At 43.8% G+C, this 72,089-nt stretch overlaps 1 protein-coding gene across 1 annotated transcript; it reads left to right on the forward strand.

Annotated features, from left to right (window-relative positions):
• Positions 1–3,539: 3,539 nt before the first annotated feature.
• On the forward strand, positions 3,540–32,806 carry LOC148031585 (Ribosomal L29 family protein). The gene is made up of 3 exons (XM_087685160.1): positions 3,540–3,693; positions 3,786–4,070; positions 32,382–32,806. The coding sequence occupies exons 1-3, from the start codon at positions 3,646–3,648 to the stop codon at positions 32,541–32,543; spliced, it is 495 nt and encodes a 164-aa protein (XP_087541286.1). The 5' UTR covers positions 3,540–3,645; the 3' UTR covers positions 32,544–32,806.
• The last annotated feature ends 39,283 nt before the right edge of the window (positions 32,807–72,089 follow it).

Genomic DNA, 72,089 nt, shown 5'->3' on the forward strand with positions numbered 1-72,089 from the left:
ACATCCAAATAAGTGGCTCTGTAAAGTACATGATAGTAGACAAAGTGCATAGCCGGGTAAGCATCAAGAGCAACTGCTCTCTGACCTGTATAGGCAAAAGCAACCCAACTAGCATAGAAGCTAGGCAACACAGAAGCAACCAAGCCATAATTGCTAAACCCAAGCACTATCAATAAGTCCACTGATCAAGGAGTAACCCGCAAAGAACCAAGCATCAATGAGCAATGAAATCTCAATAACCAATTGCCAAGACAATGGAGCAAGCACTGCTCAAAACATGTATCTACATCCAAGTAAATCCAAGATCCATAATTGGGGCATTAAGGGCCAAATAGCATCCAAGCTGCATAAGTGATAAGCCAACCAAATCCAAACTGCTCCATAAAAATCTCAAATGCAAGTCAATTCAAGCCCAAACGTCTGCCATACTGCAGTCGAACCCAAAAGCATCCACATCAGACATCAGTCCCATAATGGGTAGCAAGGGGCATAAACCTTGTCAAGTGAAATGCCAGCTATAAAGAAAATGATAGTGAACCAATAATTGAGCTCTACTCTTTGCTCAAGAAGCATTTGGGAGCATAAACATCAAAGTGGCATCATCTAAATACATCAGCATATCATCTCGAGTAGTCGGGAGTACCCGTAGACCATAGGCATAACCAAACTGGAGGTAAAATAACTTGTCAACCAAGGTAGTATAAATCCCAACCAACAACGAAGTGTCCGTATCCAAATCAAGGTTCAATAGCTCTCAAATAGCATATCTGAGCATAAACCATGATGACCAAGCATCAATACATCCAACAGGACACCCGAATGTCAACAAAGAGCATTATGCATAAGTTGTCCATGATAAAACCTTGTTGCCTAAACAATGTACAACATTAATTCCTTGCTCAAACTAAGTCCCAAAGAATCTCAAAACATTGGGCAAACATCCCCAAAGCATTTGAGCATCAAATACCAAGCCTCGGGAGCATCACATAAGCTAAGAGCATGATATTTTCTTGATGTAAATCAATTCAGATCTGTTACAAAAAATTATGTGATCAGAATTTGGCATATCTAACATCACCATTGTGTCTAGAGCGTGTCAAAATCCCAAGTTAGACTGTTACCTTGCCTAAATCGGGTTCCGGATGCTCGAGATATGAGAAAAAATGGGATTTTTAAGCGAGATTTTGAAACATTCGCAAAAAAATGTGAGCTGCTACTGTGGGGCTTGCTGGTTATGCTGAGGATAAGGGGGAAAATGGGCGCATACAAGGTGCCCAATGAAGCCAAGGAACACCTGCAAAGAGCCTATGAGGGCCGGAAAGAGGCGGAATATAAAATCTTACCTCGGGGGGAAGAAGCCATGGTTGGCATTGAAGCGCCAAGCTCTAGGTCTTCAATCCAAGCTGCTGGCCCAAGCTCCACGATCAAGCTCTGATCCAAAGCTCTGATACTAGTTGAAGGGGATGCAATGGTAGTGGAGAAGAAGAAGAGGAAGATGTGGGAGAGAAGAGCACACACAATGTAGGTGCTATCCAACTGAACTGATAGCCTTATTGCACGCACTATCATATTATATATGTATAAAGAATGGGCGGTCACAGTATACACGGGCATGCCCAAAGGCCTTTTACCCCAACATGGTGAACTCATCACCTTACCTTCTCCTCAATGTCGTGAAGTGAATGTTTAATGGTGGCTCCATGATTTGTGCGATTGTACTCAATTTGCATCCTCTACTACATAGCTCTCACTCTGATTCACAAGTACTTAATTCGTGAGAGAAAATGCAAAGAAGAAAGACCACCCAATCCCTTCTCTAATCTACCACCTCTCACACAAGAAGGGGGAAGACAAGAAGAGTGCGTGCAAGGGAGGAGCTTCACCTTTAAGTCCCTCTTTCTCACACTCACACTCTCACTCACTCTCAAGCTGGAACACAAGTAGATAGGATAGAAGCAAGAAGAAGAATCATGTTGTCAAGTCTACACACCGCAAGAATGAGCTTATACATTCACTTTTTGATTTTTATACATGTGATTTGGAGTTTGGGCTTTCACTTAAGTTGGGCGCTTGTTCTTGGTGCCTATATTTCCTATTTGGCTCTTGGATGATCTTTCCCAATTTATGCATACATACTAGATTACACTGAGCATCCATGAAGTGAATGAAAGCTAGTGCCCATGCCCAAACTGAGCTATAGGTCTTTCTATTGGTAGAAAATACTACAAGTTGTATGGGTACTACATCCAACTCTTAAAATAATATTACAACTAAATAAATAATTGTGGGCTTTGAAAGAAGTCATTATATGCCTTACGCCTTTCACTTGATTTGCACTTCTCTTTACTTTTCCTACCTTTGCGTATCTTAACCAATTTCCTTTGCTTTTCTATTGGCTTCCATCTTATGGTTAACACCCATGCCAAGCCAAGTGAAGATGCATTGAGATAACCAGTGCCAAATGTCAGGGAGCTGAGTTCGAGCTCCAGTGAAGGAGAGGATAGAGAAGGGGATTCAAGTGATGAAGAATCAAGAAATGATGAAAATAATGGGCCAAGTGCCAATGTTATGATGAGAAATGGTGTGAGTGACCTTATAGGGATCCACATGGCAAAGGCAAAGCAAATGTTGAAAGATGACAATGAGTCTGAGTTTAGTGTAGATGAAGATTCATATGATGAGTCAAATGACTTTAAGTGTCGAGCGAAGACGGAGCGGGCTCAACTCAAGAGTTTGATGTAAGTTGTGGAATGGGGTATACAATAGGGGGGTTAATAAGGGAACTAAGGCTAAGGAAGTCAATGGTGTTGTTGTTTGACAAAGGTGACCAAGGGTAAGGGAGCCAACCGTTTAGTTGAAGAAGTAAGTTATACATTACATGGTATAATTGTGTAAGTCTAGGCAAGAATTGTGGAGGTCTAGGCTCTTGCCCACTCGAACACTTGATTGGTCCTTTGCCTTGGTAGGGTCACTGAGGTGGAGGATCCTAGTGAGCTTTGCTATTCATTCTTCTTGCAAACTATCCTATTTGTGCATAGGAAAAATGTTATCATGGAAAGCTCTTGTCATTGTGGATGTTTGGGCCTATGTGTCTTATCTCAAGAAAAAGCAAGTAAGAGCCCCTTCCCACAAGGCTGTTTAGAGCACACACGATCCACTTACGAGCTACTAAAAATTGAATGAATCCTCCATTTGCAAGCTATTCTCAAGTGTTTGAAAACTTTTCTTTTGTAGCAAAAGTGACTAAAATTTGCCTATCATTTCCCGCATTACTTCCTATAGGTGGTCACAACCCATGACTTTCTCCATCAAGCTTACATAAACTCCATCTCTAACCTTTAACATCCAATAGCATTACTTGCATGAGAATGAAAGTGTTAAAACTATGATGTAGTTTGAGATGTGGTTTCAAACTTATTGCATGAAGCCCCTTCAAGGCCTCTATCACGCCCTCTTGAAAGGAGGAAATAGGGGACCCTCACAACTTACATGTTAAGGGTGGTTATTGAAGAGGAGGGGGTTCACATGCATAACATTATGCTGTGCTTAGGTAGCCTGCTTCAAAAACATTTTCAGTTGCAAGCCTTTCCAACTTGAAACTTATCCTCAAACAACTGGAAGCGAAGGAAGGGACGAGAGAGAGCCATGGCAACGGCAGCCTCATTCAGTCTCGTCTCTATCGGCAACGCACTGGTAAGAGCAGCAGGAAGCTTTCCTTCTTTCGATTGATCCATCTTCCACGGCATTCCAAACATGCCATTACAGTAGTTTCTATTTCTATCCAGCCAAGCTCCATTGGCGGCAGCAGCAGCAATTGGTCCTCTTTCAATGGAACTAGGGTTTCCTTTGCCTCTGCCACATCGGGCATGGGTGTGCGGTGCCGGCCTTCGTCGGCGAGGATTGTCATGATGGGAAAGCGAGAGATGGAGATGGAGGAGCTGAGGAAGCTGAGCGATGGGGAGTTGAGGGAGAATGTTGTTGAGCTCAAAGGAGAGCTCGTCGTCCTGCGCATGAAGAAGGTTGCCAGGCAAGATGTCAAGTCCAGCGAGTTCCAAAGAATGAGGAAACGGGTAACCTTCATCCTCCTTCTCCATTGATTTCCAAGTGTGATGGACATGTCCTCACCGAGCATACTCAACTCACAAGGGTACTTTCATAGGCACTAGTAAAGACAATTCCTCCCCGTTCCCTGTCCCCATCCCTTTTTACCATGCGACTATGGTTACTTTCGAAATGTCTAGGCATTGATATGATACCTGCATGAGCCAGCCATCATTGAGTCTGCTCCTTGCTACAGATTCTTGTTGTGCAATTGCAACCGTTCCATTTGTTGCTTCCCTTGCCTGCTTTGTTTTTTTCTCTGGACTCGTTCTAAGCAGAACGATAAGTGCAAACTACAGGGGCTTGAACGCAGCAATTTCAATCAATGTGTAACATTGGCACTATAAATGTTCAGACTATTTCTCTTCGAGGTGCTCTTTTTGCCATTTGTTTGTTTTATTGTTCGTGAAGTGTTTGCTTTTCTATTTTACCATCCTGTTGCCAATGTGCCTTTTGCTGTGGGGATTTTATCTGCAAATCAATTCTTGTGATTCAACTTTCATATAAGACCATAACTTCCCCATTGGTGTCACTTGTTCTCACTGGATTGTATGTTGATGTGATCTCATTCTCACCTCCAAACCTTTCACAGGTTGTTTTTATCATCCTCTATCTTAAGCCGTTCCATTCATTCAGTGTTCTTGGACAGGCAAGAAGTATTACATTGAAGTATCTGGCCTTGTGGGGATTGTGTCTGCAGATCATTTCACATGGTTCTAGCATGAGTTTTGGTTGTTCAAATGAGCAAACTTGCTCTGAAAAAATTGGGTTGATTATCTATTTCAGTATGTTAGTTCTTGTCTATTATATACTTACACGCTTACTACATGCAGTTCTTGTATCAAAAATAAGGAAAAGAATCTTCATTATGACAGATCAGTGTACGAAATTAATTGTTTAGGTTGATAAGATGGCAAAACAGAGGGATGTGCTCTTAGAAAGTAAAATAAAGAGGAAGTAAGCTATAGACAAGTCGTTGGGAAAGTAAAAATCAACCATTGAGGGAAGAAATCTACATGAGGAAAATAATTGAATATACGAGAGGCACATTAGGCTCTATTTTGGATCAGAGAATTGTTTGGGTCCCTCCTAAGTCTTGCAAAGGGGATTTCCATGTATGCCATTATCTCTGTGTTGAGCCACCAAAAATTGCCTTTACATTATCTTATCTTTTTGGCATTTTTTGGCCCATTAAAACAGCCCCAAAAAGTCATTAATGCCATTTTGTGCGACACTCTAGATAGTTTTACGACACATAAGATATCTTTTTGCCCCAAGTATTCTTATACAAGGGACTCCGGAGTCAGCGTGTACACCACTCTTCATCCTTTGCCCACAATTTGCATCGACTGCTGCTCTATCATTATTACCAACTATTTTCTTTCATTCTGCTGCTATTCAAAGGCATCTTTACCCTGATTCAGCTGCTACAACGTGGTTACCAGCATCCTCAGCACCCATTATCAGCAGGTGAGCTATCCAGTTGTTGATTCTACCCCTTCCACAACTAGGCGACTTGTTTTCTTGTTAGAAGTGGTCATATCATAGGCTCAAAGGCACCCACGGCCTAATGTATGGGCACTTCCTTTATTCTTTATTTGGTAATTGTCCAGCCTATTTTGTGGTAGGACAACTCCTTTATTTTTGTCTATAAAAGGAGGAAGTGTGGCCACAGTCCACATCCATCTCATTCAGGTACTTGGAAATTCTTGGTGTGGAGAGAGGGAGCTTGTGGAGTGTGTGAGTTGGCGCTCAACCATTGTACTCTTATCATAGTGGATTATTCCTGGTTACACTTGTGCATTGTCTCTTTCATTGATCTTGTGTCTTTCATTATTACGCTGCTTTTTTACTCTTCTAACATGGTGTTAGTCAAGCTTAGCGTTTCAAGTGGTTGTGACATTATTGATTGTAGATTTTGTGTAATGATTAGAATGTTAGTGAGTAGATAAGGCAAGTGGTCATAGCTTATAACCTGATTTACTGCAACTGGCTAAATAGGTCTTGGCCTAGGCTGCTTCTTTGGCATATCTCATAGTACTTTTCCTTTCCTCTTAGTGTCCGACAGACCTTCAGTTTTTGCTTAATCTTCTTATCCAGTTTACTCTCCTTTGCTTGTTTTTTAGTTTGGTCCTTTGTTTTCTTCTTTTTAGACTTGGATGGTCCTGATTTTTTCTTATTCTTCTTTTTAGACTTGGATGGTGGATGGTCATCATGTGAGCGATCAATCTAGTTTGGTTTTGACGGTGTTTTAAAAATATAGAAGTGAGTGTAGATAGGTAATTGAAGTAGCTCAATCATATTTTATTAGAAGATGTATGTTTAGGTTTGTGGAAGGCGATATGACATGGACGTATCATGCTTGGCTATCGTGGCAGCATTATGATGTGGCATGTACTTTTTGCTTTGCTGATTTTGCATTTTGACTGGGCCTACTATGATTGATGTGTGCAGGAGGTGTGGATTTGACTTGGAGACTGCATGTCAAAGTGTGCTAAACATCTATGGATTTGCATTGACTTGTTGGCCATCTATCAATACATAATGTGGCTTATTGACATCACTCTTGCTTGCTTGATCTCCAGCTTGTGTTTCACTTCTGCGTTCTCAACCAACTGTGGCTGATGTCATCTCGTGACCTACCCTTTCCTGCTAGAAGGTCGTCATGTGACATGCATACCTGATTTTGTTGACATTGCAGCCTGTTTGATCAGCTGCATGTTCTTGACATCAATTGTGTTGCTATTTAGCGATTCTGTTGCCCTTCTCATTGACTTGTGCTCACACACAACACTATTGACCCATGTGTGCTTTGTTGCCCTTCTCATTGACTTGCACTCACACACTATTGACCCATGTATCGTGCGTGGCTATGGTGGCAGTATTATGATGTGGCATGTACTTTGTGCTTTGCTGATTTTGCATTTTGACTGGGCCTACTATGATTGATGTGTGCAGGAGGCGTGGATTTGACATGGGGACTGCATGTCAAAGTGTGCCAAACATCTATGGAATTGCATTGACTTTTTGGCCATCTATCAATGATGTTTGTGTTGTTGATTGACCTACATAATGTGGCTTGTTGACATTGCTCTTACTTGCTTGACCTCCAGCTTGTGTTTCACTTCTGTGTTCTCAACCAAGTGCGGCTGATGTCATCTCGTGACCTACCCTTTCCTGCTAGAAGGTCGTTGTGTGACATGCATACCTGCTTTTGTTGTGATTGCAGCCTGTTTGATCAGCTGCATGTTCTTGACATTGATTGTGTTGCCATTTGGCGATTTTGTTGCCCTTCTCATTGACCTGCGCGCTCACACGACACAACACTATTGACCCATGTGTGCTTTGTTGACCTTCTCTATGTCTGGTTTATTGCCAAAGTTTGGCCGTTTCTATCCCTCTTATGGTCATCACCGTTGCAATCAGTTGTTGTGTCTGTTATTTGATGGCTTGCTGCCACGGGTGACATTGTTATTGACATATAGCCTTATTCACCATCTTGTTCCTGTCGCCCATAGTTCTGACCCTTGTGCTATGCAACAGTATATTCAGCATTGACTTGCTTGTTTTTCTCCTTGCACCTATGTTGAGATCAAAGTTGCTGGTTAGCGGGACTGCAACCTTTGCTTTTGCCTTTGTATTTCAATCATCTCTCCTGCGCACAACATTCTTGGAGTCCTAATGGTAGTTCCTATGTGGTTAACACATTTGAGTTTATTATGATTGCTCACATGTATTTGCTAATTATCGTGTTTGTCTTGCTTGGGTATGTGTGAGGAGTTGTTCTATGCTCAAGTTCTTTGTAGGCTATTCACACTCCTATTGCTACTCTCTCCTAAGCGAGGTAAATTGTGCAAGTATGTGCTCATAAGTGCTTTTTTAGAGAGCATGTTGGATTATTCTAGTCTTTGGAGAAGTCTCTACTTCCATCAGGATGTGGCTGCATGATGGTCATGCATATGAATGTGAAGAGATGAAATGGTATGGTGTAGTGTCATATTTGAAGAGAAAGAAGATAGAAACACATGTTGCTACTTTGTGTGGTGGATCTCATGGCCGTGCTTGGCGGAGCACGAGAACATGTACATGTCTATATCATCTTGGTTCACTTGAGGCCTACCAATGGCTCAAGTGGATTGTTCTTCTCTGCTCTAGTGATGCTGCATGCTTGCACATGCTCCTAGCTAGAAGGGGCAAGTGTGTAGGTGGAGAGGGAGCATGATGATGCTCTTTTCGTTATTGGTGGATTTGGTTTGTGTCATTGAGTTTACATCTTTTGGTGATCCAAACCTTGGATTGGTGTCTAGCGCCAAATTCATGCTAGGACGAGTAACATGATGTGTTCATATGGTTTCGCATGAGAGGATTCAAAGGGCATTCTAATGCTCTAGTGGAGGAATCTTGGTGTCATAGTGAGCTATCCATGGAGCTTGTGTGGCTACAGGTGCAAGTGGCTAGCTCAACTACTTTGCTTTGAGAGACGGCTTATGGTATTTGGACTTTTTCTTCGGGGTGCTTTCTAACCGAGGTGCATCTAGCAAAGTGCACGTTGTTGGAGTATCCATGGTGCTTCTTGGGTGCTTTGGTTCATTGCTTGTTCACCTGTGCTCTGAGAGAGAGTGTGAAACTGGTCTATGACTCATAAAGCGGTAGTTCCTTCAATTAACACCTAGTCTTTACACACACACACACACATAAGCAGAGACCGCACTTCCTCGCTCAACACCAGACTGGCCCGGAAGACTGGCGCCCCTCTCGGTATTTCTCTATCAATTAAAAGATGGAAATTTACAAAAATGATAATGTTCCAAAATACATAACCTGTGAACAGTTGGTTTTCATCTCTTCTGAGTAAATCCTAGCTGCATAAGAACAGTACAACATGTCCAGATCAACATCCCTTTTAGGAAAGCATTTTTTGTGACCAAAACTCAATGATTCCTGTGCAGAATTGCAGTCTACAGATCTTTGAATTCACTGTTCTTATTGTCCAGCATGTCCAGAATTCACTATTCTTACTGTCCCCGTTCTTACCGTCCAACATGTGCAGAATTTGCGGTGACTTTTATCATTGTGACCACATCAAAAAGTGTAATGTGGTCCAGTTACGGGCTCAGTTACGGTGACTTTTATTCCGTGAGCATTCTCACATGTGCATCTTCTGTCTTGGCCAGGCTCATTGTCCTGCACCATCTCCAGTGGTGGCTAAGCACACAGTCCTAAACCACTGGCATTCTATTCTTCAGTGCCCATTCAATATGGAATCGGTCCTAAGGCTCAGACAAACCATTAGTCCAATTTGTCCCAATGGCTGCCTCTTCTGGCCATGCGAAGATCCTGGCTTATTGCAAGAGAACTCTGGGGGTAAGAAACAATAGCAACAAAAGAAAAGAAAAATAAAATATTTATATAAGTAAATAAGAAAAGCAATTGTAAAAAGTATCACCACCTGGTAACAGGGTGTTAGAAGTGGTCATATCATAGGTTCACAGACACTCACAACCTAATTTACGGGCATTTTTAAAATTCTTTATTTGGTAATTGGCCAGCCTATTTTGTGGTAAGAAAACTTCTTTATCTTTGTCTATAAAAGGAGGGAGTGTGGCCACAGCCCATCATCCATCCCATTCAGGTACTTGTAGATTCTTGGTGTGGAGAGAGGGAGCTTGTGGAGTGTGAGTTGGCGCTCAACCATTGTACTCTTGTCATAGTGGATTCCTATTCCCGGTTACATCTTATGGCTTGTCTCTTTTATTGATTTTGCGTCTTTCATTATTCCGCTGCATGTTTTACTCTTCAAACATTTCCTTGCAGTCACGACCTGTTTCCAGCCAGGTGACTGGTTCTAGATCTGCTCTTTCACTCGTTCTCATTAGATGCTACCTATCACAACCTGTTTCCAGCCAGGTGACTGGTTCTAGATCTGCTCTTTCACTCGTTCTCATTAGATGCTACCTATCTACAGCTGGCAAGCCCTTCCAGCTTTGTGTTTTTTAATGAAGGACAGCTCCATTCATTTTCATCATTACACCTCAAGCTGATCTATACTTTGCATCCACAACAGTTTGTTGTTCAGATTAACAGCACTTTGCATCGGATTTTTTGCCACATTCTACTTGGCCTTCCGCTTCAGTGTTCATCACCCTTGGCTCCAGTTGGCTGCATCTTCATGAGATTTGGTGGTATTGCCACACTTAGAAACTGTTAGCAGTCATGTTTGTCATGCCTTGTCATCTCCTGCCTGTGAGCCTCAGTTTGAGTGAGACAAGGACTTTAGGAGCTCTAACTTGTCTATCACTTGTTTTGACGGAGGAGGTAGCTCATTCTAGAGCACTCGGTTTATTGCATTTTAGTGCATTTTCTCCTCTAGTTTAGATTTTATGTGCATTCCCTGGGGTAGTTTCTGTATTCTTCAGCCTGCCTCACTTGTTGGACATTGTCCACCCTTTCCGGGAAATTTTTGAGCATTCCTGGCATTTTTACCAGCATTAAATGCTGGTCGGACATATTTTTGGCCTCAAATTTTAGGTTGGCTAGTTTTTGGGTTTTTTGGCTATTTATAGCCATTTCCCACTTGGTAGTCAGTTGTATTATTATCTTTCCTTCTTCCTTGGCAGGTGCACACTCCGACTCTGTCATCTTCCTCTGTCTTCGGTGCTACTGTCATCATCAGCATGATTTGGTGCCCTCACTCTCGCTCTGGGCTGCGTGCAAGGAATCCACATCTTTGTATTCAGCTTTCATTTCAGTCAATGCAGTATTTCTTCCTTCATTTTCTGCTTCCTTTCTCTCTCTCTCTCTCTCTCTCTCTCTCTCTCTCTCTCTCTCTCTTTCTCTGTGTTCATGTTCCTTCTTCCCTTGTGCACTCTCACATGGTATCATTGCCTAGTTGAGAGCACGGAGGAGAGCTTCCATTGTTGAGGAAGACACCATCAAGTGCAGCCCTTCTTCCATCCTTTCCAGCCCCTGGCAGTGCTGTCTAGGCTGAAACACAGCCTTCCATACCTGCGTTTTGCTGTTTTGCAGCATCAGGAGGAGTAGGTGAGAGTTTTCTAGGTGTTTGCAGCCTGCAGTTGCATCAAACACAGCCCACAGGAGGTCGTCCATATCAGCAGAGGAGGAGGTGTCATCATCTGGAGGATAGGCGGAAGCTTCTCTCTCCAGGTGGCAGCATTTTCTCTCTCCTCTTGTAGGTGACATCTTCTGGGTCTTTTCTGACATAGGCGGCTCCATCTTGACTGTCTGTTGGTTGCAGATTGTTTGGTGATTGTAGATGTCTTATCACCAGTTTCTTGCTGACTTAGAGGATGAGGTCTCTATTCTTCTTCTGAGAGACGGAGAGACTTTCGTGGTAGTTCACGCGACGACCGGAGGCCACCTAGCCCATTTGTACAAGATCCCTCTATTTCCCGTTTTCTTCATGTTTCATAGAAGGCTAGTTTTGCTGGCCTTCATATGCCTTCCATGGCACCCTCTATACAAGTGCCCGTACTCCCTTCTTTGCCCAAAGAAGACCGGCTTGATGGTTCCAACTATTCGCTTTGTTCGTGTAAGGTGGAGTGTATTCTTGATACCTTCAATCTTTGGGAGTTTGTTATCCACCCTATTTCCCATGCAGTGGAGGATCCCACCGTTGGATAATCGATGGATTGTGCAGCCTTACGGGATCGGCTCAACTCGAGAGCTTGATCTTTCTGTGAGAGAGCGCTGCGGAAGAAGGAATACGAACACGGAGGGAGAGAGAGAGAGAAAGCAGAAAATAAGGAAGAGAAATTTGTATCGACTGAAATGAATGCTGAATACAAACGCGAAGGCGGAAGGAGATTGATCAGTCTCTGCACGTAGCCCACAACGTCAGTGAGGGCACTAGATTAGGCTGATGATGATGGCAGCACCACCACGGGGGAGGAGTGTCGGAATCTGCAAGAAGACAAGTGATCAAGTGGGGAGGGGGCTGCCTATAAATAGGCAAAAGAACAAACCCTCAAAATGCCCTAAAATGGGCGCCCCACATCAGTGACCAAAAAAGTGGCCGGGTAGCCAGTGGCTGCCCACAAAGAGGCCAAAAAGAAATGCACACAAAAAACAGCAACACATAAACTGACAGATCTCCTCTGTCTCCTGCCAGACTCTGATAGGAGCTCACAACCAAGAGTTGACAGACTGAGAATGAAATAGAGCAGGCTAACACCCCCTCTCAGATCCTGGGAGGGTCTGAAGACCTAACAACCGCATGTGATGAAGCAAAGAAGCCTGAGGCAAAGGCTTCGTTAAGAGATCGGCCGCATTGTCCGCCATGGGACAATAAGCCACCTCCAGCTCCGAATCCACGATCTGCTTGCGTACATAGTGGTAGTGAATCTCAATGTGCTTCGTGCGAGCATGAAACACCGGGTTCTTCGCTAGACAAGGGCACTTTGGTTGTCCAAGCGCAGTGCCGTAGGTCTTGTCTGGGAAAAGCCAATCTCTGCCATCAAGCGACGGAGCCAAATTGCCTCCATAGCAGTCGAACATAAGGCCCGATACTCAGTCTCTGTAGAAAAAAGTGCCACAGCAGGCTGTTTCTTGCTGCTTCAAGAGACAGCACCGGAGCCAAGGGTGAAAGCATAACTTGTAGTGGATCGTCTCGAACCCACATCACTTGCCCAATTAGAATCACTCCATCCATAAAGAGTAATCCCATCTCCATACATGATCCCGTAGGATCGAGTCCCCTGTAAATACCGAAGAACGCGCAAGGCTGCTCTCTAGTGATCCTGTTTAGGAGTCTTCATAAAAGAAGACAACAAAGCCACCACAAAAGAGATATCCGGCCGAGTGTGAATCCGTAAGGGGGACTCCATCTGCCAAAATCTTGGACTCAGGGTCCATGGGGCATGAAATAGGCCGACTCTCGGCCATACCAAACTCCGAAAGAAGCTCCGAGATGTACTTGTGTTGCGAGATAAAGATGCCCTGTGCCATCTGATAGATCTCCGGACCAAGAAATAAGTGAAGGATCCCTAGATCCGTCATGTCAAACTTCTGCCGTAGAATAGCTCGAGTATGCTTCACTTGCTGAGTGTCGCTCCCTGTAATAATAAGATCATCTACATACAAGATAAGAAAAACATAGAGAGAACCCACAACCCTAAAGTAGAGGTTGGGGTCATGATTGGAGCGTTGAAAACCACTCTGTAGAAAGAGGCGGTCAATCCGTTGGTACCAAGTACGAGGAGCCTGCTTCAGGCCATAAAGGGCCTTCCGCAGCCTGTAGACATGATCCTCCTTCCCCTGCATAAGAAAACGAGGGGGCTGTGAAACATAGATCTCCTCCTCAAGGACGCCATTTAGAAAGGCTGACTTAACGTCCATCTGATAAACAGGCCAACGATGGTGAGCGGCAAGAGCCAAAATAACTCGAATGGTAGATATCCGAGCTGTAGGAGCAAAAGTCTCAAAGTAGTCCAAACCTGCTCTTTGTGCAAAACCCTTGGCAACATGCCTAGCTTTATGCTTGTCCAAGGAGCCATCTGCAAGATACTTGGTCTTAAAGACCCATTTCACACCTATCACCTTCCGTTTCTTGGGACGCAGTACAAGCTCCCAAGTATGGTTCCGCTTGATGGAATCGAGCTCTGCCTGCATAGCCTGTCTCCAAATATCCTGTGCAAGAGCCTCCTCCACTGTTGAAGGCTCTGAATCCTGAAGAATTTGAGACATAAGAGCATAGTTCACATAGAGTGAACTATCCCGCTGGGCCTGTAAACGGGCGGATCTGTGTGGACCTGTAGAAGAAGCAGGAAAGTGAGTAACACCTGAATCCTGCATAAGCCGGCGACACCACAAAGGAATCCTAAGAGACTCCTGCTGCTGCGAGGGAGACCGAGTAGTCTCCGGAACCTGTAAAGCACCTATCTTTGAAAGGGACTCCCCCTCACCAAGTGAAGGTAGATCTTCCTCATCTGAAGAAGGCTCCCCATCGGATGGCGGTGGATCCCTAGAAGACTCTCAAGGGAACCTGAAGGGGTGGAAGAACTCGAAGAAGAAGGAGTCACATCCGCCAAAGGGGGAGGGGAAGCCGAAGTAGGAGGAATGGGAGGGGGTGCAGTTGATGAAGAAGGAGGGGTGCTAAGAGGTATCCTGGAAGGAAGAGAAGGGAGAGAAGGTTGGGGGGGGGGGGGGGGGGAGGGGGGGTTTCCGTCGATGTCGAAGAAGCACCTGTAGTAGAACCATCAATCGGATCGTCGGAGGCCGAAACCTCATCAAAGATCACATCCCTGCTCACCTCAATCTTCGGTGTCATCGGGTCGTAGAGTCGATATCCCTTCGTGGTCGTGCTATAGCCCACGAAGATAAGTTGTCACGACTGAGAGTCGAGCTTCGTCGTCCTCTTCTTCTTGTCCACATGGACAAAAGCATCACATCCAAAGATGCGAAAGTGGGACACGGAAGGCTTCCTCCCAAAGAAAGCCTCAAAGGGAGTCATGTCCTGTAATGCCGAAGTCGGAGAGCGGTTGTGAATATGCACCGTTGTAGCCACCGCCTCACCCCAAAGGAAATGAGGAAGACTCCTATGCTCCAGCATAGATCGGGCCATCTCCACCATAGTCCGATTCGCATGCTCCACCACACCATTCTCAGATGGTGTGTTCGGATGGGAATACTCCACCCGAATGCCGTGATCCCTGCAAAACTGAGAGAAAAGGTGAGAAGTAAACTCGCCACCGTGATCAGCTCGAACACCATGAACTTTGGAAGTTGTTTGTGTCTCCACAAACACCTTCCACTCGCAGAAACGGGAGTACGCCTCGCTTTTGTACTCCAAGAAATAAGGCCACACACAACGACTAAAGTCGTCCACAATCAGCATGAAATACTTGGCCTTCCCAAGGGAGGCCGTGCCCATAGGTCCGCAAAGGTCGGTGTGAACCAACTCAAGCGGAGAAGTAGCCCTTCTAGAAGCAACCTGTGGGTGAGATTGCCGATGCTGCTTGCCCCTCAAGCAGCTAGGGCACAAAGTGTGAAGAGGAGGGAAATCTAGAAGTCCCTCTACCATCTTCCTCCGAGAAGCCCGCCGAATAGAATCAAGGCTCAAATGACCATAACGAGCATGCCAAAGCAGCCGAAGCTAGTGGAAGCCCTCGCAGCCAAGGTTGTGAGCTTATAAAGCCTACCCTCCTGTGGACCTGTCCAAAGAGCATCACCTCTAGAAAAGCATCCTCCACTGTGACTGCATCCTGTGTAAAAATGACTCGGGTACCTAGCTGAGTAAGACCATGCACAGACAAGAGGTTAAAGCCCAAATCAGGTACATAAAGATGTTAGTGATTGTCATCCCTTGGCGGAGCAGGCAGCCACGTCACGTGCCACATCAGTTGCCACGTGGCAGTTTGGTGCAGGTTGGACAGACCTGTAGCAGCTGACTGCATTTAATGCAGCCGACCTGCCATATTTTTCGCATTATTCCTAGGCTATTTATAGCCGGCAGCCTGCACATTGTTCCCACTTGTGATTGCAGATTTCAAGCTGGAGATTCGTGCAGACTGCAGCGTACTTCGAGGTGGACAGCAGGTTGCATCGTCGAGGTGGAGACACCCAGTCCTGTGCATTGCACCCGTGTATATATCTGCATATCTTTGTATACAGCACACCTTATACAGCAGATCTTCATCTTCCATCTTCCACTGTCTCTCTCTCTCTCCTCTCTATGTTCACTCTCTCTCTCTCAGTCTTGGTCCCACGCTTTCGCATCGCTGCACTCTGACATGGTATTAGAGCAGTGAAGAAGGGCTGATTGAGTGAAGAACCTGCCTGAAGAGGAGATTCCATCGCGACACAAGGCTGCGTTTCCAGCGTTCGAGGGTGAGTGGGAGGGCTGCGCATCGGAACAAGGCTGAAGCGAGCGTGGGCGCGCGGGAAAGGACTCCAGTTGGTAAATTTGCTGCTGTTTGCTGCTGTTTGAAGAGGAGGAAGGCCGTGTTTTCAGCCTTCAAGTGTAGGCTTTACTTTTTCATTGCCTCCGGTTGTTAAAGAAGGTTCGGGACGTGGAAGAAAGAGCCCTAGCAGGCTGTGTTTTCACAGTCAGAGGGGGCTGCTTTTGCGTTTGTGCAGGCATTACAGGTGAAGATGTCTACAAAGATTGACTTGGAGTTCCAGACGATCATGGATCGGAAGGTGCCTGTCTTACTGGTTCTTCCCTCAGATTAAAAGCTGGATGGCGACAGTTACCGCATCTGGCGCATGATGATGTTGGCCATCCTTGAGTCTTACGATTTGTACAGGAGATCGACCGGCCCTCAGTGAGAGATGAGTCCAAACTCTATTCCGATGCTCGTGCCGAGTTGGCCAAGGCCCAGTCTCACTGGGACAAACTGAATGCCCGGATTTGTTCTTTTCTTTTTCTGTATTGTACTACAGCCGTGATAGCCCACATCGAGTACTTGACGGTGGCTCGGGAGATATGGCTGGAGCTTGACCAGATGTATAACCAGACGACCCTTATGAAGAGGGTTTCTTTGGAGGTGCAGATGCGGACCTTGTCCGTTAACAAGTCTTCTTCGTTGCGGGAGCACATCAACAAGCTTCGACAACTTCAAATGCAGGTTCAGAATGCGGGGAAGCCGATTTCCTCCGAAGACATGGCGATCACACTCTTGTTCCAGTTGCCGCTACGATTCGGTGCTTTTTACTCCGCCCTTATTGCTTCGGGGCGTGAGTCTACTCTTCGGTGGGAAGAGTTGGTTCGTATGGTCTTGGACCAAGAGGAACAACTGAAGGGACAATATGCTTCCAAGTCGGAAGCATTGACAGGTCAAGCCTCTCAGAAGAAGGGGAAGGACCAAAAAAAGGAGGACAACAAGTCAAAGAAGGACAAGGAAAAAGAATCCACATGCCATATTTGTGGTAAGACCGGCCATTGGAAGAAGGATTGCCCTGACAAAGACAAGAAGGACACCAACAAGGACTCAAAGGATTCTGGAGCGGTGGCTGCACCCTCATCAGCTGCGTTTCTTCATCTAACAGTCATTGAGGACTCTACACCGAAGGCTTCTGATGCTGCGATGATAGCTGCCCAGGCTCAAGAGTGAATCGTAGACAGTGGTGCCTCCCGGCACATGACTCCTTCATCAGTTGGTGTTGCCTAGTTGCGACCTTCGCGTGGGCAGATTCTCATTGAAGATAGCTCTTCGGCGTCTATTGCATGACGGGGTGAGATGCAGCTTATTCCAGATGGACATGGTGGTACCCATACCTCAGAGGTGTTGCATGTGCCAGGTTTAGTGTATCATCTACTATTGGTTCATAAGATTTATTCACTTGGACTTTTGGTGGAGTTTGACAGTGATTCGGTACGAGTTCTTGATCCTGGATCACAGAAGGTTCTCTCATCAGGATATGAGGAGAATGGCATCTACAAACTGACGTCTTCTACCGCTCTCCCTACTCTTCTTCTTACATCTCAGACACAGTCAGAGCTATGGCATGCTCGGTTTGGTCACCTAAACTATGATTATCTTCGGAGGGCATCATGTGGATAGCTTGTTTGAGGGTTGCCGGACATAGTGGTGAGCCAGCAGCCATGCGTCTCCTGCATTCGTGGGAAGCAGCATAGGGATGCGATTCCCAACAAAGCTTCGCGGCAGGCTACTTTCCCGATGGAGCTTGTATCTACGGATCTTTGTGGCCCTATGCGGAACGAGTCCTTGAAAGGAAGCTCGTACTTCATGTTGATCGTAGATGACTACAGTAGGATGACTTGGGCCTACTTCTTGGCGTTGAAGTCGGCGGCTTTCTCTCACTTCAAGGATTGGCTTCTATTTGAGGAGAACCGATCGGGTTGGTAATTGAAGACCTTGCGCTCCGACAAGGGTGGTGAATTTGTTTCTCATGAGTTTGCTCGTTTTTGTGGAGATAGAGGCATTCACCAGGAGTTTGCTAACACCAACACTCCTCAAGAAAATGGCATTCTTGAACGGAAGAACTGAAGTGTGATCGAGATGGTGTGCACCATGATGGACCACCGACAGACACCTCAGTTTCTGTGGGCCGAGGCTGTGGCTACTGCCGTCCACATCCTCAACCGATTCCCCTCTTCGGCCGTTGATGGAATGACACCTTTTGAGGCTTACTTTGGAACTAAGCCCGATGTTTCTTATTTTAGGGTTTTTGGGTGTGATGCCTATGTTCACATTCCCAAGCCTCATCGTGATAAATTTGAAGCGGCTTCCCGAAGACAAGTATTCATTGGCTACAGCTCTCAGTCCCAAGGCTATTGCTTGTATGATCCCGTAAAGCAGGATGTGTACACCAGTCGAGATGTGCGGTTCGTGGAGGTTCCGGCTATAGCAACGGGTGAGGAGCATCCCGTTCTTGGAGATCCAGGGGAGAGTTGGGCTCCTGAGACAGTTTCTTTGGAGCCAACGCCTTTTGATTCTGATTTTGTTTCCGATACAGAGTCTATTGTTCCACCGATCACCCTCGAGGAGTTACCACCGGTGGATATCCCAGAGTCTTCAGCTGATGGAGAGCGACGAGGAGAGATCCGGCCTCCTCCTTGTTGGGCCTGTGACACACTCCGAGATTCAGGGATCGAGGGGGTCCTTGAGGAGTGGGGACCGCAGGATGGTCCGCGACGGTCACGGAGGCACCAGGCCCATTCTACGGAGCTTGTTTGCTCTAACTATTGTTTGATGACCCGTATTATGCAGGATTGAGAGCCCACCTCCGTGAAGGCGGCCTTACAGTCCGCACCATGGAAGAAAGCTATGGAAGCCGAGTTGGAGGCTATTGAGAGGAATGGCACTTGGTACCTCGTGCCTCGCCCCTCTCATAGGAAGGTGATTGGCGTCAAATGGGTATTCAAGACCAAGTACCTTAGCGATGGTTCTTTAGACAAGCACAAGGCTCGCCTTGTTGTTAAAGGTTTTGCACAGTGCCCCGGGATTGATTGTCATGATACTTTTGTCCCCACTGCTCGTATGGCGACTATTCGAGCTGTACTTGCCTTGGCTGGCCATAGGAGATGGCCTGTCTACCAGTTGGATGTGAAGTTGGCCTTGCTCAATGGTGATTTGAAGTAGGAGATCTATGTTGAGCAGCCTCCTGGCTTTGGATCTTCCGATGGGCAAGTCTACAGGTTAAAGAAGGTCTTGTATGGCCTCAAGTAGGCTCTGCGTACATGGAACGAGAAGATTGACTTGTTCCTTTAGTCACAGTTGGGATATCGGCGTTCCAAGGCCGATCCGCAGCTTTATGTACACACTTCCAAGGCTGGTTGTGTGTTTTTTGTGTTGTATGTTGACAATTTGATTGTCACAGGTGATCATGCACAGAAGGTCAAAGAGACGAAGGCAGCCTTACATCAGACGTTGAAGATGACGGACTTGGGTCTACTCCACTTCTTCTTGGGCCATGAGATTTATCAGTCTTAGAGGGGGATTTTCATCTCTCAGCAGAGATACGTACAGGAGCTTTTGGTTTCTTTTGCGATGGAGGATTGTCGGACCATTTCTACTCCTATGGATCCGAACTTGAAGGCCATTTCACATTCCGCTTCTCCCTTGGGGGATGCTTCCCGCTACCATCAGTTGATTGGATCATTGATTTGGCTCCTCAACACTCGTGTTGATCTTTGTTTTGCTGTAGGTCTCTTGGCGGGGTTCATGAGTGAACCTCAGACGGTGCATTGGCAGGCTGCCCAGGGGATACTTCAGTATTTGAGGGGGACCTCTGACTTAGCGATTCATTATCCAGTGGGCACAGGTGGTTCAGATCTTGTACTTGCAGGTTGGAGCGACTCGGATTGGGCTGGCGATGTGGACCACCAGCGGTCTACTACAGGCTACTGTTTTAGCTTGGGTGCAGGAGTTATCTCATGGAGTAGCAAGAAGTAGCCCACGGTAGCCCTTTTGTCTACTGAGGCGGAGTATCGGGCCGCGTCTTCCACCACATGTGAGGCTGTGTGGCTTTGGAGATTGTTGGAGGAGCTTGGATGCTCCCAGACTCGTCCTACTTCTCTGCGATGCGACAATGAGAGTTGCATTGCCTTGGCACGGAATCTTGTTTTCCATACCCGGACGAAGCACATCGAGATCCAGCACCACTTCATCAGGGAGAAGCTTCTGGATGAGACCATAGCTGTGGAGTACTACAAGATGGAGGACAATCTTGCAGATTTGTTTACGAAGGCGCTTTCCCAGGCTCTACTTCGGAGACATGCTAGATCCCTCAGGCTTTTGCCCCGTCCAGGCTCTGAGAGGGGGTGTTAGCGATTGTCATCCCCTGGCGGAGCAGGCAGCCACGTCACGTGCCACGTCAGCTGCCATGTGGCAGTCTGGTGCAGGTCGGACAGACCTGTACCAGGCAGCTGCATTTAATGCAGCCGACCTGCCATATTTTTCGCATTATTCCTAGGCTATTTATAGCCGGCAGCCTGCACATTGTTCCCACTTGTGATTGCAGATTTCAGGCTGGAGATTCGTGCAGACTGCAGCGTATTTCGAGAAGGACAGCAGGTTGCATCGTCGAGGTGGAGACAGGCAGTCCCGCGCACTGCGCCCGTGTATATATCTGCATATCTTTGTATACAGCACACCTTATACATCAGATCTCATCTTCCACTGTCTCTCTCTCTCTCTCTCTCTCTCTCTCTCCTCTCTGTGTTCACTCTCTCTCTTAGTCTTGGTCCCACGCTTCTGCATCGTTGCACTCTGACAAAAGAACTTTGGCGAAAGAAGACCGCCTATCAGAAAACATAGGTAGCGTCCCCACGCCTCGAACAGGAACAATAGAATTGTCACCAATGGTGATGGTGCCCCCTTTGGAACGAAGATCCTGAAGCCAATCCTGCCTAAAGGTCATATGAGAAGATGCTCCGTTGTCCACGAGCCAAGGCTTCTCCTCAGTGGTAGAAGCTAGGGCTGTATCCTCCTCAACAAAGACGTGCACAAATGCAGACTCTGTCATGGCTGGGGCCGCCTTCGAGTCCTTCTCCTTGGGCTTCAAATGGGGGTACTTTTGCCAACACTTCTCCTCGGGATGAGTGCCCTTCCCACAGTGTGGGCACTTGGGCTTCTTCTCCTTCGCATCCTTCTTGGCCTCCTCCTTCTTGTCCTTGGCCTTCTCCTTTTGTTGCTTCTTCTTCTTGCCGCCACCTGTACCTGCAGTAAAAGCCTTGGTGGAGCCACTGGCTCCCACCTCTCTGAGTTGCTTGTCATGCTTCAAGACAAGCGGGGAAAGTTCCTCCCATAGGAGTTTCTCGTGGATCCTCGAGGTGATGAGGCTGGTGTAGAAGACATCATATCGGGGTAATGGCAGCTAAGTCAAGAGAATCATCGCCATATCCTCGGACGATATCACACGACCAAGAGAGGCTAGCTCGCCTCGCATGTCCTCCATCTTCATGATGTGCTCCATTATAGAAGAAGAATCATCAAGACTGAGCATCCGCAACTTCTTCTCCAAAGAAATCTTGTGGGCAAACATCTTATGCTAATACAAAGACGCAAGCTTCTTTCACACTTCCGCCGCGGTCTTTAACCTGTGAACATGTATAAGAATCAAGTCATGAAGACTCGTAAAAAGAAAGGAACAGGCTCGAGAGTTGAGCCTATCCCACAAGGCAGCACGGTCCATAGAGGCTCCATCTGACGAATCCATGGGGGGACGGTCAATGGGTGAAGAAACAAGCTCCCAGAGGTTGAATGTATCGAGGATGCACTCCACCTTGCACGACCAGAGAGAGTAGTTGGAACCATCCAACTTATCTTCCTTCGGAAAGGAAGGGAGAATAGGCACCTAGTCTTCACGGATGGAACCTTCACGGTAGATGGAACCCTCTGAGAGGCGTGGACTGAAGAGGGACGAGTGCGAGGAGTCTCCTCTTGTCGTCGAAAAGCCTGATAATCCCGTCTCCGCTCAGAGGAATGATGAGAAAGGAGCTCATCCTCTGAGTCATCAAAGCCTGAAAATTGGTAAGACATCTTCCAATCTGCAAAGCACCAAACACCAAAGAAAACTTTGCCGATGCCGAATAATGACCACCAGATGGGTCACCAACCACCGAGCGGACCACCAAACACCAGTAAATGAGGTCGCCTATCACCAAAAGGGAAAAACGCAGCTGAGGATGGAGCAAACTCCGAAGTGGTAGTGGCCAAACACCAAAAACGCAGGCTGCAAAGGAGTCGTCAGCTGAAGATCAGCCGCCAGTAGCTGTAGACACCGCCTAATGAGCAAAATGTCAGTAAGGAAGTCGCCCAGCTGTTGGGGAGGCCGCCTGGCTGAAAATGCAAGCAGGAAGAGGTTGTTGATGATGTAGCAGCCACTGGAGAAGGCGCCAGCAGCAAACGCAAAGATTTGGGACCTCCTGGAAGGGCTGCCTTGGCTGTTGGGGATGACGCCAGCAGCAAACGCAAGTAGGTTGACACCAAAACAGGCCGCCTTGATCAAGAAGATGGTGCAGAAGGTGATGCCTCAGCTGTTGGAGATGTCTTGACCAGCAAACGCAAGGTTTGTGGGTGTTCTCCTACGTAAATCTCAGCTCCGTGTACTCTCCTTCGGCTCTGATACCATGTGAGAGTGCGCTGCGGAAGAAGGAATACGAACACGGAGGGAGAGAGAGAGAGAAAGCAGAAAATAAGGAAGAGAAATCTGCACTGACTGAAATGAATGCTGAATACAAACGGGAAGGCGGAAGGAGACTGATCAGTCCCTGCACGCAGCCCACAGCGTCAGTGAGGGCACCAAATCAGGCTGATGATGATGGCAGCACCACCACGGGGGAGGAGTGTCAGAATTTGCAAGAAGACAAGTGATCAAGTGGGGAGGGGGGCTGCCTATAAATAGGCAAAAGAACAAACCCTAAAAATGCCATAAAATGGGCGCCCCACATCAGTGACCAAAAAAGTGGCCGGGCAGCCAGTGGCTGCCCACTAAAAGAGGCCAAAAATAAATGCACACAAAAAACAGCAACACATAAATTGACAGAGCTCCTCTGTCTCGTGCCAGACTCTGATAGGAGCTCACAACCAGGAGATGACAGACTGAGAATGAAATAGAGCAGGCTAACACTTTCCTCTTTATGAGCTTACAGGATTCTGTGACCTGTCCTAGTGCATGTGCGCAAGTTGTGGAAAGCAGCGGAAGTGTGGACAAAGCTTGCTTCTTTGTACCAACAGAAGACATTTGCCCATCGGATTACTCTTGAGTAGAAATTACGAATGCTCGTTGTTGATGATTCTTCTTCCATGAAAGATCATATCAATAGGTTAGAGGATACGAGGGATGAGCTTGCGTCGAGCTCCCTTTCACAGGCTCTTTATGTTTCAGACTTGGGCTTTCCCCTCCTTCGAGTCTATGGCCTTACCAGGCTTAGTATCCGGGTTGTCTTCACCGAGCAGACCGTTTGTATTGAGGATTCTTCTACAGGGGTTGTTATTGTGACAGGTTGGCAGGAGAGTGGGCTTTACAGGCTCCATTTCCCTTCTCTTATGTAGGGTCCTCCGAGACAGTTGTCTATTGCTACACCTGTTCCCACTTGTGCATCCTCTTTTCCACAGGTTCCTTCCCATCCCCCACTCCCTCCTCCGGTGGTTTCCTCGTACCCCCCATCCCTTTCAAAGGGGGACGATCTCGGTGAGGAGATAGCCCATGATGGAACAAGTAGAAAACATGTCATTGTTAGTAGGATACTGTTGGATAGTAGTCGCAAGTTGAAGGTGAGGGCCAGACTATAGGTGCCAAGTGATGGACGGCTATGAATAGAGCTCCGACTACGCTCCACTAATGGGGTGTGGACAGTAAAGATATGGCACCTACAATTTGCAAAAACAAGATTAAGGCTGAGTGGGGGGCAACATGTCTATTTCTAGATGGATGGGTCCCATCTCCAGTGATGATAAGATCATTTACATAAACCACTAGAAACACATATCCATGATTTGTCTTCTTCGTGAACAGACTGTGATTTGCATTACTCAATCTAAATCCATGTTGCTGTAAATAACTGCTGATCCGAGCATTCCATGCTCTAGATGCCTGTTTCAGTTTATATAAAGCCTTTTTCAACTTACATACATGTGTAAGAAAGTCCGGGTGAACATAGCCTTTAGGCTGTTCCATATATACTTTCTCAACCAAATCACCGTTCAAGAAAGTATTCTTGACGTGGACATTGTACACCCTTCCCGGGATTTTCTGAGCATTTTTGGCATTTTTGCTAGCATTAAGTGCTTTTTGGCCTCAAATTTCAAGTTGGCCAGTTTTTGGGTTTTTTGGCTATTTATAGCCATTTCCCACTTGGCAGTCAGCTATATTATCATCTTCCCTCCTTCCTTGGTAGGTGCACACTCCAACTCTGTCATCTTCCTCCGTCTTTGGTGCTGCCGTCATCATCAGCCTGATTTGGTGCCCTCACTGACACTGTGGGTTGCGTGCATGGACTGATCAATCCTCCTTTTGTATTTAGCAATCATTTCAGTTAGTGTAGTATTTCTTCCTTCATTTTCTGCTCTCTCTCTCTCTCTCTTTTTGTGTTCGTGTTCCTTCTTTTGTTGTGCACTCTCACATGGTATCATCGCCTAACTGAGATCACGGAGGAGAGCTTCCATTGTAGAGGAGGACACCATCAAGTGCAGCCCTTCTTCCATCCTTTCCAGCCCCTAGCGGTGCTGTCCAGGCTAAAACACAGCCTTCCATACTTGCGTTTTGCTGTTTTGCAGCGTTAGGAGGAGTAGGCAACAATTTTCTAGGTGTTTGCAGCCTGCGTTTGCATCAAACGTAGCCAATAGGAGGTTGTCCACATCAATAGAGGAGGAGGCGTTATCATCTGGAGGATAGGCGACAGTTTTTCTCTCTCCTCTTGCAGGCGATAGCATCTTCTGGGTCTTTTCTAACATAGGCAGCTCCATCTTGACTGTTTATTGGTTGCAAATTGTTTGGTGATTGTAGGTATGTACGAAGATGCCTTATCAGCAGTTTTTGCTGACTCAGAGGATGAGGTCTCTATTCCTTCCTCTGAGAGACGGAGAGACTTTCGTGTTGGTTCACGTGATGAGCGGAGGTCACCTAGCCCATTTGTACGAGATCCCTCTATTCCGCGTTCTCTCCATGTTTCATAGAAGGCTCATTTTACTGGCCTTCATATGCCTTCCATGGCACTCTCTATACTTGTGTCCGTACTCCCTTCTTTGCCCAAAAAAACCGGCTTGATGGTTTCAACTACTCGCTTTGGTCGTGTAAGGTGGAGTGTATCCTTGATACCTTCGATCTTTGGGAGTTTGCTATCCACCCAATTCCCGGTCTAGTGGATAATCCCACCGTTGGATCATCGATGTATCATGCGGCCTTGTGAGATCATCCCAACTCGAGAGCTCAATCTTTCCTCTTTATGAGCTTATAGGATTTTGTCCTAGTGCATGTCTGCAGGTTGTGGAAAGCAGTGGAAGTGTGGACAAAGCTTGCTTCTTTGTACCATCAAAAGACATTTGCCTATCGGATTACTCTCAAGAAGAAATTATGGATGCTCGCTGTTGATGATTCTTCTTCCATGAAGGATTATATCAACAAGTTGGAGGAGATGAGGGATGAGCTTGCATCCCTTGGTAGAAGGATCTCTTCCAAGGATATGGCCATGATTCTTTTGACTTAGCTGCCATCTCCCCGGTTTGATGTCTTCTACACGGGCCTTCTTACATGAAGGACATGTGAGAAGCTTCTATGGGAGGAGCTTGCCCCACTTGTTTTGGAGCATAACGAGTGCGCCAAAGAGGTAGCCAGTGGATCCACCTCTACCAAAGCTTTTGTTGCAGGTTTGGGAGGGGGGACATAGAAGAAAGGAAAGCCATAGGCTACAAGACAGGAGAGTTCTTTAGCTTCTAACTCCGACTCGGAGAAGCCTAAATGTCCGTATTGTGGGAAGGGGACACATCCAGAAGAGAAATGTTAAAAGAAATATCCTCACCTTTGTCTGAGAGCGAAGGATGGAGCTAAAACATTCGAGCGTTCTACCTCTACTGTAGTGGTTACCCATGAGTTAGTGTTCCTTCATATTGTTGACTCAGAGGAGCCTTCTTCGGTGGTTGCCTCATCTTCTGAGAGGCCTTGGCTGGTTGATAGTGGAGCTTCTAGTCATACTCCTTGAGTGATTTGTTGCAGGATCTATGCCCTTCTGAGGTTTTAGTCACTGTTGGTGACATTGTTTTGGTACCTATTTGTGGTGTTGACACTTTGCCTTTATTTCCCGACTGCGCGTCGAGCTCCCTTACACAGGCTCTTTATGTTTCGGACTTGGGCTTTCCACTTCTCTTAGTCTATGGCCTTACTAGGCTTGGTACCTTATGGCCTTACTAGGCTTGGTACCTGGGTTGTCTTCACCGAGCAAGTTGTTTATATTGAGGATTCTTCTGTAGGGGCTATTATCGCGATAGGTTGGTGGGAGAGCGGGCTTCATAGGCTCCATTTCCCTTCTCTTATGTAGGGTCCTTCGAGGCAGTTGTCTATTGCTACACCTGTTCCCGCTTGTGCACCCTCTTTTCCACAGGTTCCTTTCCATCCCCCACCCTCTCCTTCGGTGGTTTCCTCGTATCCCCCATCCCTTTCAGAGGAGGACGATTTCGGTGATACGGCTGTGGATTTCCTAGCTCCTAATGTTTTAGAGGCGGTTTTCTAGGATCGTGAGGAGCTTGTTCATCGGCAATCTTCATTGACGGACTTCATCGGCATTGGCATTCCCCTTGCCACCCCAAGATCCGTTTCTCCCTTGGCCTTCCGCCATATCCAGGATTTGAGAGGAGGTGTTAGGAGTCATGTTTGTCATGCCTTGTCATCTCTTGCTTGTGAGCTGAGTTCGAGTCAAATGAGGACTTTACGAGCTTTGACTTGTCTATCACTTGTTTTAACGAAGGAGGTAGCTCATTTTAGAGCACTCGGTTTATTGCATTTCAGTGCATTTTCTCCTCTAGTCGGGATTTTATGTGCATTTTCCGAGGTAGTTTTTGCATTCTTCAGCCTGCCTCACTTGTGGGACAATGTCTGCTCTTCCTAGGATTTTTTTGAGCATTTTTGGCATTTTTACTAGCATTAAATGTTTTTTGGCCTCAAATTTCAAGTTGGCCAATTTTTGGGTTTTTTGGCTATTTATAGCCATTTTCCACTTGGCAGTCAATTAGATGATCATCTTCCTTCCTTCCTTGGCAGGTGCACACTCTGACTCTGTCATCTTTCTCCGTCTTCGGTGCTGCCATCATCATCAGCTTGATTTGGTGCCCTTATTGACGCTGTGGGCTGTGTGGAGGGACTGATCAGTCCTTATGTATTCAACATTCATTTTAGTTAGTGTAATATTTCTTTCTTCATTTTCTTCTGTGTGTGTGTACGTGTTCCTTCTTTCATTACCCACTCTCACAAATCCTCCTCATTTGCAGAAAGCTTTCCCTCTGATGATTGAGCGTCCCTAGAAGACCTTAGAGGGGTGGTTGAAGGGCGGAAGTACTCGGCGAAGTAGTAGTCTCATCCATCAAAGGTGGTAGGGAAGCCGATATAGAGGGAGGAGCTGAAGACGAAGAAGGGGTGCCAAGCGGCAACCTAGAAGAGAGGGGAGGGTCAGTTAATGATGAAGCGAACCATCAATAAGACCTCAGAGACCGCAACCTCATCAAAGATCACATCCCTACTCACCTCAAGCTTCCGTGTGTCGGGTTGTAGAGAGGATAGTGAAGGCCTAAGGAAGAAACGAGAAATCACAAGAAGAGCCATAAAGTATGGGCTCTAAAAACACACCCCCAAAACCAGCTCAAGCCCAAGTCTAGAACAACAAAGGTAGATTCTGCTACAAGCAAGACTCTCTAGAGAAGACTTCCGTACAAACTACATTTGTCAACATAAAATTGTAGTTAGGGAGCCCTTCACCTTACTCCCGCAATTTGCGTTTTTGCGTTTTGCGTTTTGCGTTTAGGGTTTACAGCCCAAAAAAGGGGCTCCATCCTAGACTGACTGTGCCTATTTATAGGCCACTCTCTCATTCATTCCTCACGGTTGATTCATTCAGTCTGTCACCTCTTCTCTCCAGCCTCTCCACTGCCCTCACACCCCTTTGGGAGGACATTGCGGTTTGTGGTTTGTGGTTGTCTTCATCATCTTCCTTGTGCTACGGCACCCTTGTTCCCTTGTATGACATTCACTCCATGATTCAGGTCTTCATCATTCCATTCATCAGAGTTTCTTCTCTCCTCTTCTCTTCTCTATGTTTGCCGAGTTCACTTCGTGTTCCTCCCCGCAAATCCTACTGTCTCGTTGGTATGCCATCTTTTGATAGAATCAACATCATTGGAGTGATCTATTCAAGGCCTCTCCACTTCAATTGGCCTTTGATGGTCCCTTGTTGTATCAGGCTTTCTTCTGGAGAGGGGTTCACTGTCCTTGGCTAGCATTCATCATTGATGGACTTCATTTGGTATGTCAATCTTCCTACCACCCTCATATCTATTCCATCTCCTTTGCCCTTTGCCACATCCAAGATCAAAGAGGGGGTGTGAGTGGACATGTGTGTTTGTATGGTCATCTCTTGCTTGTGAGCCACATTATGATCTTTGATCAGAGTCCTTTTTTGTCAGTTTCTCTCTCCTAGGCATTTAAGATAGAGGTCCTCCTTTGTATGGCATTCTTTTGAACTCATGTGCACGCCGATGATAGGCAATGAGATTGGGCAACATGAATTTTCACGTCGTAGGAAGGCAATCGAGCCACATGGCATGGTTGATAGTTTTCTCACTAGCAAATAGTGTTGGGCGGCCAATTTCAGGCTAGGTGGCTGGTTGCCAGCTTTTTTGGTCCACTAGCTCCCAAATCTTGGGTTAGTTTATGCGGCATCTCTTCACCATGTTCTAGTCATCATGATTTTTGCTTCCCTCATTAATTTTGTAACCATCCTCTTGTCTTGTGTCTCGTGCATCATAGATGTGTTAGCTTGTCACTTTAAGTGTTGTCAGTTCGTCATCACCCGGTTGTGAGCTCCTATTAGAGTTTGATGGAGACATGGGAGCTTTGGCATTTTAGTGTGCATTTCCCGAGTTTTGTGAGCATTTTTCAGCATTCCCCAGCTTGGGCCACTTTGTGAGACATTGTCCTGTCCCCCTGGTTTTTTGTCACATCAGCTGTATTATCTTCTGCATTTTTTATGCAGGCGACTGCATTAAATGCAGTTGCCCAGCTGGTAGTTGGTTGGCCAGCAGCCAGTTTTGGTCATTTCTTGCCATTTATAGTAGGCTGGCTGGCTGGCTTGGGCAGATCACTTCTTTTGCAGGCTGCTCCTTCGATTGCGGTCGTGCTCCTTTTGTCTCTGGTGCGGCTACTGCTGTCATCATTTCAGGCCAGATCTGGTGCCCTCATTGATGCCTCAGGCTGCGTGCACTATTGATTAGTCCAATTGTTCGTGTTCAGCATTTATTTCAGTCAGTGCAGATTTCTTTCTTCCTTCATCTTCCTGCTATCTTCTTTCTCTGTGTTTGAGTTCCTTCTTTCGTTGCACTCTCATAGGATGCTCCTTGTCACATGTAGGGAATGAGAGATTGCAGCCCTGTACTGTCGTGATTAATCAGTTTTGTTCCTTTGATTCCACTACATTTGTCTTCTTTCCATGTTCTCTTCTTACTCCTAGTTCTTATTCTTTTCCATTGTGTGCTTTAACACATGCGTGGTAGTAGCATTTGGATTGTCGATGCTGAGTGAAGGATAAGTAGGGTTGGGGTGAGGAATGGATATAAACTTGGGTGTTTGCCCAAAAGTGCTCACCATGCATTAGTGAGGTATGCATAGTGGATCTAGCTATGTAACTCGGCTGACAAAGCATATGCATGATCATTGGTTGATAGTGGGAAATAGGCTCACTATAAGCAAGGGATGGGTATTCGAGCATTTAAGTGGCTAAAGGAGTGTGGATATGCACACTATAAGGATGAGATGGATATCTCTACATTTGAGCAGTTAAGGTTAGAGATACAAGAGCATGAGGGGAATATCCAACACAATTGCACGAGTATAAATAGGTGTGCTCACTTTAGGGTAGATGGGAGTCACAATGTGCACGAGTAGATTTGTGATGACGAAGTAGCATGATGGATTGTAGATAAGAATGATCTAAGCTAACCTAGTTACCTAAGGAAAGAAAAATGAACTTAGACTTGAGACTGTAGATTTTAAACCTTAAGTGCTATAAAAAGAGGGAACAAGACCCAATGTTGAAGATGCTAAAGTGAGATCTTGTCCTAAGCTGCTAATAGCATGAGAACCTAAATGCATATGGGATGAGGGAGTGATGAGAGGGATTTGTGAATGAGTAGCATTAAGAATATACTCAAATGAAACCAAAGGTAAAGTAGCACATGATATATCACATATTTTCTTCAGCATCTAGATTATCCTTTGTTTATGTTCACATATCGGTACCCTTCTAGTTGTCTTGAAAGTGGTTTGTCCTCCTCCAGTTAAGAGGTGACAATCGTTACTTGATACTAGGTGAATGCCTCAATTGATGTGCATCTCTTGACAATGTGGCAATAAGAAAGCCTAGGAAAGTTGGAGGATTATGTGGAGGATAGAACTCAACATACTTTCTTTGTCAAAACTCAAAAGACTCTTTGTCCGCCATAGTCCACCAAAAATCTGTTATATTGGAGGAGAAGAGGGAGAGGATGCATTGTCCCCCACATTGAGAGAATAATGCTGCCTTCAGGTCTGCAAAGCAAGAGGAGCTTGAGTAGACACCATGGTCTCCCAAGTTGAAGATGTGTAAGACATTATGAGTTAGTTGTGTTTGCTTGTGCAAAACGTCATCATTATGATAGCCATGCAGGATACTCTTTACAGGAGCACCGGCTTTGATATCATGTGAAGAATTACCAAGGTTTGCAATAAAACATTGAGTGTGTACAAACACAACTTAAGACAATGAATGAAGAAGTAAGAAATACAGATGTGGAATCTCAAGGAGTGGAGATTGTCCAAACAACCATTCTTTGTCCCGTGGGAGGGTGCTTAGGGAGTGTCATTCCCTGTACTGCCTGGCAACAATCTCTGTCCGATGAAGCAGCAGCTGGTTTAGAAAAGACGCAGCCATCAGGATGAGTTGAATGTGCAGGTGACAGCTTCAGATGTGCAGCAGATGTAGGGTGGCAGACTGATGATGAAAACACAATCTACTGATGGCTGCAGCTAGGGGCAGCAATGACCTGCAGCCTGCTCAGACAGACAGGCAGCGCCTGAGGATGGTCAAGAGCAGGGTGACAGTTGCAGGAACAAAACATGACAGCCTGAGTGGATCTAGGTAAGGGTGATAGCTGTTGAGCGTGGGTGGCAGCAACCGGCAGCAAGGGCAAAAACACTGGCAGATGAGCAGGAGCTGGGAAGGAGAGTGATGAAGATGGGGGAGGGCTGATTGAATGTGGAAATTAGAGATGAACAATGGATGTCCACAACATGTCTGTTCATAGAAGATTTTTTGTCATTTGTCCTGCTGTCTCAAATAAAATGCCTTTTTTATAAATTTTCTTTTTTGGGGTTGTTTTTGTGGAGCTAAGTAGGCTGAAATGCATGATAATTTTCTCTTAATTAAGGCCTTTGATTTTAGTTGCCCAACACCCTTGCTTTAGAAGGCTCAAGCAACTGCTTTGGAACAGACAGTTACACATTTTTTGGTGTTTTTAGGATGTCTCTGCATACTAGTGTCTTGAGATTTTTGTTAAGTTCTCTTCCATCTTTCCTTTAATGCATTCTGTTTACCGCTACACAGGACTCAGGTAGTCCAACAAATTGGAAACTTTCAGTTGGTAGAAACAATAATATGGCATATTAATTCACGAGGACACCTCTCACTCTAGTGCACATCAATAGCACCTTTTCTTTCTCCACAAGCGAAATCCAACCTACTGAAAGGGAGGACACAGGAAGTAAGAAAAGAAGAGGATACTTGGCAATACACTAGTGAGACACACGTGCATTCATGTGCACCCTAGCACATACCATCACTTAGTGTGCATTCACTTATTACCACCACATGTGCATAAGGCACCCACATTGCATCACAATAGGTACCCTCTGTAATGCATAAAGACATGCCCGTTAGGTACCACAGCACATGCATACATAAACGCACTACACACTCACCTAACTAAGCATCTTTGAACAGGAGGAAGCACTAGTACTCACGCATGTCGCTGTATATGCATGAGTGTATATTTGCTTCAATTACATGGTTTGGCTTGTGTAACTATGGCCTGTTCTGATGTATTTTGTTGTTTGGACAGATAGCACGGATGCTGACCATACACAGGGAGAGGGAGTTAGAGAAGGGTATCAAAAAGAGAGAGTCTCGTAAACTGGATCGAGCATGGAGGAGAAGTGTAGAAGTAAAACCCCCACCTTCTCTTGTTGCTGTGTTGGATAAGAGAAAGGAAGAGAAGAAGTAGGTATCTACAAAATGTACAGGATTTTCATGGCTGAATGTATGGGAGCTTTTGATGCCACCTGGAAATATTTTGATATTACTTCTATAAGCCTGAGGATGCTACATACAAACAACAGCTGCATGCGACTCAAGTCTTGGAAGCAATGCAATGGGGAATATTTTTGTCCACAACCCAAGCGCTTGGAAAATAATCATTCTTGCACATGGTGCCCTTGTTAGGGGCTTTCACCAGAGTGAGCTTTTACATGAAATAACTTCTTTGCTTGTTTATTATCATGGTGAGCTGTGTCTGATACATACATGAGAAATGAGAGGCAGAATGTAATGTAAGTTAATGCAGGCTGAGCCAATCTTTTGCCACGAGAGATGGTAAGGAAAACTAGAGCTTCCTTCTTTCATGTGCTCTCAAAGGCTTACAGTTTTCATGTTAGAATTTGTGATGAGCCTAGAAATGTGTGTCTGATACATACGTGAAAAATGAGAGGCAGAATGCAATCTAAGTTAATGCGCGCTGAGCCAATCTTTTGCCATGAGGTACTGCAAGGAAAACCAGAGTTTCCTTCTTTCATGTGCCCTCAAAGAGACCTTGCAGTTTTCATGTTGGAATGTGATGAGCCTAGGGTTTTGGCCTTGGACTCAAAGCACGAGGTCGCCCTTCAGTCAAAGGAACACCTATGTTGCCAGTGTTGATCTTGATGAACTTGCTGTATTGTAGCCAATACCACCTCTTAACAAATTTGCAGTCTCTTCGAAGTTGCTCAAATATTATGTGTATCTTGATAGTGTGTGTAGAAGGCTTGAAACTTCAAAGATGCAAGACGCCTCTAGTATGTACCTAGGAACTCACATACTCATGTACACACCCACACACAAAAACAACCACGTGGGTTATAACATTGTTGGCAACTTTATGATGGTTATTTGAGCTCGTCTCAAAACTTTCACATGTTTCTCACCTTGCTCTACTAAGATGGAGGAAAACCCTTCCTTGAGCAATTTTTCTCAAATTGATGTAAAAATTGGAGCAATGCTTGGCTAAATACTTTGATAATGTGAAAAATAAAACTCGAATGTATAATGTAGGATGTTCCCACTAGGCCTATTGCACCCATATTTTGTCATATACACACAACTCTCTCTCTATTTCTCTTTCCTTCCATGTACATCTATAAGGTTTATCTTGTTTGTTGTTTTCAATCTTAAGGAAGCTTATGTTTATTGTTTCTTCACTATAACCTCTAGTGTTTAATATAACTTGGGACATTTTATTGGCACTTCCTCTCTTACTCTTGCATGCACATCTACAAGCACTGTCATGTTTGTTTGCATCTTGTGTAATAGTTTAATACTTGATCTTTGTTGTAACTCAATGCATTCAACTTGACCCATAATGTTCAACACTTAACTTTTTAATGTACCCAAAATCGTTGTCTATAGATATGCTCACCACATGTTACAACTTGTGCATCCAACAATCCGCCCTTTTCTATGAAATCTTGGAATTCTTTCACTTTCACGTTCCATTTACAAAGCCTTCCATCTCTATATTTTAGACAAATTGCACTTTGAACCCTTGCATCAAATCTGCTAGCACGACCTCCTTGAATGTGTTTCGTCTCCTTATGTAAATAAACCCATTGTTTTGAAGGTCAACAATCTTCTTAGCTAGAAGGTGCTCCTTCATTTGGTTGGCTAACCACTTGGTGCAGGACTAGGAGGCTTGATCGCCTAATGCATATCCACAACCCAACTATGGGTGTTAGGCACATTGAAAAATCAAATAAATCCTTTCAACAATCCACTTGGATATTTGCAATGTCCCCAAAAGCATGGTACAACTAGCCTATGGCTATCCTCTTTCAATATCACACCAAGCTAGCTGTTTTATTATGAACACTTTTGGCTACAATTATTGTTGGTCACATCTACTAGAGTTACATCCATTTTTTATATAGAAGATAGTATCAAGCTAGCCAATCTTTTGAGGATCCCATACTCTAGTTTTAAAATCTTTCAGCCATGTCTTGTAATCTGGGGTGAAGTCTAGTCAATGTACATTGAAATATGCACTGTATGTTCACATTTTGAGGAATTGCCATGAACGTGTTTGCTCCAGTTGCCTTAAAAAAAGAGATTTGTTTTTCATAACTCATACTTGTGCTCATGCTTGCATGCTTTGCCTCCTAAAGATTAGTAGTTGGAACAAAAATACTTGAGTCATCTTGGGAGACAAACCATGCACCTCAATGGACTGCTCTAGACTTCCACCAAGAAAGCCTTTGCTATGTGGAGATCTAGCTAACCGCTACACGACCAACATTTCAAAAACTTTATTGTCTCTTTTTTGCAACTCTCAATAGCACATTCTAAAGGTGCATTTCTCCACTTTGATAAAAAAGTTTATGATTCTCCTAGGAAGAAGGATGTATATATTTTTAGTCTATCTCACCATGCTTTGCTCCCAATGTAACAGACAACTCCTTTCTCTCTCTAGTACTCTCCTTTTAGTAGCCCTAGAGTATGCAATGTAGATAACAATGCAATTAGCATTGGTCTCATCTACCATGAAACCTCTGAATTCCAGTTTTTCAAAGCCCTTATTTTGAACCACATTATTCAACATTTTCCAAAACACAATATGCATATCTATCCTTCACCATGAACTCACATGTTGGTATGGACAATAGTTCTCATACAGACCCCAATTGCCCAAGAAGAAAAGGACATCTATATCTATTCATGAGATTCATCATTGCCTTAAAACCCTTTAAGGTAATACTTTAGACCCTTTTGGAATATTCCATACATTTCACCTCTTTTCCTTCTTGAAAATGTTGTTGCATACTCCATGTTGGCAAACTCATTATCACCAATATTTGTTTTTTTTTTAAATTTTAGCCCCCATAAGAATGTCCAAAATAACATAGTTTGATGTAGTGGTTTCCAACTATCATGTAGTAAATGGATTCCCCTTTACTTTGGAATGCAATTTCTCCTCAATTATTTGAACATGTGCTCTTTAAGTGCCCTCTTCATATGGATGAGTATGGTTTTCCAAATGTATAGCACATCATGTAAAGACAAAGTGATCACTTAGAATGTAGTAATAGATGACTATTGGGCAAGTCTCAATGCATTTAGATAGTTATGTAATGGGAACAAGCCAAAATACTACATCTAAGGTGGTCAAAGTACCTATTGAAATGCACAACAACATTAAAGCAACCATAAGTGCTTATACTATATTTTGTCCAATGATGACAATCATTCATTTGCTCTATACAAATTATAGAGGACTTGGAAGCACATGGAGGAAGCTCAAAGACAACATAATCGTTGTAACACATTGGAAGCTCAAGAAGCTTTTGAAAGTCTTTAACACTTTGTGCATTAACATGCAAGCTACTAGTTAAAGGGATACTCTTTATCAAATAAAAAATTGAGGAGTGTTCACTTTTGGATGTGGAATCTAGAACCATTCTATTAATATCATCAGGATAATGCAACTCTTTTGAACAAGCTTTATCACCAAGCACATGGATAATAGTTTTATCCTTACTAGTTGCACCATTGATGCAAAATTTGTAGAACTAGTTGGCTATAGGATCTAGAAAAATCCATATGTACCATTAGATGATTGTACTGGATCTACTTTACATTGTTCAATATTCAAGGATAGATGCTTCAAGAAAAAGCCTTGCCTTGAAAGTCCAAATTATTCATAAGCATTGCACTCTAAGCTCAACATGTTATTTTTAGGAAAACACAACAAGCTTTTGATATTCCAAAGGTTCGAAAACATTAATCTCTTTAAGTATGACCTCAAGCAAGAAGGTAAGAAAAAACCTATAATGGTATAGATGTCCTCAATTGGAGGTTGACTAGATGTAATCACATAAGAAAAGAACATGTTCAAGAGGGGTCCATTTTGTCATCATGAATACAATTTAGTAACCATTACCTTTGACATTTTTCAAGATACCTATAAGGAATCACTTTTTAAGATTCATAAAGGCATTATTGATATTACAATATTTCCTTTTCCTTCTAAAATTTTTTGGTGGGGCATAGTACTTACAATATGGTAGATCAAATTGAATGCAGTACACTCCCCTCTTTTTGTCAAACATAGCAAATGTCATTGAGTTAATTATGGAGAAATTTAAAATGTATTGTGTACATTATGATGGCATTTATATTGTTATATATTGTTATTTCAAGTTTATAATTTTCAATGTGTATATGCATCTATGTTCTAGGGTGGAGCTTGATTGATTGGTCGAAGTGGATTGACAAGAATGCAATCTTAGACAATCTCACGTGTTGTGGATTGCACTAGAACTCGTGAGTGCAACTACCTTTGGATGGGCATTGGGAGTAGTCTTGCACAATTTGAAGGTCATTTATGCCCAAATAAGTGATGGCATCCCATTTGTAGCTTGTGAAATTGATAATGGCAGTCACCAACTACTAATTTGGTGCTTGCCTATTGAATTTAAGCTTTTAAGTCAATGGATGACTACCGATAAAATTCTTGTGCAATATTAGTTTGGCCTTTATCATGAAGACTGCATGATGATGACGTGATGACTACATTGACACGAGCCACATCCAATGAGTTCATAAGTCAAACGATAAAGGCCAAACTAATGAACATGGAGAATTTCTATTGACATGATGGCTACCCATAGAATTGCTATGCAACATTCATTCACATGATGATTGCATAGACAACCATTGACATGATGTTGTTAATCACTGGTTGTTTCTTATAATCTTCCTCCTCCTTTTTAACATTCATATGGACCTTTGCTATTAGCACAAGAATCAATTTATGGCAGTTCATTCTCCTTTTCCATTTGTTAAAATGCTTTATTGAGCCTATTTTTCTTTTTTTTGTAAGAATACTTCATGAAATGCAAATTGAGCTATGGTTCATTGAGAACTTCAAACAAGGGAACTTGAGCTATGGTTCATTGAATCATCAAACAAGGGCTAATAGTAAGTATTGATATATTCCCATTGCATATAGAAGAGGGTAAGTTGAATCTTGATGACAATTTATCATCATAATGTTAGGATGGACTTGTCATTATATTGGACTCTTGTCAAACTCTATCTTTGTGTGGAGTTATGTAGATTTGGGAGTGATGAAAACTATAGCAAGATGCTTTGTGTGAAGATGTAGCTATTTATTCTGCACCTCTCCTTAACAATGATCCAATGAAGATGTTTTAAGAAAATTTAGTTGCTCTCTCTCTCTCTCTCTCTCTCTCTCTCTCTCTCTCTTTATATAGGATGACATACATCTGGTAGAACTAGATAAAGAGGAGGAAGGCTTATTAAGGGACCAATTGTACTTTATGTGAGCAAACACATCTAGTTATGGCTAAGAAGTGGGCTATCCAAATAGCACTATGACTTGTTGTAGTAAGTACAATCCCACTTTCAATTTCACTTCCATCTACCTCAAATAGGAGACCATTCCACAACAAAGCACAACAATGGACCTATGTCTTACTTAGGTAATTGATTTGGATGAAATTGAAAGGGCTAAGCACCTAAAAACAAGATATAAGGGGCTTGATTACAACATTATAGCTTTTCTAAGTTTCTAAATCTTTCACTGCACATAGTAATGGTATATCAAAGACCTATATTGAACCATCACCAATAAAATTTCCAAATAAAATTATCAAAATAATTCTCTAATATCTAAATTTGGAGAGCCTATGAAGGCTCTACCATTTTGCATCCCAATGGATTCCTTTATTATGAGCCATTGCATGATCCTTTTAGGAAGATTACAAACCTTTCATTGCTACAATTGAAGAAATACCATGACAATCAACCTCTTTTCAAATGTTTACTTTATTATTTTGGTGCTGCATGAATGAGTTTTAGTTCTCAAGAAACATGTTGAGCTCCCTTATATTGAAGTTTTGGATTAATCCATTGCATTCCAAAGTCTTGGCATATGTGACCTCAGTTGTTTTGTCTTCTTGGTTGCTATTCCTAATAGTGGAATAATTTCTCCTCTTTGTCTCATGTCCTCATATTTTCGTTATGGGGTGCTTATTTCTTGGAAAGTGCTTGTCATATTCTATGTTAAGATTGAATGGTTTAGACACCTAATCTTGAAACCCACATTTCAAAGATATAGACTGCTTATGATTCTCTCTCTCTCAACATTTGAGGGAGAGAGAGAGAGAGAGAGAGAGAGAGAGAGAGAGAGAGAGAGAGAGAGAGAGAGAGAGAGAGAGAGAGAGAGAGAGAGAGAGAGAGAGAGAGAGAGAGAGAGAGAGAGAGAGAGAGAGAGAGAGAGAGAGAGAGAGAGAGAGAGAGAGAGAGAGAGAGAGAGAGAGAGAGAGAGAGAGAGAGAGAGAGAGAGAACTCTTGCCCAAAATAGTGGCCTTATGTAAATGCATGAACCCCTTGATGTAGACTTGATTACATGGCCAAACATAGTTGAAGTTGATTTAAAATTGGATAGAGACAAAAACCAAGCTGAGCTCCTAGCCTCACTCATTGACTTGGTGTAAAGTTCACAAGTAGGAGATGATGAATATTAACACATTCCTATACCACTAGATTTTATGTGTGATATCTCAAACCCAAGATAGTGTTCCAACATCCAATGCACCCAATGCAGGTGTCAATTTCAATCAGAGAAGTTAGTTTTGCACAACCCTAAGCCTACAATTATAACAGAGAGTAAGAGTGCTCTCTAACTCCCATTCCCATGGTCTACCCTATTTTTCTTCTTGCCTTTTTATACTTTCCAAGTGGACTTGGCCCTATATAAACCACAATGGGAATAGACAGTTGGAAATGTATCAATACCTTCTAAGCACATACCAAAATTGAAGGTCTTTGTAATACACTAACAAAGAAAAAGCAAACAACTCTAGCCAAGAAGGTCTATGTTATTATGGCCTGTGGTTGGCTGATAACTTCTTGAGGTGATCTCTACGTTTACTCTAATATGAAGATGTGGATTGCTCAATGGATCTTTTGATGGTTATGGAGATGATGGAGTGTGTCTATGGGTTCATGGCATTTTTCAAATAGAATATGTGGTGCTCTTTCTATTTTGGTATTAATGGCATTATGGTGCTTTGGTGTTAGGATCATTGAGGTTGAGGACATTGTCACACTTTAGTTTTAACTCTTCCATTCATACATGTGGTGATGCTTTTTATTACCTTATGGGTTATGGTACTTTGATTCATGGTTGGGTAGAGGCATTGAGATAACCTCCATACATACTATTATTATTTATATTGTCATTTTATTGTTGTCTGTCTGGACTTGTATACATGTAGATTGATCACATGTAAAGCAGAAAAAATATAGAGTTCTCTTATTAGAATTTTAAAACATTCTAACCTAGGAGCCTTTTTGATCTTAGAGGCTCTTCATAAGACATTGAATTTAAAGGCCAAAAACCTTTAAGAATTCATTATATGTGCACACAATGTAGACAAGTTCTTTGTTTTTTAATGTTTCCCCTCTATGGTTTTTAGAGACAATTTCATTGAGGGATTAAAAACTAGATGTGATCATGGCGTCGAAAGCTTCAAGGAAATCACAATTAAGGCGCGTCTTAATATAAATGTCATGAACGATTGAAATTCTCGTGAGATATCCATATTCTCCTTCATTGCATGCACTACTTTATAATAATGATATGCTTATGGTCGAATCTCAAAGGCCTTGTCTCAAACTAAAAGAGGGAGCAAGTAGCTCAAGGAATATTATTTCTACCTCATTGGATATTGATGATTCCCATGTTGATACACTAGACACTACTCAGTATAATGGCTAAGACCAATACCCATGATGTAATGGATGCTAGATATTGATGATTCCCATGCTGATACACTAGATACTCTCAATACAGTGACTGAGTTCGATACCCATGATGTAATGGATATTGGATTGGAGGTAGAGAGTCAAACGAATAATGGGCTGGGAGGTAGCCTTGAGTCAGAATCATACTTACATATTGTATCCTAAGTTTTGTAGCTTGAGATTGCACCATTCTATGATGTAGTGGGGTAAACATATATATGGACAAGGGAGAGGACATTTTAAGGAAAACTTGGTTATTCAATTGTTTCAATTGCCCACCAATTCTTCTTTGTAGATTGATACCCTATGCCAAGGTTAGGGGGTTGGTCCAAATGATGTTAGTGGTTTACAGATAGCTTTGGAAGAGAGGGGTGTTTTGCAAAGAAGGGTGCCTTTATTGTCTCCATATGGAATTGTTCTAGAGAGGAGAGAGTAGGCTCACTAATGAGATTGTGGGACAATGGGATGGCATTTGGCAATGTGTTAAATGGAAATTTGAAGAGGAACTACAAAAAAAAAACCAATAATTACAAGTTCTATTAGGATTTATTTTTATTTTTTTGGTTTGGGAGGGAAATCACCACACAATGGCTTGGACACATGCTATCAAGGCGTCATGTGGAAGAAATAGAGATAACCATTATCGAGTCCTTTTTGGATAGCGATTGATCCCACAAAATTGACCAAAATATTTTTCTTAAATAATTAATTGTAGATTCTTAATATTATTGATCCCAAGCTAGGCGATGAATGGTGAGAGAAATTATTCTCTCTCAAGTGGGATGTAGAAGTTATGTCACATTAGAAAAGTTAAACACGCTTGCGCTTTGTAATGTTGGTTTGACTAAAAAGATATAGTAGACACCCTTTCCTTGAAAATCAAATAAGGCTACCAAAATATCCTTTGGCCTTCCTTGAGGCGATCATCACTATCAACTATGCATGTTATATACTTGCTTTGAGAATCTTAACTTTTGTGTTTTGTGCATTGACAAGTGCATTGACAATTGACAAACTAATGACATCTTTTCTTGTAGATGGCTACAAGAGCAATTATTTGAGAAAATATTTCAAAAGGCTCAAAGCATCTTGTTTGACTTTGTAAATGTCCATTTGGGTGTGAACATTTCATGTAACTATACATTATTTGATGCAGGTGAGCTTTTGGAAGACCCTACTATGTACAGACGCATAGTAGGAAGCTTGATTTATATGACTATTACCAGGCCAAATTTGAGCTATGCTGTTGGATTGGTAAGTCAGTTTATGCAGGCTCCAAGGAAACCGCATTTGGATGCGGCTAGACGCATACTCAGGTATGTGAAGTCAACATTGCAGTATGGACTATTTTATGAGATTGGGGTTCAGATATAGTTGCATGGATACACTGATGCTGATTGGACTGGTAGCATTTCTGATAGACGATCTACCAGTGGATATGTGTTCTCTTTTGGGAGTGCTGCAGTCACTTGGAGCAACAAGAAACAACCTACAGTTACCTTGTCGAGCACAGAGGCTGAGTATAGGGGTGCAGCAATGGCTACATGTGAGGTAACTTGGTTGCATAAGCTACTTTATGATATGCATCAGTCTACAGATGGGCCAGTTGTCATTTATTGTGACAACATGAGTAGTATACACTTGGCAAATAACCCAGTCTATCATGCTAGAACAAAGCACATTGAGGTGCATTATCACTATGTGCGGGAGAGGGTTTTACTAGGTCTTATTGATCTAGTTTATGTCAGCACAGAGGATCAGGTAGCTGACATATTCACGAAGGCATTGGGCGCAGAGAAGCTGTGCAAGTTCAGAGACCTGCTTGGTGTGCAGGAATTGAGATTGAGCTCGAAGGGGAGTGTTGAGATATCGAGCTCCACTCGTGATATGCTAGGGTGACCGTTGTGCATTTATGTCACCGACGTGTCAGTTTGCAGATGCAGTTGGTACACCGCCCATGAATAATAACTACATGATAGCTATCCTTATCTACTCTAGTTCATGGCTCAGTTAGTATGCCACCTTAGTTAGTTGAGTTTGGTTTGAGACCCATATATAGGGTTCTTCTATTTCTTTGTATGAGAGTTCTTTTTGGCTTACACAACTAAGAAGAGGAAAACTGTTTTCAGCCTCCACCCTTGTGTGTATTCCCCCATTGTGCAAGCAAGAAAGCTACAAGTGAGACTCCTTCCTTCTCTCCCACAATCTTGACATAATATGCCCGATGGCAAGGTGGACGTACTGCAAGTCATATTCTACATTGCAATGAACCTGTTTTTTGAATGCTCATCCCAATGGGGTTTGTTTGCCAACACTTTGCTTGTTTGGTAGTACCATGTAGAAAGTGAGTGGTAGACTCTCAATCTCAATAGAGACCATAAATTTGAATTTTTCTAAGAGTGGGTAGGATTGCCCCCCAAATGGGCTTAATTTTGTGTTGGTTGGTTGCAATTGGGGTTGACCCTATGTGGTCCAATGTTCATGCATTGAGATATTGGCTTTGACTCCCTCACCAATTAGCACATTAAGGGTGCACATCATTTGGGAGGTCATGATGATCCGCAAGTAGGCTGGTGCTACTACTTCCTCATCATCTACATCCTTCAACTCTATGATGGTCACAACTCCTACACTCGACGATGGGTCTTTTATTTGAGGTTCATGAAGTGGGTATGATAGGGGGTAGTACTTTTTGATGTGGCTTTCATTGACGAAACCTATACCATGTCCCTCTGGGGTTTCTAGTTCCACATTCCCCATTCTACTGAAAATACAGACCTTGAAGGGTCCCAATCCCCTAAAATTCATTTTTTGCTTGTCCTTTGACTGAGTATAGCAAGACTAAGTCTCCTTGTCCAAAGTCTCGTTGCTTAACATATTTGTTAAACCAACTCTTGTGGCATGCCTTTTCGCAAATTAGAGTGTGTGTTGCAATGAGACACATTTTAGATAGGCATTCTAGCTCTACTAGACGTTTTTTCCATGCTTCTTGGCCCTCCCATCTTTCTCGGGCTGCTATTCTCAAGATAGGAACAAAGAATTCCACTTGCAAAATAGCTTTAGTTTTGTAGGTTAGACAGAATGGGGTTTGTCATGTGGTTGTTTTGTAATCCATTTGGTATGCCCATAAAGCTACCATAAGTTTGTTGTCCAAGTCACTGTATGAGGCAGAGATGATTTTCATTAGAATACCCACCAAGATCTTATTTAAGGATTCGGCTTGACGATTGACATGTGGGTAATTTGAACAGGACTTTCTATGGATTATTAGGAAGGTGGATAACAAGTGAGCGATTACTTCATTGATTAAATGTGTGCCTTGGTCACTAACTAACACTATGGGGAAGCCAAACTGCAAGATTACTTGCTCTTGGATGTGTTCCTTGCATCATTTTTGCGAGTTTCTCAAGCTTCTACCCACTTGGTGAGATAGTCTATGGAAACAATGATATATTTGGCTTGGGAGTATTGTGCTATAGGACTAATTGGGCTGATGAAATCGCTTCCCCACTTCTCGAATTGTTGGTGCACAATTATTGGGGTCAACTCCATTTTTTCCTTACTACAAGTAGGAACTTTAGCTTGTTGGCACTCACTGCAATGCTTTACAAACTTAACTGCATCACAGAATAACATTGGCCACCACAATTGGGATTGGAGCACTATGCGTGCAGTAGTGTCCCCACTGAAATGCCCTTGGCTATTCCACCATGTGCTTCCTTGAGTACATCATACATTTCGTTCTTGCAGACACATCTTCTTAGTAGTCCGTCTAGTCCTACCCGATACAATTGACCTACAATTAATTGATACGGTTGGATCTTCAAGATGAGTCTTTTTAATCAAACTTTCTCTATTGGTTGTTTTCTAGTAGTATGTTCTCGAGTATGTGGACTATATCATCTACCTAGTATGGTGTGAAGTCTACTCTAAACAGTTCTCATTCGTGTCCCGGACATCTTAAAAAGGTATGCGTCTGATAGGTCATCACTAATCCTTGTCCAACAGCCTCTCATGTGGGTATGCGAGACATATGATCTACCATATAATGTTGTTTTCCCTTGTGTAAAACTAGGGAGAAGTCAAATTCCAAGAATAGAAGCAACTATCAAGCAATCCATCCTGTTGGGCAAGGTTTATTCACAAGATAAAGCAATGCCTAATGGTCCACGAAGAAGGTGAAGGGAGTTGCTAGAAGATAGTGCCTGCACTTCTTAACGGTGAACACCATGGGTAACCCTTCTCTCTCCATTTTGGAGTAGTTCATTTCTGTTTTCATGAGCTATCTACTAACAAAACTCATTGGATAGTCTAGGTTATGTTCACCAGGTTGGCACAACAATGCTCCCACAGTAAATTTCAATGCATCAATGTACACATGTGAAATGTGATGGACTAATCTAAGGCCCTTAAGATAGGAGCTGAAGTTAGAACTTCCTTAAAGCCTTTCATAGGCATGTTGACATTCTTGGGTCCACTCGAATACCATCATTAGCTTGTACAAGGGTCTAGTAATAAATGCATAGTTCAGTACGAACCGTCGGTAGTATCCTGTGTAGCCTAAGAAACATTGAGCTCCCTGATAGTTGGTCGAAGGGGGAAGATCTACAATCACCTTGACTTTAGAAAAGTCCATGGCTATCCTGCTCTTTGACATAACTTGCCCTTAAATGCAATCATGATTAACCAAGAACGGCATTTCAAGAGGTTCAATGAGAGACTATAGTGCCTATATCATTCAAAGATTATTCACAACTTTTCCAAGTGCTCGCCCTAGTGGTGTGGATGCATAGATCATCAACAAAGACTTCCAACCATTTCCTAAGCATGTCCTTGAAGATGGTACACATGAGGCATTGGAAAGTAGCATGGCATTTGTTAGTACAAATGGCATGACTATGTAGGCAGACACCCCCCATTCGGTGGAAAATTTTGTATTGTGTCTATCATTTGGATGGACTTGCACTTGGTTATAGCCTAAGAAGCCATCCAAAAAGCTATAGAATTCCTTTCTTGCCACCCTTTCTAACATGTGTTTTGTGTAAGGTAGCAGGTAGTTGTCTCTCTTGGTGGTTGCGTTGACCTCTTTTAGTTCACACACACTTGAATCTTCCCATTCTTCTTTATGACTATAATTGTGGGTGATACCAAGTCCATATGCTCTATCTCGTAAATGAATCATGCCTTCAATAGCTTATCAATCTCTGCATTTATGGCATGTGCATGCTTAGGATTCATTGCATATGGTCATTGCCTAACTGGTGTTGCGTCAAGGGTCATGGGAATGTTATGAGTTACGATACTTAGATCCACTCCTTTTAGTTTATCTAAAGACCATGCAAACACATCAATGAGCTCCCTTAGGATATTAATGAGATCACGCTCTTCCTTCTTAGTTAGGTTGTCTGCTATCTTTAAGGGTCGAGATGGCTTGTCCTCCCCTCTCACCAAGTTGACCTCCTTAACCTTGGGTGGTCCTTCGGTGGGTTCACTTGCTTGCCCCTTCTGTTTGGCTCCCACTAACACCACTATTCTATCACCCTTTCTATTCCTCATGAAGTGCTAGGGTAGGTCTTGGAGTTTCTTCTACCATTCATCTTCTATCGACTGTGATAGTCTCCTCTTCTCCTCCTTTAGCTTCTTGTACCTTAGGTGGACTGGAAGGTCCCCTTGGTGTATAGGGTTCCAGGTGGTTGAGGTATCTTGAGGTCACTATTGGAGCTTGCCTCTAACTTGGAATTGTACTCGCCCTCCTTACTAGAAGAAGTTGTCTCCCTTGGTGCCCACAACTCTAAAGCTGTCTCAACTCCTAATCATGGCGGGGAACAAGGACAAGATAGTCATGCTATTTACCACCTTGAGACACTCTAGCCAATCTCAGTCATAGTCTACCTTGGCCACTCCTTTGCTCACTCGGAACATGTTCATCTCTCAAGGTTTAGAGTCTACCCTGATTTGTCCAATTATCCTTCCTTCCGAATCATAGTCTACGGTTTGTATTTCCTCGCTACTCTCCTCACTAGTGGAGCAACATTCCTTATACTTGTCTTTGAAACTTTCAGATTGGGTCTATAGATTGCTTGTAGGGTCCCTACTCCCAGATGCCACCTCACATGTCAAGAGAGTCCAATTATATGACAAGTTTAGGGCATGCACCTTGGTCCATTTCCACTCCCTGATTCCATAAGACCCTTGAGGGGCTTCAATTTGGCAGCTGGGTTGTCGACTAGCTTCCTTGACAAGTTCTCAAGGGTTCAGTGAAGTCAAGTTTGTTTGCTGGAAAATGATAGGTAATTGATGTTGATTGACCCATGGGACTTCCGACCATCATGCACATAGGTACTGTGGGTAGCTTAGAAGTGATGGCACTCTTAGAGTTACTCGCAGAATCCACATCTTGCATGTACTCGTACTCTTCCTCCGAGAATGAGAGGTCAATGGTTGCCAACATGTGCATCCAATCCTACTCATCCTCAAGGTAAGAAGCATACTTTGCTAGAGCCCCATAATCGCTTCTTGATTTTGACTCCCCCTTCAACAAGTTAGAGATGGCATCTAAATCCACGAATGAGATCTTTTGAGTGTCCATTTCTACTTGGGCTACTTCAAATCTATTGCCCAAGAATATTCAACCATTACCCCAGTCCTTTGTTACTCTAGCATTTCTCATCCATAGCCTTCCTAGCAGGACATCATAATCCAGTCCCTTCATTACTATAAAGTTTACTGAAAATTGAATTCCTGCTATCTTTAGTGGCCAATCCTTTAGGACTCCAAAGGGTCTAACCTTCATTCCGTTTGCTAGGTTAACATTGAACCTTGCAGTTTCCACTGGTGGATTTTCCCAAGTTTGCAAGATTGCATGACTAACTACGCTAACCCCTACTCTCATGTCCACTATCCCCCTTTGTGTAGTATCTCCTAAGGCAACGACAAGCAAGACTATGTGCATTTCAGTGCCCTCCCAAAAGGCATTTATTTGTGGGGACTTAGACATGGGATTCAGTGTTAGGCTGAGTATGTGTGCCATAGCATCTTGGTTTGGAAGGTCTTATGGATTATGGTTATTATTGTGTTCTACCCATCGCTTCAACTCTTGCCAAGTGCAGGGTTTTTTCTAAGCAGTTCCCCCAATGATACTGTCATAAGATTCATTATGTGTTGCTAGCAAGCCGTTGTTCCTCTTTCCCTCCTCACCTTTGTGGATTCCTTGCCAATGTTCTTGAACTATTTGTGTATTCTTGGTCCTCACACTCTACCCATGCAATTGCTCATGTGGTGGCATTCTCCCTCCTCCCTTCAAATATGTATTCTTGGTCCTCACACTCTGCCCATGCAACTGCTCATGTGGTGGCATTCTCTCTCCTGCCTTCAAATATGTAGTTGAGGCTGGTGGGCTTGTGGTTGAGAATTCCTCAACCTCTCCCTCAACTATAGGTTCGACATCTTGAAGATGTGTCTACGCTTCTTTTATCCACTCCTTAACCTAATCGGAAACTTTCAGCTCTGTTGGTTGGGGTCAAGGTATTCTCCAACCTTAGCACTTCCCTTCTCTCTCATTTTATGAGTGGATGCTTCTGCTTCAATATCTGTAACTTGCTTACCCTTGGTTAATGTGGTCTTACTCTCAGTTTTGAGTGTTATTTTTGCCTCAGTTCTTTTCTCCCACCATCGTTGATTCTTCTTTCCTATGGAGGATGCATCCAAGTTGCTAGGCTTGGGTAGTGAGATATCGGTTTGCTTCGTTTGACCTTGTTTCATGACTTTTAAGGGTATAGGTGCGGCATCAATGTCACATGACTCGACACAAAAGAGTCCAAGTGGAATAGATGTTGAGATGACAAGCTCAACACATGTGGACATGGATGATGGATCGCCTGGTTAGATGGGTCCACACGTCTACACTTAGCACGTCGGTGGTCATTATGACTCTCACATGGCCACTGACTCATTACTTATTATATTCAGGTTGTTACACCTATTTACAGCTGGCATAGTTATAGCGCCAGTCGACTAGTGTAGTCGGTTATGCATTGTTTGACTTAGTAGGCCACTTTTCTTTATGTTGTATCTTATCTATACTTTGTGTACATTGTAAAGGGTGTGGAACAAGAAGAAGAAACCAGCAAGAAAACGTTTTGGCCTCCATTTCTCTTCTTGTCTCTTGACTGAGCTTCTCCTTGTGCATTCTGTGTGTGTTCGGCGCAGCATCTTGAGCAACTCCCCCCACCACGCAATTCTTGACATGGTATCAGAGCCGCACCACTGAGAGAGGCTGATTTCGAAGGTTAAAGCAAAGGAGAAGAAGCAAGGTTCGAGCGAGCAAGCCACGGGTAAGAAGTTCTCCCATCCTTCCCGCAGTTATTTTGGGCATCTGAGGCCGTTTCAGGGCCCGTTTTAGAGCCGCAAGGTTGCGGACAGCAGTTTCAGGGTACACTGCGACTTCGACTATATTGACCGAAAGTGGATGCGCAGGTTACAGATTTCAGTTCTGTAAGTTCAAAGGTGTTTACCAGTGAGTAAACACAAGGTTTATCTGCAAGCAGGTTGCAGATTGCATGTATTGTTGAGCAGACAGTGAAAAAGGCTGTCTGGTGTATTGCTGTGCACTACAGGTCGAGGGTTGCAGAAGATTTGCTTGCTATTGGTATTAATTTTGTGATAATGGCAGAGAACAGTGGAAGCCCCATCATTGAGAAGCTCGACAAGAACAACTACCCTTCATGGAAGTTCCGTGTCACGAACTTCCTTATTGAAAAAGACCTCTACGAGTTTGTTTCAGGTGAAGAAAAGGAGCCGGAGGTGAGTGATCCTCCGACTGCAGAAGAGACAAAGGTACGAAAGGAATGGAATGCAAAAGACAAGAAGGTCATGTATTGGCTGTCAGCAGTAATTGACAATAATATGTTGGGACATATCAGAAATGCAGAGAATTCATATGCAGCTTGGACCATACTTGAAAGTATGTTTTCTGTAAATACAAAGGCACGAAAGATTCAACTCAAGCAAGAATTGAATACATTAAAGAAAGGGAAGATGTCTATCAATGAGTATGCACTGAAGGTAAGAAGCAATGCAGATGCATTGGTAGTGATTGATGCAATGCCCGATGATGATAATTTGGTGTCGTCTACCTTGGGTGGACTTAACAATGAAAAGTCTTGGAAGTCTTTTGTAACTTCCATATATGTCAGGAAGCCATTTCCAGATTTCGATGAGTTGGTCTCCCTTATGATCACTGAAGAGATCAACATGCAGAGTGAGACATCTGAAAGAAGTGGTGAACAGGTCTAAGCATTCTACTCCAGTTCAGGAAGGGGACGTGGCAGGTTCTCTTCAAGAGGCCGTGGTACAAGACGTGGTGGTGATAACCAGCAAAACATATTGAATCAGCAATTTGGCGATATGCAGGTTTCAGGAGGTCGTGGTAACTTTAGAGGCAGGGGGAGCTTTAGAGGAAGAGGTGGATGGCAGAACAGAGGTTCTAATAACTCTGGTATTGTGTGTCACTACTGTGGCAAAACAGGTCATATTGCAGCCCAATGTTATGCTAAGAAAGATGATATTCGCAGTGGTAAGTTGTAGCAAGGAAACTATTCATCGTCTTCAGACAGAATGAAGACAAAAATGAACGTCTGTTTGTTATGCAGCATATGCTGAATGCTATTACAGGAAAGGGAACACATGAAGATGTTTGGTATGTTGATTCAGGTTCATCCAATCGTATGACCAGCCATGCAGAATGGTTTGGAGAGATGCAGAATTTGCAGAATGCAGGTTATGTGCAGACGGGTGATGACTCATGCCACCCAATTTCACACATTGAAAAAGTTCCCTTGTCCTTGCATGATGGTAAGACAAAGAGTCTTTCAGATGTATTACATGTGCCATCTATTACAAAGAACTTGGTGTCAGTGGGTCAGATGGTAGAGCAAGGGCTGCAAGTCAGATTTAATGCAAAGGGCTGCTTTGTAAAAGACTTCAATGACAAGTGCAGGTTGGTAGCAAAGGAAAGAAGAGTTGGGCGTATGTTTACTCTGGATGCTGGAATTCCTACTATGAATGCTGCTATGTATGCCAAAGGAAAAGGTGTTATTGCAGACATTGAAATTTGGCACAAACGCATTGGACATGCAAATGTACAAAGGCTGAAATTAATGCAGTCCAAAGGGTTGGTTACAGGTTTGCCCACATTTAAAGTTGCAGAATTTCATAAGGTATGCGAAGCATGTCAGTTTGGTAAGCAGGCAAGACAAGAGTACCTCTCAAATGAGTTCAGTGATTTTTTGAGGTCTCATGGGATAAAGAGACAGTTTACATACAGGTATACCCCATAGCAAAATGGGGTTGCAGAAAGGAAAAATAGGCATATTGCAGAAGTTGCGCGTGCCTTGATGGTGGCTGAAAAGAATATGCCTAAGTATTTTTGGTCTGAGGCTGTTCATACTACTGTTTATATTATGAACAGAACTCCCACAGCTGCAGTTCATGGTATGACCCCCGAAGAATGTTTTAAAGGTAAGAAGCCTGATGTTTCACACTTGAAAGTGTTTGACTTCATTGCATATGTTCATGTGCCAGATGAGTTGCGGAAGAGACTGGATCCAAAAGGCTGAAAAGTGTGTCTTTATTGGATGCTCTTTGGAGCAGAAAGGGTATCGCTGTTACAACCCTGTCACATGTAAGCTCATAATGAGCAGGGATGTCATCTTTGATGAAATGAGCAGTTGGTATGCATCTAGTGGTGATGCATTGGTTGATGATGATGATCGTGACACTCATGTGCAGGATGAAAACCAAGAATCATGGACTCTTAGTGGACCAGAGACATCATCTGGTAGTCCTTGGTCTGGGAGACTAAGAAGTACCTCTACATCTTTAGGTGCATCTAGTAGCACTACAGGTAAAGACAAAGGAAAGAATAAAGTGTCAGAAGGCATTCATGCAGTTCTTGATGGAGACTCCAGTGGCTCAGAGAGCTTGGATGATGAGCTTGGCATTCCTTCAGTGAGGACTCCAGGTGTGCAGAGAGCACGCATTAATGCAAAGACTCCATTGAGTGATCCAGTGGTACGCAGGTCTAGCAGGGTGAGATATCCTATTAAAAGATTTGGTTTTGAAGGTTATGCAACTCACCATTATGCTTATATGGTGAAACTAGTTGAGGATGTTGAGCCCACATGTTTTGAGGAGACTGTTGGTCATGCTCATTGGGATGCAACAATGGATGAGGAGATGGATGCATTAGAGGCCAATAAGACTTGGGATCTAGTATCATTACCGAAGGGTAAGAAAGCCATTGGATGTAAGTGGGTTTATAAGATTAAGCACAATGCAGATGGTTCTATTAGCAAGTACAAAGCTAGACTAGTTGCAAAAGGCTATGCCCAGACATATGGCATAGATTATGATGAAACCTTCATTCCAGTTGCTAGGATGGCAACTGTCAGATGTGTGATTGCTTTGGCAGCAGCCAAAGGTTGGAGGTTGCAACAAATGGATGTAAAGAATGCCTTCTTGCATGGTGATTTGCAGGAAGAACTGTATATGGATTAGCCAGTAGGTTATGAAGATTTAGAGCATCCCACGTATGTGTGCAGGTTGAAGAAGGCGCTCTATGGGCTCAAGCAAGCACCTAGAGCATGGTCTGACAAGATTAGAGAGTATCTTGTCAATATTGGCTTTTATGTTTCTGATGCTAATCACTCACTTTATGTGAGAAAGGGAGATGCAGGTTTGGTCATCATAGTCATCTATGTGGATGACTTGATTATTACAGGTGATAGTGATAGTGGGATTGCTGAAGTCAAGGGCTTTTTGAAGAAGAAGTTTGAGATGAAGGATTTAGGTGAGCTAAGATACTTCCTTGGCATTGAGGTGATCAGATGTGATGATGGCATATGGCTGTCCCAAAGACAGTATGGCTTGGATATGTTGTCCAAGTATGGTATGACAGCATGCAAACCACTTTCAATTCCGTTGGAGCAGAATGTAAAGTTGAGTGCTGATGTTGGGGATGAGATAGAAGACCCTACTATGTTCAGGAGGATAGTGGGGAGTTTGATCTACATGACCATTACAAGGCCAAACTTGAGCTACGATGTTGGTCTTGTGAGTCAGTTTATGCAAGTACCTAGAAATCCACACTTGGATGCAGTCAGACGCATATTGAGATATGTGAAGTCCACATTACATTATGGACTTTTCTATGAGGCAGGTACAGATGTACATGTGTTTGGATACACATATGCAGATTGGGCTGGTAGTATGTCTGATAGAAGATCTACCAGTGGATACATGTTCTCTCTTGGTAGTGCAGCAGTTTCCTAGAGCAGCAAAAAGCAATCTACAGTTGCTTTATCTAGTACAGAGGCTGAGTATAGAGACGCTGCTGTTGCAGCATGTGAGGTAGTATGGCTGCAAAAGTTATTGGCTGATTTGGATGTGCAGGTGGAAGGTCCAGTTGTCATTTATTGTGACAACATGAGCAGTATACAGTTGGCTAGGAACCCTGTGTTCCATGCCAAGACAAAACATATTGAGGTACACTACCACTTTGTGAGAGAGAAGGTACTAGCAGGTGAGATCGACTTGGTGTATGTTAGCACACAGGATCAGATAGCTGACATCTTCATGAAGGCATTGGGTACAGAGAAGCTTCAAAAGTTTCGAAGCTTACTTGGAGTTGCAGAGATGCAGTTGAGCTTGAGGGGGAGTGTTGAGATGACAAGCTCAACACATGTGGATATGGATGATGGACCGCCTAGTTAGATGGGTCCACACGTCTACACTTAGCACATCAATAGTCATTATGACTCTCACATGGCCACTGACTCATTACTTATTATATTCAGGTTGTTACACCTATTTACAGTTGGCATAGTTATAGCGCCAGTCGACTAGTGTAGTCGGTTATGCATTGTTTGACTTAGTAGGCCATTTTTCTTTATATTGTATCTTATCTATACTTTGTGTACATTGTAAAGGGTGTGGAAGAAGAAGAAGAAACCAGCAAGAAAACGTTTTGGCCTCCATCTCTCTTCTTGTCTCTTGAGTGAGCTTCTCCTTGTGCATTCTGTGTGTGTTCGGCGCAGCATCTTGAGCAACTCCCCCCACCACGCGATTCTTGACAATAGATTGTAGTATTGTTGAGCTAGTGGGGGGCTTCCACGTAGGGTAATAGACAAATAGATGTGTGACTCCGCATTCAGGGCACCTCAAATCAGCCTTCTCTCTAATTGCTTTCTCCTTTTTAGGGCAGCAAGATGAGATATGCCCTGGACATGCTATGGGTCCCTGGTTTTGAGTACCTCCTAGGCCTCTAACTCTTTCTCTGTGTAAGGCCATGATCATTGGTATGGATCTATAGTCCATCAATATTGGATTTCCTTCTTCGTCATAAGAAACATAAGGATTCAAATAAGAATCTTCCTCTAGGGGTTCTTCCACCAAGTGCACTAGAGCTTCACTTCGTACATAGGTAATGATAGGTACAGGAGGTCTAGGGATCCAGATAGGGTTTATATCTATCCTTGGCAAAACTAGCTTTGAGTCATTGAGTGCAAGGAGTGCTAAAGGGACTCCCCTTCCCAAATATGGTTGTATAACCCCTAGATAGTATGACTGCATGTAAGGTTGTTAGTAGGGCAACTGTCTTGGCAACCAACAATGCATGGCATCATGCCCAAATCTCCCACAATTGGCACAAGGCCTTGCTCTAGGATTAGGGCATTCAAATGGTAGGTGATTTTCTCCACAATATATACACTGCACGTGGGGTCACATAGGTCTTTGCGTTGACTCTTGTATTCTAGCTATCTCTGCTTTTAGATCGGTTATAGCTTGGGTTTGGTCAATAGTCTTCCCTTTCTCCTGTTCATTGGAGACTACTTGTTCACTAGTTGCTACAACTCTCTCAGAGTTCCTAATTGCATTGCTACCTTGCTATGCTGTCCAAGAGCTTCTCTCCCTAAGCAAATTGCCTATCCATATAGCTTCCTCAAAGACTCTCGCAAGCATGTCCGTCTGCATGTTCGAGAGTTTCTTGCCAGGGCCTTATATAGCTCTTCATTGCAGATCCCATTAATGAACACAATTGAGACCACTCTCTCATTGGGTCGCTCGGTTGCAAGTATCCTCTTATAGAGACTCCTTACACGGGTAACGTAGTCTCATATGTCCTTCTTGTCCTTCTAGGCTGACATTCATTGGCTTAACAATAAGGTTATAAAAGTATCTTGCCTCCAAGAATCTCTTGATGAAGAGATCTTTTAGCTGGGCGAAGTCATTATGCTTAGCATTGTCTAGACTGGTGAACCAAGTCTGTCCCTTGTCTCCTAGGCATAAGCCAAATGCTTGTGCTCGATGAGCGAGGTTTGTGAGATTATTCTCCTCACACACCTGCTCAAACTACTCAATAAAGCTTTAGGGGCCATTTCCTTCCTGGTATTTATCAAGTTGCTTTGCAACTATGGGTATTTTCATTTGGCATTTAACGTTTGGAGTAACTCCAAACCTGGCTAGCAATGATGCCGCAAAGGCTACCCCACTCTACTCAGTGCTAGTAGTATCTAGCAATCTCTTAGTGAGCAACTTGCTTAGTGTAAGATCAGCTTTTAGAACTCTCTCCCTATCGGCATTCCTCCCATTTTGTTCCTACTTGATATGGCTAAGATCCTATGAACCTCGTTGAGTTTCCTCTCCTGGCTCAATCTCTAGGCCCTTTGCTCCACTATAATTTGCCATGCGTTACAATGCCATCCTTGCTAGACTCTTCTCTTCCTCAAGGTCTGCTACAATGTCTTCCATCAATCTTCCATGGTGTGTCAAGATTGTGGGAGAAAAGGAAGGAGTCTCACTTGTAGCTTTCTCACTTACACAATGGGGGAATACACACACAGGTGGAGGCTGAAAATAGTTTTTCTCTTCTTAGTAGTGTAAGTCAAAAGAACTCTCATACAAAGAAATAGAAGAACTCTATATATGGGTCTCAAACCAAACTCAACTAACTAAGGTAGCATACTAACTGAACCACGAACTAGAGTAGATAAGGATAGTTGTCATCTAGCTATTATTCATGGGCGGTGTACCAACCGCATCTGCAACTAACAAGTCGGTGACATAAATGCACAACGGTCACCCTGGCATATCACGAGTGGAGCTCGATATCTCAACACTCCCCCTCGAGCTCAATCCCAATTCCTGCACACCAAGCAGGTCTCTGAACTTGCGCAGCTTCTCTGCGCCCAATGCCTTCGTGAATATGTCAGCTACCTGATCCTCTGTGCTGACATAAACTAGATCAATAAGACCTAGTAAAACCCTCTCCCGCACATAGTGATAATGCACCTTAATGTGCTTTGTTCTAGCATGATATACTGGGTTATTTTCCAAGTGTATACTACTCATGTTGTCACAATAAATGACAAATGGCCCATCTGTAGGCTGATGTATATCATAAAGTAGCTTATGCAACCAAGCTACCTCACATGCAGCCATTGCTGCACCCTTGTACTCAGCCTCTGTACTCAACAAGGCAACTGTAGGTTGTTTCTTGCTACTCCAAGTGATTGCAGTAGTTTCAATTTTCATCCATGGCTTTCTCCCATTTTTCTTTTCCCATGGCTTGCTCAAAAGAAGTGGGTTCTGGTTCCTGTATCACTTTGACTATATAGGCATAGTGAATGGTTGTAATCCATCATATTTCAGCCTATCCACAGGATACCTAGCTCTGGTAGACCTACGCAAAGTAGACTCACTTCCAGGTGCTCTCAAAACATCCTTGGTCTTCCTTACTCCATGTGTAACAATAGAAGGAATACCCAACTCATCATCAATGCTCTGTTCTGAGCCACTGGATTCACCATCCACATAAGAGTGACATGCATTCACATCAAACATGGGCTGATCTACCTTCTCTTTTCCTTTTTGTGATACCTGCATACCACTATCTACATTGCTTTGAGAAGATTCTCCTGATCTCAATCTGCCTGTCCATGGCGAAGAATGTGAACCACTGCTAGAGGACGCTCCAGGTCCACTAATATTTTGTGACTGCTGCTGTGAATTCTGTGCAGCATTACCATTTTGTGCATCTACATCATCAATCACATTTACTGGTTTATACCAGCTACTCATCTCATCAAAATCAACATCTCTGCTCACTGTAAACTTACGAGTAGAAGGGTTATAGCATCTATACCCTTTCTGCTGCAAAGAGTAACCAATAAAGATGCACTTCTCAACTTTTGGATCCAACTTGGATCTCAACTCATCTGGCACATGAACATAGGCAATGCAACCAAAAATTTTCAAATGAGAAATATCCGGTTTCCTACCAGTATACCTCTCCTCTGGAGTCATCCCATGTATTGCTGCAGTGGGAGTCATGTTCATTATGTAGACTGGTGTAGCAACTGCCTCAGTCCAATAAAAATCTGGCAGGTCTTTTTCATTGAGCATGGCACGAGATACCTCTCCAATATGCATGTTTTTTCTTTCTGCAATTCCATTTTGTTGTGGGGTATGACTACATGAATATTGCTGCTTTATGCCATGCTCCTGCAAGAACCTTGCAAACTCATTTGAGAGGTACTCTCCCCCTCCATCTGACCTTAGGCATTTTATTTGTAGGCCTGTTTCTTTTTCAACCATAGCTTTAAGAGTTTTGAAATGCCCAAAAACTTCACTTTTCTTTTTCATAAAATACACCCAAACTTTTTTGCTATAGTCATCAATAAAAGTGACAAAATAATGACAGCCTCCAATAGATGCAGCTTTAGTAGTCCACATATCAGAGTGGATTAATTCCAATGGCTTCTTACTCTCTTGAACATGTCTAGGAAATGGTTTCCTTGCCTGTTTTCCAAATTGACAGGCTTCACATACCTTATGCATTTCTGCAACCTTGAATTTAGGCAATCCTGCAACAATATTTTGGGCTTGCATTGATTTAAGTCGTTGTACATTAACATAACCAATGTGTTTATGCTAGATATCAATATCTGCAACTACACCAGTCCCATGTGCAAACATTGCTGCACTCAATTTAGGCATGTCTGCATCCAACCTAAACATTCTGCCCTTCTTCTTTCCTTTCGCTATCAAGCGACCTTTATTTTTCATATCCTCAAAAAAGCATCCATGAGGATTAAATCTGACCTGCAAGCCCTGCTCAACCATTTGACCAACAAAAACCAGATTCTTGGTGATATTCGGGACATGAAATACATCCGACAGGTATTTCTTTTTCCCATCCTGCATAGACAAATGAATTTTTCCAATCTGCACAATAGGATGTGCAGTATCATCACCAGTCTCCACAAATCCTGGTTTTTCCATTTTCCTTGTATCCTCCATCCATTCTGCATGACCTGTCATGTGGTTTGATGCACTTGAGTCAACATACCACACATCGTTGCTTTCTTCTACACTTGTCACAGAATTGTTCATGTGCTGCACCATAAACAAATGCTCATTTCTGTCATCACCCTGTCTATTAGAAGATGCATAGTTTCCTTGTTGCAATTTTCCATTCATGATGTCATTCTGCTTTTTATAGCAGTCTTTAGCCATATGACCCATTTTACCACAGTAGTAGCATTCAACATTGTTGTTTGCATTTTGGCCTCTTTACCATCCACCACGACCTCTTTGGCTCCCCCTGCCTTTAGAGTTACCATGTCCTCCTCCATAGGACTGGTTTTCTTGAGTTTGCTGCATATTTTGATTTCTACCACGGCCTCTAGATCGGCCTCCTCTACCTCTGCCTCTACCTCTTCCAGCATTTGAGTAGAAGACAGTTTCTTTTGAAGTTCCTCCTGAAGAAGATGCACCACCATTTCTCTGCTCCTCAGAAATTAGAAGAGCAATCAACTCCTCAAAATTAGGAAATCTTTCACGGACGGAAATGGATGTTCGGAACTGTGCATAATCCTTTCTTAGACCATTCAAGGTCACGAAAACTAAATCATCATCTTCCACTGGCGACCCAATGGAAGCAAGTGCATCTGCAATCTTCTTCACCTTCATGTGGTAGTCATTGATGCTCATACTTTCTCTTTGCACATTGTGCAACTCTTGCTTGAGCTGCATTTTTCTAGCTTGCTTATTTCTGTTATACATTTTTGACAAAGTATCCCATGCCTCCTTTGGCATATTTGCATCCTGAATATGCACAATCATAGAGTCTGAAATACTGATAGACAGCCAGTACATAACTTTTCTGGCTCTCTCATGCCATCCTTTAAATGCCTGCATTTGTTGTTGATTGGGAACATCAGGAAGAACTGGTTCTTCTTCATTTCCTGCAACAAATTCCCAATATCCTTTTCCCATAAGGAAATTCGTCATTCTAAACTTCCATGCTTGGAAGTTGTTCTTGTCAATCTTTTCAGTGACAATCTATGAAAGAGAATCAGACGCCATTACAGAACACTGCAAAAAATTCTGTCACTATAAAAAACACAGCTTCAGCCTCATAAGGGCAAATCTGCAAGACTGACGAAAGTGGTATTTGACCACACAGTCACTTCCTAGTGACGATTTTGCATTAACAGGCAACAAGGATGATTCTATAACTCCCAATGTCTCTGCGCACAGGCATATGATGCAATTTCTATGGTAACTTTTCACTGACCTGTAGAACAGTGGCCACACAGCATAAAACAGGGCCTTTTCTTGAGTGCGTGCAGAAAACTTGCACCTCCAAAACACGCCCCGAAATGGCCTCAAATCAAAAAAATAGAGCAACCTAGGGCTAAAGCCCTATCCCACAGCATATATTTCCCTCTTGCTACACCGTGAAGGGCGTCTCAATCTGAGACAATGCACTCTTGCACTTTCCGGCTGTGCTACATGCAGAGACTTGCTCCCAAAACAGAAAAATGAAAGCAACACTGGTCCTCTTACCAGAACAGTGCAAACTTGGTTTTCTTTCTTGAGCTCCTTACCACGAACAAGGCTCTGATACCATGTCAAGATTGTGGGGGAGAAGGAAGGAGTCTCACTTGTAGCTTTCTCACTTACACAATGGGGGAATACACACACAGGTGGAGGCTGAAAATAGTTTTTCTCTTCTTAGTTGTGTAAGCCAAAAGAACTCTCATACAAAGAAATAGAAGAACCCTATATATGGGTCTCAAACCAAACTCAACTAACTAAGGTGGCATACTAACTGAACCACGAACTAGAGTAGATAAGGATAGTTGTCATCTAGCTATTATTCATGGGCGGTGTACCAACCGCATCTGCAACTAACAAGTCGGTGACATAAATGCACAATGGTCTCAACATGGTGTACTACCCTCGTTTGCTAGTTGTATTGTGTGACAAGGCACCGGATGTCGTCGAGGTGTCAGCCATACTAAGATTAAGGTCCGGATCTAGGCTATTCTCATTTGAGCCGGTACCTACCATGGTAGTTGCCTCTTGACCCACTTGGGCATCCAACCCCATGAGTTAGCTTTGGATCTCTAATCAGTTGGCAATGGCCAAAGGTCAGGTCTTTTGGATTTCCTATGGACTACTATGTCAAGAATCGCGTGGTGGGGGGACTTGCTTGGGCTATGGCACCAAACACACACTGTATACACAAGAGGAAGCTTACTCAAGAACACAAGAAGAGAAATGGAGGACAAAACTTTTTCTTGCTAGTTTTTTCTTTTTCTTCCACGCACTATACAATGTACACAAAGTATAGATAAGATACAACATAAAGGAAAGTGGCCTACTAAGTCAAACAGTGCATAACTGACTACACTAATCAACTGGCACTATGTCTTTGCCAGCTGTAGGTAGGTGTAACAAACTAAATATAATAAGTGATAAGTTAGTGGCCATGTGAGTAACATAATGACCACCAACATGCTAAGTGTAGATGTGCGGACCCATCTAGCCAAGCGGTCCATCATCAATGTCCGCACATGTTGAGCTTGCCATCTCAACACTCCCCCTCAAGCTCAACTCTATCTCTGCAACTCCAAGTAAGCTTCAAAACTTTCGAAGCTTCTCTACACCCAATGCCTTTGTGAAAATGTCAACTATCTGATCCTATGTGCTGACATATACCAAGTCAATCTCTCCTGCAAGTACCTTCTATCTCACAAAATGGTAGCGCACCTCAATGTGTTTTTTCCTAGTATGGAACATTGGATTCCTAGCCAGCTGCATGCTACTCACGTTGTCACAATGAATGACAACTGGACTATCTCCCTACATGTCCAAATCATCTAATAACTTTTGCAGCCATACAACCTCACATGTTGCCATAGCAGCACCTCTATACTCAGCCTCTATACTCGATAAAGCAACTGTAGGTTGCTTTTTGCTGCTCCATGTAACTGCTACACTACCAAGGGAAAACATGAATCCACTTATAGATCTTCTGTCCAAAATGCTATCATCCCAATTTGCATTTGTGTATCCAAAGACCTGTACGTCCTTACCTGCCTCACAAAAAAGTCCATAATGTAAAGTGGACTTCACATACCTCAATATACATCTAAGTGCATCCAAATGAGGCTTTCTAGGCATTTGTATAAACTGACTGACAAGGCCAACAGCATAGCTTAAGTCTGGCCTTATGATAGTCATGTAAATCAAACTCCCTACTATCCTCTTGAACATAGTAGGGTCTTCTATCACATCCCCAACATTAGCACTCAACTTCACATTTTACTCCAATGGTACTAAAAGGGGCTTACATGCTATCATACCATACTTGGATAACATATCCAAGCCATACTACCTTTGGAATAGCCATATACCATCATCACATCTAATCACCTCAATACCAAGAAAGTATCTCACCTCACCCAAATCTTTCATCTCAAACTTCTTCTTCAAGAAGTCCTTAACTTCAGCAATCCCATTGTCATTGTCACCTATAATAATCAAGTCATCCACATAGATGACTATGATGACCAGCCCTACATCTCCCTTTCTCACATAAAGTGAGTGATCAGCATCAGAAATACAAAATCCAATATTGACAAGATACTCTCCAATCTTGTCAGACCATGCTCTAGGTGCTTGCTTCAACCCATAGAGCGCCTTCTTTAACCTACACACATATGTGGGATGCTCTAAATCCTCATAACCTATTGGTTGCTCCATATACACTTCTTCTTGCAATTCACCATGCAGAAGGCATTCTTAACATCCATTTGCTGCAAACTCCAACCTTTGGCTGTTGCCAAGGCAATCATGCATCTAACATTTGCTAGCAACTAGACTGAATGTCTCTTTATAATCTATGCCATATGTTTGAGCATAGCCTTTTGCAACCGGCCTAGCTTTATACCTGCTAACTGAACCATCCGCATTATGCTTGACTTTGTAAACCCACTTACAACCAATAGCTTTCTTACCCTTAGGTAAGGGTATCAAATCCCAAGTCTTATTGGCTTCTAATTCAGCCATCTCCTCATCCATTGCTGCATCCAAATGAGCATGACCAACAACATCCTCAAAACAAGCGGGCTCAACATCCTCAACTAGTTTCACCATATAAGCATAATGGTGAGCTGCATAACCTTCAAAACCAAATCTTTTAACAGGGTATCTGACTCTACTAGATCTGCATATCACCGGATCACTCAATGGATCCTTTACATTACTATGAGCTCTCTATACACCTGATGTCCTGACAGAAGGAATACCAAGCTCATCATCCAAGCTCTCCGAACCACTAGAATCTCCATCCAATCCCAAATGACTGGTACATGCATCATTACCATCCAGCACTTTCTTATTTCCTTTGTCCTTCTCTACAACACTTATAGATCCACTTGAAGATGTGGGGCTGCTACTCAGTCTCCCAGACCAAGGGCTCACTGTAGGTGTAGTACCAGATGATGTTTTTGGTCCACTAAGACTCCCTGATTCTTGTTTATCTTTCTACACATAGCTATCCTGATCATTATCATCATCCAAAACATCACCAGCAGGTGTTGTTAACCCTCAAACGAATGAAGGTGGAAAATCCGGAAAAGCTAAAGCAGAAGACAAAGACAAAGGCCAAGGAAAAGAGAAACCAAAGACAAAGGCGCACAAGGAGAAGAGTCCTAAATAAGGGAGAAAGGCGCACAAGGAAGCACAAGTCAAAACTTTTGTAAAAGAGCACAAGCGCATCATGGTTTAATTCAAGGAGTACCGGGCTCTCACCCGTGCAATTTGTAAATGTAGACGGGCGGTGGAAAGGAAGCTAGGAAGATAGAAGGACAATGGGAAAAAGGGCCTACTAGGCTACGGCCGGCCATGTAAAAAAGGGGAAAAGGGGATGACCGCCCAAAAGGGATTTAGGGTTTTGTATATAAAGTTGAAAAGTGAATGAGAAGCTCATTCTTATGTGTGGCAAAAAGTGGCTCTCCTCTTCTTCTTCTTCTTCTTGTTCTTTCTTGCTTGAGCTTGTGCTTGAGAGAGGGAGTGTGAGAGTGTGAGGAAGTGAGTGTGTGAGGGTGAGGGACCGTGGGGTGGAGAAGCTCTCCATCTTCTCCTCTCTTCTTCTCTTCTCTTCTCTTCTCTTCTCTTCTCTTCTCTTGCTCGTGGCGATGGAGCTTGGAGCTTGGAGCTTGGAGCATGGAGCTTGAGGATGGAGCTTACTTGAAGCTTGCACTTGGATCATGGAGCTACCGGAGTGCGCGGGAGAGGAGATAACTCGAATGGCACAGAGGTAAGCTCACTACACCCGTAGATATGGATGGCACAGAGGTAAGCTCACTACACCCGTAGATATGGATGGCACATCGGTAATGTGAGAGGTAGCCATTAGTGCTCGGCTTGGAACACTTGAAACAATAAGCGGTCCGTGGGTCTTGGCAGTTGAGTGAGAGCTCCCCACATTTTGGTTCCGTTGCTGAGACCAACGGATTCAAGCCTTGAGTGCTTGCGCGCTTCGAATCGAGCATCAAAGTAAGGGTTTTCCCCCGAACCGGTGCTTGAGATAGGTAGGAAGTGAGGGGGGTTGAAGACGGTATTCGATCTCCTTGGCAAGTAGGTTTTTTGCTTTTTTGAGATTTATGTTGTGAGATGGAGTAGTGTAGGTATTTACTTTGTGATTTGTACGCATTTAGGATAGGAAAAAACAAAGAAAAAAAAAGTAAACAGTAGGGTTTTCTGTTGCTATATAACAGGCTAAAACAGGGAAATAGGGGCACAAATCCTTGGAGTGCCGTTTGATTCGAGCATCATAGTGATTCCAGGCATGTCTGGCATTTTCTTGTAGTGTTTTGTACCTATTTGGAAGGCGCTGGATGATTCGGTGGAGTAGATGCTGACTTAGAGACATTGCGCATAACTCGCGGGCTGCCGTCCGCGCCGTCGAACCAGGCCGCCCGAGTCCCAGAATCGGACCATCCAGAATCGGACTAGTCCAGGACCACTCAGAATCGGACTAGGCCATCCGAGTCCCAGAATCGAACTAGTTCAGAATCGAACCAGTTCAGAATCAGACCAGTCCCAGACTGACTACTAGAATTAGACCACCCTGTCCGATCCGATTCCTAGAATCGGACCACTTTTTCGACCCGACTCCCAGAATCAGATGTGACCAAAATCGAATCACTGAGCCGATCGGACCAACCCAAAATCGGACGTCCGATTCTGATCATCGAACTCCTGAAAATCGGACATCTGAGAATCGGACAGAAAACTGTCAAAATCGGACACGTGTCTAGAACACAAATTTTGACACATCTAGACCCGGAGATTGGCCCCAAAGGCTACGTAGAGCTAAAGGCACATCACAGATCCATCATCGGGCTAAAATTTAAAGCACGTAGTTCAAAATTTGGCTATAAACGGTCCTCCAAATTGCATATGGTGTTTACCGTAACGGCCCTGCGGGCCGGGGGGGGACTGCCCGCTCGGACCCCGCAGAGGGGGCTTTACCCCCCCTGCACCTCCCCCACGTAGGTTGGAGAGAAAACGCGCGTTGTGACAGGTCCTCCAAATTGGACCCTAGTGTAGTAATGGCTCTACACAAGCATGGATCCTCACTTGTAAAAGAGCAACCAAAATCCCATACCCGAACAGAGAGAAACAGAGACCCTAGAACCTCAACGGGCCAATCTAGCCATCTAGGGTAAAAAGGCCACACCACAAGAACACATTTACATTGTGTTCAAACTGTGTCTAGTCAAAGTAGAATGCAACATCATCAAGCTATCAATGCGAGGATGACTAGACATGACAGTCCTGACGATAGATGTACCTTGAGCAGTGCTGCACAAATGACCCAAGACCTCAGTAGAAAATCCACGTCTGACTGTGCAGTTAGGGACTCAAAGGCATCTATCAGAAGGCTTAAATTTACAGGCCAAGACCCGAAAGATGAAGACATAGTACCACCTGCCTATCTTAGGGTCAAACTCACCGCGAAAAGAGAGCATACTATCGATGCTCTAATTGATGAAGTAGCATATTTTAACATCTTGACCTATGAATCATGGACCCTGCTAGGCCAACCAAAGCTCACACCGACTAGTGCAACTCTTAGCCCTTATGGGGGACACCCACAAGCACTCATAGGGAAGTGCAAAATCTTTGCGATGATTGAAATGGAAAGCTTGCCTATCCTATTTCATGTTCCTCCAAATAGTGCTAGCTACGGAAAAGAAACCCTCCTAGGAAGACCCTTCAAAAGGGCGACCAAATGTGAGGCTGACTATGTAGCACAGAGGATACAGCTGACACTACCGGGTGTGAGGATAATCACGACCTTTAGCAAGGGTGACCTCATCGAACCTCGAGGGAAAGGCAAACAAGGTGCTGACATAACAGTCAAGCCTACGGACGAGAGCAAGGACTTGTTGGAAGAGTTAATACAAGCACAGGTCGAACAACAAGAACCAGTGAGTGAGGCCATGCCGGAAACAAGAAGGTCAAGAGACAATGCCAAGGACAGGCTTTGGACTTACAAATATTGTAGAAGACCCCAAAATAAGCCCAAGCCTTACAGACGCAGGCATCGATGGAGGGTCAGCACAACACCGCTATGGATATCCAAAGCGTTGCTACGTGCTCAAGGATACTACGCAGGTAACCGATGGATTTGGGTACCAAAATTCCCTGCTAAACCGCCTCTATCAGCTGAAGGCCAGAGTGCATCAAAATCAATGAAGGACAGGAGGAAATCTAAAAGAAACTCTAGGTCTCGAGGCAAGAAACCAGACATGATTGTTCGAAGAAAAGAGCCTCAGCCTAGCATGCTAAATAGACAGATGTCATATGTAGCCATCGTGCATGCACCAAAATCGTTAGTGCCCAAAGAGCCTTTAATTTCCCAAGGGGAGAACAAGCATCATAGGCACAACATTGCTCAAGGCAAGGCTGATCGCTCAACAAAGCAAACGGCACAATCGTCTAATAGCCTCGAGCAAATCATTCAGCCAGTGCCAAGCCCACCTAAGAGTCCCAAATCTCCTACATCCTCTTTTTCCAAAAGAACACAGGAAGCACAATAGCGGTTGTCAAGGAAAACTGCTCAATTCCAATCTCTATCTCCATCAAAGCTTCCAAATATCCAAGAGGGGGGACATGGCACTAGCCACAGCCCTCGGCCCAAGGATATGCCTGTGCAATCCAATGTGATCAGATCACGATCTACACAGATGAGTGCTCAAAGGCCAACAAAAGACACAACCACTTCTAATCGCCCTAGGGACTTGACACCGCAATCCACCAAGGGTAGCCAGCCCACTAAACCAGCTGCTACTACTTCCAATCAGGGATCACAACAATCACAGCCCTTGGCCATGACAATGCCCCTTGTGGAACATGTCCTTAGAAGTTTACCAGTGGAGGAGGTGTCACAACCAACTTCCTTGACAACTCCAGCACTTTCAAATTGCCTAAAGCCTATGCTGGAGGAGTTACACACAAGGAAGTTGGTTGAAGAGCTAGACTCTCCGAAAAGGGAGGTAGTTGTGCTCTCACAACTTGGCGAGGCTATTCAGCAGGCCACAGCCATGTCCCATAAGGACACACTAGAGAAAGAGAATGCTGAGGCACGACCAAGCACATCAACGGTCGATATAGCCCAGGGTCCTGAGACATTTGATGCACCTGTGCTGACCAAGAAAAAGAGGAGGAAACAACGAAAACAACAATAGTTGCAAGTGGTTGCGGACCCCAAGGACATTGGGACGAAGAGTTCTGGAGAGTTGATGAATAAAGCATCGAGTCCATCTGCCAATGAGCCCACTGATGACTCTCCTAATAGCTGTGAAACCTCAGACACATCCGTGTGCTCTGAAAAATCAAAGCAACTGTTGCCATCAATAGTTGCTTTCAACACTCAATCCACTAACAATAGAACTCACATCGATCAATCAAGAGTGGATACAACGTCGTCACAACAGGGTGACAAATTTATACCAGTCACATCCAAGGAGAACCATGACGCAACAACAAAGCCTTAGGAGAAACCTGAAAACCCCAAGAGCATGAGCAATCCTAGCGTTGACCAATCTTGCTCATATATGCCTAAAACCCCAGCTATGCTAAAGCCTAGACAAACTCCTAGAACCTTGCATGAGATAGCAACCAAACAAGCCCTCGTTGAACATAGAAGTGTCACAGAATGCTTAACTGAGTTGGATGCTAAGCTCAAGGTGTTCACACGAGTTTACGTCCTTGCAGACGTGGGCACAATCCCCAAGGAGCAGCTTGGAGATTACTTGCCCTTTCCTCTATCCTGGGAAGAGCAAGAACATCTTAACGAGTACTACGACAAGCTCCTGCATGAACGCATGCGACTCATCTTTGACGAGGAGGCTGACGAACTGCGCTTAACTGTCACATTCAATGATGTGCTCTGCCGACCGAATCTCGTAGACCTAGAGCAACTAAAGCGACTGTCAGCAGGCTAGAGTCAATTTGAGCAGCGTTGGTACGAAAGCCGCGTTGTAATGGCCGAACTAGGGCCTCAGATCATGACAGTCTCAGAGGAGCGATTGGCCAAATGGCAGTCTCAAAGAGACCCAATCTATGTGGCACCAACTTCCCTTCGACTGCCATTCAAGGTATGGACTTAGCTGGAAGTAGCCAAGAGAACACTCTATTTGATAAGGTTCTCATTAAGGAGGAGTTACATATAGCTAGTAGACTCAGACAAGGTTCCATGCTACTCGATGTTTGCAAAATATGTATTGGTATTGAGTAAGCTGCCACCACGAATACTAGATGTGTGTGCCACGCTCCAGTACAATCCCGAGTTCTACAATTGGTTCTTATCCTCATGAAGTGACATGGATTCATAAATATGTATATAAATAAACATTGATTTTTGTGTCACCATGTATAAATAATATCAACACTCACAAGCAATGATAGTCAAGCACAGGGAGAAGAGTTGGGTCTGATAGGCTAAGCTTCTCAAGTCCTCCTCTCGTCATGCATTTAAAAGCCGTGTGACCATCCCCACCTCCAAGTGAAGGGCATGCAACCCACATTACCGCCATAGGAAGCCTTGAGCAACAACTCTAATGGTGTAGATAGGGTGTAGTCCCTTTCTGTACACCTTCTTCCCTTTTCGATCTATCCTTCCAAGGAGGAGCCCTGCCTAAATCCATGACCGCCAGCCGACGTAACTCGGCGTGAACCAAGATCCGCTAATGGCAGGAGGCTAAATATACATCACGGGGGCCATCCCTCTACAACAGCACTGCATGTCCTACCCCTTCCCTTCTCGTCCTATGTGCTTGATAACCTGCACTGTAATCCCTTACGTATGAATGGTCTTATCATGTAACAAATCCTAATCCTTGATTCGCATCTTACAGGTCCCCTTGCGAGGAAAGCATGGAGAACCAAGGGCATCTAGCTTGCAAGGACACTCTTCGCAGCCGACGGGAACATGCCGCACATGCCCCTCCGCCGGTGCGCTACGTGCCCACTCTTAAAAGGTACTCCAAGAAACGTGGCCCCAAGCGACACCTCCCCGGACGAAGGCCGAAGAATCCACAGGCTAGGGGAGCGGACACTCAAGGAGGTGCACACAATGTGGCAACACTAGTGGCACAAACCCCCAACGTATGCTCGAGCACCAGATGCTCAAGGGCAGAAAAGGTGGCCAGGGATATGGCAGAATTTAATGAATTGTTTAAAGACATTCTGGAAACGGTAGCGGCCTGGGACTACACCATTCATGTCCCGGCTGACATGTTCCCTGCCCAGCCTCACGGGAGCCCCACACTAGGACCGCCCCGGTCGCCTACCCAACCAGACTCACCCCGCCTCGTACCTATCGACTAAATCCCTATGATGTGCAAGTAACTCGACAAGTTAGTATGCCAGAATATTTTGTTTTTTGATGAGTAAAGGGGCAAGATCCCCACTTGTACACATTCCTATTACTTCTCGTTAGTGTATGCAACCTTAACAAGCAATGAAATAGGCATCCCAATAGACATCATAGAATTCTGAAAAATTATGTCTTATCATGATTGCATTTGTTCGATGCACTTAACACAAGCGAGCATATACTCTCATAAAGTGACAAGTGGATGCAGGATAATACAAGTCCTTGTGTGAAAGTGTTCAATGCCCGATCACCGCAAGACCATTGACCCCACAAAGAGCCGCGACAAAGCCATGCTGCCGAAAGAAAAAATCACCCTTGCCGACCGCCCACATCGCATGGCCCAAAGCATATTCATGGGCTACGCTCTCTTTCTGGGTCAAGCTCTATAGTTGATTCACGGCAGTCGTTACCTCAATTGTACCAACATCGCGTGTGTCGCAAGGAGGTTTGCAATATCTCAAGTGTATCTCCCCATCTCAACAATTGCTTCTCTAACAACGAGGCTAGGGCACAATCATCACTCTAATATCCATTTCCTGAGCCTTCGAAGCTTGACATTTTCCAACCCATTAAAAGGCTGATAGCCTCAACATATTGTAATGGCTATACTCAGGCAAGTCCCAAGAAAAAGAAAAAAAAAGAAAAAAAAAAGAAGAAAAAGAGAGAGAGAGAGAGGAAAAAAAAAACGAATGAAAAGATAAGAAGCACCCACGATCACAGCACAGCACCTAGGGGTCCTCAAATTAGGTACGTCCAGTGACCTTGGTCGATTGGCTCCATCCCTAGTCCCCTAGCCCTTTACCATCACCCACAATTGTTCAGGGCACATCAAGGGTAGGACATACCTAGGGAGCCTGTCTCGCCTATGGTTAGACCTGTCACCCTGACCCACTTGCACAATTCTCTCTTGCATTCTGCCTTAGTACCATTGCAATCAGTGGTGGTAAGCACCGCATGATTGGCCATGAAAAGTACACCGTCCTCATCAAGCAATTCCAATAGCTTCCAGCTTACTGAAAGTGCGGTGTCTGTGTATTCACTTATGATACGTTGTGCAGTCACAATGCAAAGGATGTCTCATATACCTTCACGTATACTTCTTCTCCACATGGACAACCTTGCTTCATCCGCACATTGTTACGAGAAATTAGCCCACGGTCTTCTAACTACGTAATATCTAAGTATGCACAAGCACGTACATCATATCTGCACCAAAGTATATCCACATTTTGGGTCCTCAAGTGCAGGACAATACTCTCAGCTTGCTTAGAGTTCGACCTGTCTCCCAAACTAATTGCACTATGTCTTGTGCACAATAGAGAAGACTAGCACTACCCTTAGGGAGAGACCACATGAGAGGTTTTCAATTGCAGGTATTGAAGACTCCAATGAAAGTGTCGTTCGTTCTTCATCAACACCCAACTCTGAATGCTTATCCCTTACCATCTGACAAGCCCACAAAGAATCTGAATCCTCAACAAACCAACACTTGTGCTGGCCATCAATGCAATCCCCAACACAGAATACCGCCAACTCCAACAACCTTCCACCAGCCACCTTGGCCACCAACAGGTCCCCCAGGACCTTCTGCCACACCACCATCAACACTCCTCCACAAAAACCACAGGCGTCCTTGTCACCCACGTCTTCAGTGCATGCTACAGCCTGCTACCTATGACGGTGAGTGCCATGGGGCTGGCACTCATCTAGGAGGGGGGTAAATGTTAACCCTCAAATGAACGAAGGTGGAAAATTCGGAAAATCTAAAGAAGAAGACAAAGACAAAGGCCAAGGAAAAGAAAAACGGAAGACAAAGGCGCACAAGGAGAAGAGTCCTAAATAAGGGAGAAAGGCGCACAAGGAAGCGCAAGTCAAAACTTTTGTAAAAGAGCACAAGCGCATCATGGTTTAATTCAAGGAGCATCGGGCTCTCACCCGTGCAATTTGTAAATGTAGACGAGCGGTGGAAAGGAAGCTAGGAAGATAGAAGGACAATGGGAAAAAGGGCCTAGGCTATGGCCGGCCATATAAAAAAGGGGAAAAGGGGATGACGGTCCAAAAGGGATTTAGGGTTTTGTATATAAAGTTGAAAAGTGAATGAGAAGCTCATTCTTGTGTGTGGCAAAAGGTGGCTCTCCTCTTCTTCTTCTTCTTCTTCTTCTTGCTTGCTTGAGCTTGTGCTTGAGAGAGGGAGTGTGAGAGTGTGAGGGAGTGAGTGTGTGAGGGTGAGGGACCGTGGGGTCGAGAAGCTCTCCATCTTCTCCTCTCTTCTTCTCTTCTCTTTCTCGTGGCGATGGAGCTTGGAGCATGGAGCTTGAGGATGGAACTTGCTTGAAGCTTGCACTTGGATCATGGAGCTACCAGAGTGCGGGGGAGAGGAGGTAACTCGAACGGCACAAAGGTAAGCTCACTCCACCCGTAGATATGGATGGCACGTCAGTTATGTGAGAGGTAGCCATTAGTGTTCGGCTTGGAACGCTTGAAACAATAAGCGGTCCGTGGGTCTTGGCGGTTGAGTGAGAGCTCCCCACAGGTGTAAACCAACTTCCCATCCCTGCTCACTCTGAACTCACCTGTGACAGGGTTATAACAGCGATACCCTTTCTACTCTAAAGAGTATCCAATAAAAACACATTTTTTTGCCTTTGGATCAAGCTTCTTCCGTAGCTCATCTGGCACATGAACGTATGCAACACAACTAAATACCTTCAAGTGCGATACATCAGGTTTCTTGCCAATAAAGCATTCTTCAGGAGTCATCCCATGAACTGCAGCTATGGGAGTTTTATTCATAATGTAAATAGCAGTATAAATAGCCTTAGACCAAAAAAATTTGGGCATATTCTTTTCAGCCATTAATGCCCGTGCGACTTTTGCAATATGCTTGTTTTTTCTTTCTACAACACCATTTTGCTGTGGGGTATACTTGCAAGTAAATTGTCTCTTTATCCCATGAGTCCTCAAGAAGCCACTGAACTCATTAGAGAGATACTCTCCCCCTCCATCTGATCTCAAGCACTTTACTTTTAAGCATATTTCTGTTTCAACATCTGCCTTAAAAGATTTGAATTGCTCAAACACATCACTTTTTTCCTTCATGAAGTATACCCATAACTTCCTTGAATATTCATCAATAAATGTGACAAAGTATTCGTTGCCACCAAGAGATACATTCTGTGTAGGCCCCCAAACATCTGTATGCACTACATTAAGTATTTTTCTACTCACTTCTCTATCATGTGAGAAGGGTTGTCTTGCCTGCTTACCAAACTGGCATGCTTCACAGACTTTATGCAATTCTGCAACTCTAAAAGAAGGCAACCCTATAACCAATCCTCTGGACTGCATTAATTTCAGCCTTTGCACATTTGCATGTCCAATACGTTTATG

Source organism: Lygodium microphyllum, chromosome 9, assembly GCF_053477565.2.
Source record: "Lygodium microphyllum isolate KBCC chromosome 9, Lygodium_microphyllum_v1.1.10, whole genome shotgun sequence".
Classification (NCBI taxonomy): Eukaryota; Viridiplantae; Streptophyta; class Polypodiopsida; order Schizaeales; family Lygodiaceae; genus Lygodium; species Lygodium microphyllum.

What these genes read in the sequence shown, in the direction of transcription:
- LOC148031585 (XM_087685160.1), top strand. Translation starts at nt 3,646, where the DNA reads ATGGCAACGGCAGCCTCATTCAGTCTCGTCTCTATCGGCAACGCACTG. An exon ending in TCTCTATCGGCAACGCACTG is followed by an intron (nt 3,694 to 3,785) that starts GTAAGAGCAGCA and finishes ATTTCTATCCAG; the next exon opens with CCAAGCTCCATTGGCGGCAG. An exon ending in TCCAAAGAATGAGGAAACGG is followed by an intron (nt 4,071 to 32,381) that starts GTAACCTTCATC and finishes TTGTTTGGACAG; the next exon opens with ATAGCACGGATGCTGACCAT.